At 42.8% G+C, this 72,089-nt stretch overlaps 1 long non-coding RNA gene across 1 annotated transcript; it reads left to right on the top strand.

Annotated features, from left to right (window-relative positions):
* The first annotated feature begins 21,561 nt into the window (after positions 1 to 21,561).
* On the top strand, positions 21,562 to 43,182 carry LOC115653687. The gene is made up of 3 exons (XR_004000980.1): positions 21,562 to 21,706; positions 28,126 to 28,129; positions 43,172 to 43,182. It is a non-coding gene; the product is annotated as an uncharacterized LOC115653687 (long non-coding RNA).
* Positions 43,183 to 72,089: the final 28,907 nt, after the last annotated feature.

Below are 72,089 nucleotides of genomic sequence, written 5' to 3'. Positions count from 1 at the left end.
GATCTTCCATGATCCCAGCCACATGATGGGGGGAGGGCTAAAGCGATCATCCCAGAGAATTGGATGGGGCGGGGTGGTCGTTTCTGCTGCTGTATGTTAACAGGAAAGAAGCAGCACTGAACAGGCTTTGCTTGGTATTTGGGAAAGCAGGGCACTGTATATATGAAAGCTGCAGAAGCCGAAAGACGATGGCTTACCATGACCACATGCAAGCTGAATTCTGCTGCCTGGACCTGCGTCTGTGAGATCTCTAACACCAGAGCCGCAGGCACTCAATATTAAGATGCAAAATGTGACCTTGTAGTGAAATCACATGTGCTATGTAAGGTGAATAGTGTTGTTCACTGTGAAAGAATATAACCTTGTTCTGTAAAATGTATCTTTTTAAGGCTTCTCTCTCCTTTTTTACCTCCCTCATGCAGCTGCAAATTTTGCAAGCCTCCCTACTCCATCCCGAAGGCTATCTCAGATAAGGCAGAGGAAACAAAAGACGCCAAATGAAATGTTCTCGGAAATCATGGAAGTAACCCACAATGAAAGAGCTCATCTGAATGAGTGGAAAGATGTGGTATCAAATTACAGGAAAGATGCCAGTGAACATGAGGACAGGAGGGACCAACGTGAGGATAGGAGGGACGAACGTGAGGAGAGGAGAGACGCTCGAGATGAGAGGTGGCAGCAGGAAGATCAGAGGTGTAGGCAGGAAGATCAGCGGTGGCGGGATGCAACACTGGGGCTGCTGCGTGATCAAACTGACATCCTCCGATGTCTGGTGGAGCTTCAGGAACAGCAGCAGGGTCACAGAGTGACGCTGCAGCCCCTGTGTAACCACACTCACCATGTTCCACATCATCCTCACCTAGACATGTAAGAATACATGGGGGAAGGCTTCGTGCACCTGCCCACTCCACCCCTGTGGACAGCCCAACCAAAAGGCTGTCATTACTTTGAAATTTTTTTAGTGGCCTTCTCCTTCCTCCTATCCTCCTCCCAAAACCCCACCCGGGATACCTTGTCAGTTCTCTCCCTCTTTTTATAATGACTTTTTAAAAAAGAATACATAATTTTTAAACGAAAGTGACTTTATTTCCTTAAGCAAGATGTAATCGAAGGGGGAGAGGGGGTTGCTTACAGGGAATGAGTCAATCAAGGGGGGAGTTCATCAAAGGGAAACAAACACAACAGTCACACTGTACCCTGGCCCATGATGAAACTCGTTTTCCAAAGCTTCTCTGATGAGCACCGCTTCGTGGTGTGCTCTTCTAATCGCCCTGGTGTCTGGCTGCGCGTAATCAGCAGCCAGGTGATTTGCCTCAGCCTCCCACCCCGCCATAAAGGTCTCCCCCTTACTCTCACAGAGATTGTGGAGCACACAGCAAGCAGGAAATAACAATGGGGACACTGGTTTGGCTGAGGTCTGAGCGAGTCAGTAATAGCACCAGCACGCCTTTAAACTGCCAAATGCCATTCTACCACCATTCTGCACTTGCTCAGCCTGTAGTTGAACAGCTCCTGACTACTGTCCAGGCTGCCTGTGTAGGCTTCATGAGCCATGGCACCAAGGGGTAGGCTGGGTCCCCCCAGGATAACTACAGGCATTTCACATCCCCAACTGTTGTTTTCTGGTCTGGGAAGTAATCCCCTTGCTGCAGTCATTTAAACAGAGTAGTGTTCCTGAAGACGCAAGCGTCATGAACCCTTCCTGGCCATCCCACGTGGATGTTGGTGAAACGTCCCTTGTGATCCACCAGTGCTTGCAGCACAATGGAAAAGTACCTCTTGCGGTTTACGTACTGGGTGCTCTGGTGCTCTGGTGCCAAGATAGGGATATGAGTTCCATCTATCATCCCCCCACCCACAGTTAGGGAATCTCATTGCAGCAAAGCCATCCACTATGATCTGCACGTTTCCCAGAGTCACACCTTTGTAGCAGCAGCTTAGTGATTGCTTTGGCTACTTGCATCACAGCAGCCCCACAGTAGATTTTCCCACTCCAAATTGATTCCTGACTGACTGGTAGCTGTCTGGCGTTGCAAGCTTCCAGACGGCAATTGCCACTCACTTCTCAACTGTGAGGGCTGCTCTCATCTTGGTATTCTGGCGTTTCAGGGCAGGGGAAAGCAAATCACAAAGTTCCATGAAAGTGCCCTTACGGCATGCGAAAGTTTTGCAGCCACTGCGAATCGTCCCAAACCTGCAAAACTATGCGGTCCCACCAGTCTGTGCTTGTTTCCCCGGGCCCAAAATCGGTGTTCAATGGCTAGAACCTGTCTCATTACTAGCAGGATCTCCAAAGCGCAGGGGACTGCAGTTTGAGAGAATTGTGTGTCCATGTCCTCATCACTCTCGTTGCTGCGCTGCCGTAGCTGCCTCCTCCTCGCCTGGCTTTGCAGGTCCTGGTTCAGCATAGACTGCACCAAGAATGCGTGAGGCATTTACAACGTCCATGATTGCGGTCTTGATCTGAGCAGGGTCCATGCTTGCTGTGCTATGGCGTTTGCACAGTTGAGCCAGGAAAAAGGCGCGAAACAGTTGTGTTATAACAATAGCTAAGGGTTAATGTCTCTTTCACCTATAAAGGGTTACAAACAGTGACCTGCGAACACCTGACCAGAGGACCAATCAAGATACAAGATACTTTCAAATCTCGTGGAGGGAAGCCTTTGTTGTGGGTTTGGATTGGCTTTGTTCTCTCTGAGTCCTGGACGGGGCTAGAAGTATAACCAGGTTTCTGCCAATCTCCCTGCTACAGTCTCTTATGTGTTCAGAATTGTAAGTAGAAAAGGCGGTCATAGTCTTTTAATTTGTTTTCTTTTTCATTTGCATATGTGTACTTGCTGGAAGTAGCTTAAATTGTGTTTCTGCTGGAGAAAGTTTCTTTCTATTGTTTATAAGTAGAAAGACCCTGTAACTTTTTACCATCTAAAGTGCAGAGATAAACCTGTTACTTTTTTCTTTCTTTTTTTATTAAAAGCTTTGCTTTAAGACCTGTTTGAATGTTTTCTCCTAGTTAAGGCTCAAAGAAGCTTGAGTCTATATTGCCTGAGGGAGGGAATGGTAAAGTTCCTCTTTGTGTTAGATTCACGGAGTTGAATCAGGTGATCTCCTAGTGTTCCCAGGGCAGGAAGGAGCTGGGGAGGAAGGAGGGAAGGGGAAGGAAATGGTTTATTCCCCTTTGTTGTGAGACTCAGGGAATCTGGGTCTTGGGACCCCCAGGGAAAGTTTTGGGGAGACAGAGTCGATCAGGTGCTCTACTCTAGTCCTGATTGGTGGCAGCCTATCAATCTAAACTGGTAATTAGCTTAGGGGAATTCCATGGCTAATACCCATATTTGGACGCTTAAGGTCCAAATTGGAATTATATTATGACAGGTTGTCTGCTGCTTTCACGGAGGGAGGGCTGAGGATGTACCCAGAACCACCTTCGACAATGTTTTTGTTGCCCCATCAGGCACTGGGGATCTCAACCCAGAATTCCAATGGGCGGGGAGACCTCGGGACTGTGGGATAGGTATGGGATAGCTACCCACAGTGCAACGCTCTGGAAATTCGACCCTAGCCTCGGTACGGACGCACACCACCGAATTAATCTGCTTAGTGTGGCTGCATGCACTCGACTTTATACAATCTGTTTAACAAAACCGTTTTAGGTAAAAACTCGAAATAATCCCATAGTGTAGGCATACCCTCAATGTATTGAGCCAGGCACTGTTAAAACAGCTGTTAAGTAAGTGCATTAACAAAGCTTTAGTCTTGATTTATGATTCAGTCATGACCTCTTCTAATCAGATGGCTGTTCATATTAAACTATGCCAAACTCTGGTTATTTGGTGATTATGACTGGGGCCAGTAGTAATGCTTTTTGTTCAGGTTACCCTAAACTTCTGGTATGAGACTCTTTCAGTTTCTTATAACTTTGTCAAGTATGAACCAATAGGGCTGAAATTTTCCATATTAGGTGTCTGCTTCAGGCTGAATTATTTTGGACTTTTCATTGATATTTTCTTAAAATAATAATAATAATAATAATAATAATAATAATTAATAATAAAGTTCAGCTATTTCTGAGAATGATGTTAAGTTTTTGTCCATTTCTTCGAACATCTCTAGCACCCCCATACTCTGGAGAAGGAACTTGAAATTTGAAAGGAGTGTGGCCTTTGTGTTGAGGATATGCCATTTGCTGACATTCCCTATAATTCTTGCTGCCAGATACTCTGCATCAGGGTGGGACTGTGCACCAGAACTGAAAGCAGAGCATCTTTCCGTCCTGTGCTCTCAGTGACCCTCTGGGTGGCACCCAGGCACTGTGGAGAAGGAAGCTGCCTGATTTGAATGCAGAGGGGAAAAACCTGGGGCAGGGGGAGGGAAAAGTCAGATGCAGATTGGGACGAGTTTGGTGACACTGTAACTGGAGGAGGCAGAGATTGAGCTAGAGCCAAGGGGGAATCTGGGATTAAGAGAAGTGGGAGAGGCGCCTTGAACCTTTTGGGCAAGGAGATTGTGACAAGAAATCAGGAGAAGACACTGGGACTTGGAGCCAATTGGTTGGTGAGGGAGCTCTGAGACCATATTCAGAGGTGATGGTGGGAGGAAGACTGGGACTGACTGGACACCAAGAGTTGGACTAGGAACCAGGAAGAGTGGGGACAAAACTGATAAATTTCTGAAGTGCAACTGAAATTGGTTGGGGAAAGAGACTGGGACAAGGAGTTAGGAAAAGGGCTAGAGGGAGGAATGACATTGGATGAGGAGCTGGGGAGAAGGGGAGAGACAAATCAGATGAGCTGGGAGAGGGAAACTGGGACTGATTGGGCAAGGAGACTGGGATTAGGATGAGAAACCCGAGAAGAGATTAGGAATGGGTAGGCAAAGTGTTCACTTAATTATTCAAAAGATAAATTCAAGGGAAAAGCCTTAATACTCATCTTTATAGAAGGATACACATCCCTTATGGAATATAAATGACAATGTCAAGGAAAGTGAGACTATTGTTGTCAACAAAGAATGGAGTGAAGTTAGGAATACAGAAGTAGACATGGTAACTGTACCAGAATGGAGGGATGGGTCATATCCATGCCAGACTGCCTGGGGTCCTCAGCCAGCAAAACTAGTATTCTAATAATAATTCCCAGGCACAGAGTACTCTGAAAGGTGTGTGAAGTATAGTGTTACAAGTCATAATCATCATAAAATCATGAAATGGTGATTGAATGATTATTCTGTAATGCAATACTGTTTTAAGTAATGTTACTCCTAGTTTCTGTTTCCCATGCCATGGTGTAGTGGCTATGAAAATAAACAGTGTAGCGCATAACTGATTATTTGACAGAACTTTGCAGATTAGTTTAAAAGAATCAGACAAAACCTTTAATTTTTATCTAATTTGATGCTTTCCTCATAGATACCAAATATTTGCCATTTGAAAATGATTTTCTGTGGAATTTGTGCCATGTGTTCTAATGCTATACATTCTATTAGGTACTGTGTAGCAGTAAAGAGTGTGAACAATAGGGGTGCAACACAGAACTTACAGTCCTCGGAAGAAGGCTAATGTGGCTTTAAGTCACCTTTTAAGCCTTCCCAATTCTGCTCTTGGGGCCACAACAGACTTCAGCATCCAGTTACAACAGGGTAGTGTAACAGGCAGCCTTGAGCAAGGGCAAGAAACTCACTTTGTGTTTGATTTTTGACTGGCTTGAGTATTCAAGGAGAAAGATGTTGATTTGAAAAAGTAAAAGTCTTAGCTGGAAGTGAATAGAACAGGTTCAATCAAATGTTTAATGTTAATGTAATTAGTTTGTACTGTGGCTCACACCAATTTAATTATATTAAAATCATTCAATAAATGTCTGTACTTCAAGGTTTGGCATTTATACCATGGATTGCAAAGTTAATTCTCTACATTTGCTTGTCATCTAACTCTACCCATGTCACTGACAGTTTCCGTAGGCCACTATGCTACCCATTCCTGCATGGAGAGGGGAGAGCACAACCTTTTGAGAAGAAAAGAGCATGGCAGTGGCTCATCGGGTATCGTCCCTTCCCTATTACTTCAATGATCCTTCTAGCTCATTAGTCTCTTTTGGGGAAAATTGAAAGTGTGAGTGGGAGGCAGGATCCAGACCAAGGGACAAGTTTGAACTGCAACCCAATGTAAAACATTCACAATAGAAATCATGGAAACCCGATGGTGCTTGCAGCAGCATACCTTACCATACCTGAGAGATGTCACAGAGTACATCAATAGGTCTGGCAGCTAGTGGGAGAAAACACCATGCCCAGGCCAGTCACCTACATCTAGGGGTTTCTAAAGAGAACTACTGAGGGGAGAGAGACCATCTGCACATTTGACCATGATTGGTGGCCTTGGGAGTCCAGATACCCATCAATCCCCAGCTTCCACTCAGCCTTCGGTCTCAAATCTGAGCCAGTTCTAAAAAAGGAGTAAAAACAAGGAGGCATAAACAAAACAAAAATGTTGGCATGAAGAGCTGTGAATATCTTATTATGGACTTCCAAACTGTAAGTGTTTTACACTTAACAACAATTTATAGGGACCAGAAACGTCAAAAGACCTCAGTAGTTAAAAATAAATATATTTATATTACCAAAGGAATGTGAAAAAAAAATTCCCTCTGCAGACATGGATTACCTCCTTTTTAGAATACCATATTTATTGTTGATCTCCTTAGTGAGCAGAGTTCAGTATATTAATTAGATACCAGCATACAGGGAGTCCGAATGGTCCAGAATATTGGACCGAGATGTGGGTTGCTTTTCTCATTGACTTGTTTTGTGACCTTGGGCACAACTATTTACTTAACCTTTCTTCTTCAGTTTTCCCATCTGTAAAAGTTGGGTGATATGACTTACTTCTATTAAGGATTTTGAGACCTACAGAAGTGTTATATTGTATTTCTTTTCTCCATACAGGATCTCTTAAAGATACACACAGACATACAATTCACGCCGGGGTAGAGGGCCTGCACAAAGCCCTGAGCACCACTTAATCCCCACATTAAGGGAAGGATTCTTGGGGTGAAATCTTGGCCTCATTCAAGTCAATGATAAAACTCCCATTGACTTCAATGAAGTCAGATTTTCAGCTGTGATCTTACATATATGTATATTGGAGTAATTCTATTAAATCCTTTTCCTTAAGCTGACCCTATGCACTGGGGCAAATTTCACTCTCAGATAAAATGTGTACAAGTATTTCTGTGCAGATGAATGTTTGGGTGGTTTGCTTCAAAAATAAGTGGCACTGCTTTCTTTTAAATAATCTGTAAATGGAAAATAAAATTACTTAACCATGGCATTTTTGCCAGGTCATTTCAATAATGAAGTGTAATGCAAAATGTATAATTATTTAAAATTAGTTTTTTTTTTGAAACTGAAATGGTTTTTCTGATACTGAAGTATCATGACTACTTCAATTTTCTGTTTAGAGTGTTTTTTAAAGAGGAAAAAAGCCCACTTTGTTCCAACTGTAGTTCACATGCTGATGTTGCTTCTTCCCAATTATTAATGGATTCCAAGGCCAGAAGAGACCCCTGTGATCATTCTAGTCTGATGTCCTTTATAAAACAGGCTATAGAATTTTCCCAAAATAATTCCTGGGGCATATCCAATCCTGATTTTTAAAAATTGCCAGTTATGGAGAATTTATTATAACCTTTGCTAAATTGTTTGTGATTAATTACCCTTACTCTTAATGTGGATAAGTTGTCAATATTTCTATCACCAATAGCATTCTGGTGAAAAGATCTGTTGAAAAAGATGAATGAATGAAATGGCTTTTTTCAAAAAGCCATGTATAGTCCCTTATAAGGTATAATCACCTATAGAAAGAGCTCTCCAAAACAGAAAAGGGATCATGAAGTCTGTCTTTGATGCATCAGTCTGACCCCTGATGAATTTCTCATTGCTAAAAATGGTATTGAATTTCTCAGCTACTATTGAAGGTGTCTTGTGGGAAGTTGCTACCATTTCTGCATTTGAATGATTTTTTGTATGAGTAAGATGAACAGTATATATACTCATTATACACAAGAAATGCTAATTTTTTTATTTTGCATATTGAGTTTTTTAGGAGGTGAGATAATGAGTAATTTATATATGAAACTACATAATAATCAGTCTCGAGCTTCTATTATATTTAAATTAATTGGATGTGTTCTTTCTGAGTGAACTGCGCTAAGCTTTGGAAATCATCACATTTGTATCACATTAAGTTTATTCCAGTTCCTTGTTCATATGACAAACCATACAGGATTACTGACTTCTACAATAAATCAAACTAGTACACCTAATTGGCTTGCACTATGAATAGGTTCTCTTGTCTTCTATATGGTTTGGCTTCCTTGCATATTACCTTCTGACAAGCATTATAACGTAATTATAAATACTTTATAATCTTTAAAACAAACCAATTCTTTTTTATACTCTACACATTTTAACTTTTTGCAAAAATGAATTTTATTTCACTTAGAAAACATCATCTGTTTAATCCCAGAGATTTTTGAACAAGATCTTTTCCTGTTAAAGCAAAGAATGTTGATACTGACTCACATTGGCTCAAGCTATTTAATCAAACATAATTCTAGGAAAACAATAGCATAAATTTGATTTCAGGGTTTCATTTCAGTAGGTTATGCTGTTACACATTTTCTTAGAAGAAAATCATGACTTCTGATCAAGAGCTCTACATTTTTTGTATTTTGAACATTTGTTGTAGTCATCATAAAGACAAATGCCAAAGACGTAGCTTCCTTGCAGATGAAGTGCCATCTGCTTCCTAGCTGGAGCTTTAAGGTGGTCTGGCTGGATATTCAGTTTGTGTCCATCACTGGGATCTGTGATGCTGGCAGACCAGATGCCAGCTCATGCCAAAACCTTGGGCCTCACTGAACATTGACAAGTGCGTAGCTGAAAATCAGACTGGTTAACCGGTTAGTGTTGCTAAAGATGATATTAGAGGTATAAGATTGTGTTTAGACTTTACAAAACGCTTGTAGGATACTGCATGTATTACTCTTATAATATTTGTATCCCATGTTATAATGTAATATTTAGGTGTTTGCTCTGCAGTGATAAAAATGCTTGCTAAGACTATAAATCCACACAGTCAGGAGAGAAGCATTACCAAGTGTGAAATACTGGGTTACCACAACAGCTGTTTTCTTCTCCAACAAAAGAATGCTTCTAGACACAAAGCAAGCCATTGCAGAACATCAGAATACAAAAGTGTTTGTTTGCTTTCCTCACAGCACTAAAGGGAGTACATGCACAAGCTCTTGTCCCATTACAGCTTGAATGCTGGGGGAAGGGAATAAAAATGACTGACTGGAAGAAACTATTCCTATGTTGCTTGAACACTGAGGGACAAAGATTTCTAAGCATAAGCAAGAGGTCCCTATTTGTTTAGCTTGGATTACCTCTAATGGACATGTGGAACTGGCATATTACATCAGTTTCTATTACCTTTGGAGTCCTAACTTGTGTGTATGTTTACTTGGTTTGACCTTGTAAACAGGGCCAGTTCCAGGCACCAGCACAGCAAGCAGGTGCTTGGGGCGGCCAAGGGAAAGAGGTGGCACGTCCGACTCTTCAGCGGCAATTCGGCGGCGGGTCCCTCAGTCCCTCTCGGAGGGAAGGACCTACTGTCGAACTGCCACCGAATGATGAAGTAGCGGTGGTAGAGCTCCTGCCGAAGTGCCACCAATCGTGGCTTTTTAAAAAAAATTTTTTTCCAACACTTGAAGTGGCAAAAACACTGGCGCCGGCCCTGCTTATAAATAATTATTTTTTCTAGTTAATAAACCTTCAGTCAGTTTATTACAGGATTGGCTACAAGTGTTGTTTTTGATTTGAGATCTGAAGTACAATTGACCTGGGGTAAGTGACTGGTCCTTTGGGACTCGTAGTAACCTGAATATTGATGTGATTTTTGGTATAAGGGACCATCTATCACAAAAGACAGGCTTATCTAGGTGACCAAATAGACTGGCATGCCCGAGAGGTCTGTTTGTGACATCATGTTAAAGCTGTTATAGTGCTTTAGGAGTTCATCCTTGTTAGTTGGTTGGTGCAACCTAATTATGGAACCTATAGTTTGTGCCCTGTTTCTTGACAGTCCTCCCTGAGGTTGGCACTCATGGTCTTGAGACACTGCAGCCAGCGTGACAGTCTTTTCATACCACTAAAGCTTTTGCTGACCATGTGATTGCTGGCCATGTAGCAGCATTTCTTGATAAACATACTTTGTAATTTTTTGATCTTCCATCCTAGCAATATGTACGGACCAACAAAAGCCACTGAAATTGACCCAATGCTGATGGAGCTGGGTTTAGCTATAAATAAATTTGCTGATCTCATAGAAAGCAGCTGACAAAAATAAGAATTGAAAACATCAGTACACCATTCTTCAGTCTCTCTGTGCTCAGGTTTAACTGCCATCCAGCAGAGCAATAAGGAATGGATCACTTAATGATTACCTGTTCTGTTCATTCCCTCTGGGACACCTGGCATTGCCACTGTCAGAAGACAGGATACTGGACTAGATGGACCTTTGGTCTGACCCAGTATGGCCGTTCTTTTGTTCTTAGAGCTGGTGTAACAGTAGTTCTATAGATCTGCAGCTTCATAGTAAGCTTTATGTCATGATAGCCCCTACAGAGGCCACTGAAGGACTGGAAACATGGTAGCAGCTGCTGCTGTAAGAGTGTCCACATATCTTGAGCACTGTTTATGATACTTCCAAAATATTTGCGATCTTCCTTTCTGGTTATAATCTGGAGTTGGAGGATGTTTGACGGTAATGGCCAGGAACTTAATTTTATACATATTAATAACCAAATCAAGGCAAGGTGCTTCTTGCACAACCAGATCAGCCATCAGCTGCTGCAATTTAACCCAACTGAACCCACAAAAATCTCAAAGCAAAATGGTGCCTCCTCAAGCTTATCTGTCAAACCAATTTATGCCAATATTGATCCACAATCTTAACAGTACACAACCTTACTGAAATCTCATGAAAATAAGAAACCATGCTATGTATGTGCCATTGACTTGAATGCAATTTTCTATTCCATTATGGAGGTCTTCTGTCAATGACAAAAATCTTCCCAGGGATGTAGAGTTGCCTCACCAGATCCCACAAACTTACTCAATGCGCTGAATTAGAGCCCTGATGGAAGGCTATAAAAGATGCTATGTGCAGCTTGTTAAAATCAGCTATCTTCTCTAAAAGTGGTTTGAAACTAAAGATGTGGTCAACAGTGGAATGACCATGTCTAAAGCTGAACCGAGGCATGAAATGCATCATTGTTTAGAGACCTTAATACAGAAACACTGACCCATTTTCCATGAGGGAAAGCAGTTTGATCAAAATTGAACCATTCTGTGAAATTGTGTTAATTTTCCCCCGTTTCTTTTTTTGGGGGAAAAAAATAAAAATCTGACAAAAACATTTTATTTCATATTTTCAGAATGAAACTGACACAGCAAGTGCTTTAGTTACCGCTTGGCAGCACCACCTACTGGCTCAGCGGGGGAATTAGCTCTGCCCCCTGGTCTGTCACCCATTCCTGCAGTTTAGCCAATCATTCTACTCAGTTACTCTATGGCTTCTCATACACTAGGAGCAGCAGCACTGCCCTCTTCATAGCTTAGCCCTCCAGCCAAGTCCCATTAAAGTTCTCCCCATTTCTGTGCCATCAGAAGCCCTTTGAGGCAAACCATCCCAGGCAGTCTGCTCCCCACCTCCTGGTTTCTGCCATTTCCCTCAGTGGCTAGTAGGGGAACCCAGGCCCAGCTTCTACTTGGGTTCCAGTCCAGGACTTGCAACCCAGCAGTTTAGGACTTTTACTCTCCTAGCCCCCACTACTCCTTCCCTGGACTTCTTCCTGGTCTCCCCTTGCAGCTTCCTGCACTCCCTGATACAAGGGGAAAGAGCAACTGCAGGTTTTCACCCTCAGTCTGCCAACTTTCTTCTTTTATATATTATGCCCGGCTCCTTCCCACAGCTGGACTTCATCTGCAATTAGGCCCTAGTACTCTCTACGTTTCCTCCAGGTGCAGCCTAAAGTTAATTGGCCTAATTTACCCATTCAGGTCTTGTGGGAGGTGGACACTCTATCATAAACATCTCTGGTTTTGAAATGACTTAATTTTGATGTTTAAATTTTGTTATATGAAATGTTACAACATACAATAAAAATCAAAATTGAAACAAAATATTTCAGTCAATCCAATTATTTTTTTCTTTTACAAACAAGGTTAAAATGTTCAGATTTTTTTCATCAAAATTCAAACTCCTTTGCAAAATGGGTTTTTCATCCTCCACTCAGCTCTAATTTTAATGTAGGTTCATGTTGGTTTAGTTAAGCTACCCCATTCTGCACCAGTTGGAGATTCAACACTGTTACATACTATATTTATTTTCAGCTACAGTGCTTTGAGGAATTAAGCATGGAGATCACAAATGCCTAGACCTCTGTGGTCAACTGTGTAAAGATGGGTATAGTTTCTTGCAGGGCCATATGTTGAAGAAAGGGTGTTTGGCAATAATCATCCAATGGCAATGAGATCAGAGGGACCATCATCCACCAGACCTGCCTATTAAGAAAGTCCTCTGATAAGGTGTATGGTACATGTTATGTGAGTGAGGCACTGGGAAAGGTGTGTGTGAGTATGTGTATGTATGTATGTATGGGAGGGGGAGAGAAGGAGAGGGATTGATTTTAAATTGTACCTGCTTTTTAAAAATATTTCTATATCATTTCATTTAATTGAACTTATGTGACAGAGTTGAGGTAAAAATATCCAGTAATAATGAATCACAATTTGGTCTAAATCTGAGATTTGTATATTATAAAGGCAATGTGGATGAGGTAATATCTTTTATTGGACAAACTTCTGTTGGTGAGAGACACAAGCTTTCAAGCCACATAGAGCTCTTCTTCAAAAGCTTGTGTCTCTCACCAACAGAAGTTAGTCCAATTAAAAGATATTACCACATCCATCGTGTTTCTCTAATAGCCTAGGACCAACATGAGTACAACTACCCTGCAGAAAGGTTTGTATATTGACTGTTTTATTTCTTACTGTGCTAATGATCTTCTTCAGGTTTTTATTCAGCAAATATTGTATGGTAATGTTTGCATAGCCCAGGGAAATTAGGCACAGTGCTTTACTAGTTCTGCCTCTTAAATTCTGAGAGTGGAGTGTCTAACAGCAGTTGACAAAGAAAGTGTAGCCAGTTATAATATTTCATCAAATATTAGGAAGGTGCAAGCACCAAAGAGGAAGACATGTCCAGGGTGGGGGGGGTAGTGTGGTATAACAGTGAATAATATTCAGAACTCAATATTCAAAGGAATGCATTCTAAAAAGGAAAAGAACAATGATTTTGATAAGGTTTTATATATAACGTTAGTTACTGGTACAATTTGCTGCATGTCCAGTTTGGTTCTGGTTCATGTTTGTGATATACATATGAATACATTAACATCATTTAAAAATACTCAGTATTTACCACCTCAGAAATCTTTTTAGAACACAGAATACCACATCACTGTGGAGAGGCAAATGTCCACTCACTAAGTGTTAGATTGGCACCTTGCATCCTACCTCAATAGGGGACACCACATGGCTTGGAGATTCACAGTTTGGTCCATTCTCCATTTGTTCCATGGGCACCTTGTGATTGATCTTGCAAGGAATAACATAATCAGATTGAGGAAAGAAAGGTGTAGGCTGAATATTAGGAAAAATTCCTAACAGTAAGATCTATTAGATTTCAGAATGGTCTCCAAGAGAAGTGGTGGAAGAACCCATCATCTGGCATAATTAAACTAGATTGCACAGAGAGATAGAAACTATTGCAGACAACAAACCCACAAGGACAGAAGATTGAACTAGATGGTTTATAGTTTCTATGAGTCACATGTTAAATAACTTATGCCAGGTTAAAAAAAATCCAACTTCCATAGCACTTTACAAGGGTGAAGCTGCCAAAAATTACTCTTATGAGCAGTGTTGCATAGACCATATGGCATCTTTATTGTTTTTGGCTCTTAGAAAGTATGAGAAGCAAAAGAAATGAAAACATTTTTGTTTTAATACATAAAGTATATAAGATAATATAGAATAACACACCACACCATGTTTTTCTCTGAATTTAGAGCAGATGCCTATACTTTTCTCATATAAATTGCAGCTGCCACCACTATAATAGTCTCGTAGCTTTGGCAAGAGGCAGACTCATTTAAATGTATAAGACCAGTATATTTCCCTTCAAACTGAATTTTTGTGGTTCTTTGTGGGCTGGGTACATCACTGGTAAGTTGCAATTAGTATTGTTCTTTAGCAACTGTCTGAGAGCGTAGATTCAAAATGGCATCTTGTTCTTTCTGGTTGTGGGGATAATGTAGAGTTTGAAAGCACCATGTGCAACTGTTTTATCCAAGGCGTGAGTGGGATTCAGGTCTAAAGGGTTATTTTAGAAGGAAGGGGTTAAGTAAAAGCATGAAGCCTTTCTTCTGGACCTGCATATAGATAAGGAAGGAAAGGAGAAGATTCCATCAAAAACTTATCTGCTAGCTGGGGGCAGGTTACTATTTGCTCATGTCTTGTAAAATGTCATTTGAATGAGGAAAGAAAATTAAGGATCAGATTGAATAGAAAGAACTCTTTAGGCAACTGCCACATTCTCTGTGCTGTGAGAGCTGAACTAGATGTTTGGATTTGGTCCTGCTTGTTGAGATTTTTAAAATCCCCTTTTAACCTTTATAAAAACACATCACCGCTGTCTGTAAGCACATGATAAACACTTGCTAGCTGGTAAGCTGAACAAGGCAGAATACAGTGGACTGAACTTCTAGTCAGAGCAAGCCCGCTCTAATGATTAATGCAATGTACAACAGGAGTTTCAGCCTAAGGCCTGGTCTACACTACGTGTTTAAACCAATTTCAGAAGCGTTAAACTGATTTAACACTGCACCCGTCCACACAACGATGCCCTTTATATCTATATAAAGGGCTCTTTTAACTGGTTTCTGTACTCCTCCCCGAAGAGGAGTAATGCTGAAATCGGTATTACCATATCGGATTAGGGTTAGTGTGGCCGCAAATCTACGGTATTGGCCTCCGGGCGGTATCCCACAGTGCACCATTGTGACCGCTCTGGACAGCAATCTGAACTCGGATGTGCTGGCCAGGTAGACAAGAAAAGCCCCGCGAACTTTTGAGTTTCATTTCCTGTTTGCCCAGCGTGGAGCTCTGTTCAACACGGGTGGCGATGCATTCCCAAATCCAAAAAGAGCTCCAGCATGGACCGTACGGGAGATACTGGATCTGATCGCTGTATGGGGAGACAAATCTGTTCTATCAGAGCTCCATTTCAGGAGACAAAATGACAAAGCATTTGAAAAAAATCTCCAGGCTATGATACAGAGTCCACAGCACAGTGCTGTGTGACAAGCGTAACGAAAAGCCAAAGAATCAAATGGACGGCTCAAGGAGGGAGGGAGGGGGTACCGAGGACTCTAGCTATCCCACAGTCCCCGCAGTCTCTGAAAATCATTGGCTTTCTTGGCTGAGCTCCCAATGCCTGTAGGGTCAAACACATTGTCCGGAATGGTTCAGGGTATATCTTGTCAATTTACCTCCCTCCCTCCCCATGAAAGATAAGGGAAAAAAATCGTTTCTTGACTTTTTTATATGTCCCCCTATGTCTACTGCATGCTGCTGGTAGACACGGTGCAGCAGCAGTAAACAGCAGAATCCTCTCTCCTCCCTTCCCCAGTGGCAGATGGTACCGTACAAAAGGACTGATAGCTGTCCTTGTCATCATCCCGTGAGTGCTCCTGGCTGGCCTCAGGTGAGGTCGGCCAGGGGCGCCTGGGTAAAAATAGGAATGACTCGGTCATTCCCGGTAGATGGTACGCTGGTAACTGTCTTCATCATAGCAAATGGGGGCTGAGCTCCATCAGCCCCCCACTTTTCATGTCTAATGAAAAGATTCTGTACTGCCTGGACTATCATAGCAGCGGGATGCTGCCTCCCCCTCATTTTATCTCACTAAAAAGTCAGTGTTTCTTATTCCTGCATTCTTTATTACTTCATCACACAAATGGGGGGAACACTGCAATGGTAGCCCAGGAGGGTTGGGGGAGCAGGGAAGCCACAGGTGGGGTTGTTGCACAGGCACCCCCTAGAATGGCATGTAGCTCATCATTTCTGTGGGATCTGACGCGGAGTGGCTGTGCTCTCTGGTACACTGGTTCTCTAGTACACTTGCCCCATATTCTAGGCAGGACTGACTCTATTTTTCGATACAACATAAAGGAGGGAATAACCCGGGGAATTATTCCCATTTTTGTCTTTGTGCCCCCAGCCGACCTCAGCCAAAGGCACCTATGACAGCAGCAGACGGTACAGAACGACTGATAACCGTCATCTCATCACCAATTTACAATGGCACAGCAGACACTACAAAAGGACTGGTAACCATCTTTGCTATCTTGCAAAGAGAAATGAATGCTGCTGTGTAGCGCTGCAGTATCGCTTCTGTCAAAGGCATCCAGTACACATACGGTGACAGTGAGAAAAGGCAAAACGGGCTCCATTGTTGCCTTTCTATGGTGTCTGCCAGGGCAATCCAGGGAAAAAGGGCACAAAATGATTGTCTGCTGATGCTTTCACTTAGGAAGGAATGAGTGAGGACATTTACCCAGAATCACCTGCAACACTGTTTTTGCACCATCATGCATTGGGATCTCAACCCAGAATTCCAATGGGCGGGGGAGACTGCGGGAACTATGGGATAGCTACGGGAGAGCTACCCACAGTTCAATGATCCAGAAATTGACGCTAGCCTCGGACCATGGACGCACACCATTGAATTAATGTGCTTAGTGTGGCCGCGTGCACTCAACTTTATACAATCTGTTTTACAAAACTGGTTTATGTAAAATTGGAATAATCCAATAGTGTAGACATACCCTAAGATGCCATCTCTCAACATTCCTGTATGATATTTTGCTACATTATGTATGGTGAGAGATAATTCTGTAATAGAAGGATATTTTTACTGCAATAACACAGTAAAAATTAGGAGCAACGGCTGTGAAAAGAGAACCTCTATTTCTGCTTCACCTAGGTAGCCAAATACAATCATTATGGAGATGCTCCATTGCGGACTGAGAATTTACTGACTTCAAGGACAAGCGGCCATGCGTACCAGGTGATCATTAGCATTGGTGGATGATTTTAGAGTTAGAGCTTGGCTACACTCCAAATTCCATAGCGCTGCCATGGGAGCGCTCCCGCGGCAGCGCTTTGAAGTGCGAGCGTGGTCACGGCACCAGCGCTGGGAGAGAGCTCTCCCAGCACTGCAGGTACTCCATCTGCCCTTGGGGATTAGCTTGCAGCACTGGGAACAGCGCTCCCAGCGCTGGGCAGTGTTTACACTGGCGCTTTGCAGCACTGTAACTTGCTGCGCTCAGGGGTGTGTTTTTTCACACCCCTGAGCGAGAAAGTTGCAGCACTGTAAAGTGCCAGTGTAGCCAAGGCCTTACTTAGAATCACATAAAATTCAGGAAAAGTTCTTCTGTTACTATAATTCAGTATTTGTTCTCTTTCAGCTCAAAGATGTATGATTTAAGATTTGATGCAGCTGGCAGCAGTTAGCATCTGAACTGGAACTGAAAGTTAGCAGTTAGCATCTGAACTGATGCAGCTGGCAGCAGTTAGCATTTGTACACACTTTGGTTTAAAATAAATACACATCATGTGAAATATCTGTCAGGCTAAACATTATTAGTTGGCTAATTTCTTGTAGTGATAATGAGAGGTGGGTCTTGAGAAGGTATTTGGAGGAGAGTACCGTGGCCACATGGAAGAACTCCTGAACACTAACATTGGAGAAGTGGACAGGTGAGCTTTGCTGCCAGAATGGCAGAAGAGATCCAAGATAAATTTCAAAAGTGGATGCAAATTGGGAAGGGCAGAGTCACATAGGACCTTGAAGGGTAGGGCATGAAGACTGAACTTAATGCAGTGAGGCAAATTTGAGAGGAAGGATGGTCTTGTGGGTGAGGCACTAGCCTGGGTCTTGGGATGGTAGGTGTGGTGCTGTGTATAAGAAAGATGACCATTTGTATCATTATACCACTGTTATACAATTGAAACAAATCTTGTACAAAGTATGTCATGTAAGGTGTCAATGGAAAAATTACAATCTATCCATATGATTATCCTGGTTAAATCCATGTATCATCTTTGCATCTAAAGTTATGACTATTGGCTATGTACTTGTATCTTACACATGTTATATTCCTGGATGACAACCCCTCCGCCCCCCCAAAATAGATTTATGTCAAAACTAGACAGCTATGTGTTGATGGCCCATTAAGGACACTTCACTGTAACAATGGGCCATTGAAGAAATTCATCCTGCCCAGTAGGTTTTCCTGCTGACACCTCAGACTCCAGGGACCAGTGGCCACCCTCCATGATTCAGTAAACTGGGGTTTTCAATCTTTCCAGACTACTGAACCTCTTTCAGGAGTCTGATTTGTCTTGTGTACCCTAAGTTTCACTTCACTTAAAAGCTATTTGCTTACAAAATCAGACATAAAAATACAAAAGTATCAGAGTGCACGATTACTGAAAAATTGCTGACTTTCTCTTTTTTTATTATATAATTATAAAATAAATCGATTGGAATATAAATATTATACTTACATTTCAATGTGACACTTTAGCCTGCTTTTCATTTGTGAGCCTTGTTGTTTTGGAAGGCAATTGAAGCCACAGCAACATTTTTTTATTCACATTCAGTCTATTCCTACTCTCGTTGCTGGCGTTAGGGGGTTGCAAGCAAAGTAATTGCCTGGGGCCCCATGCCACAGCGGCCCCATGCAGCAGGAAGTTGCTCGGGCTTTGGCTTCAGCCCGAACTCTGGGTGGCAGAGCTCAGGCTTTGTCTTTAGCCCCATGCAGCAGGACTAGGGCTTTGACTTTCTGCCCCGGGCCCCAGCGAGTCTAACGCAGGCCCTGGCAACCCTATTAAAATGAACTCGCAACCCACTTTGGGGTAATGCCCCACAATTTGAGAACCACTGATATAATATATAGAACGATATAAACTGACTTTGCTAGTGCTTTTTATGTAGACTGTTGTAAAACTATGCAAATATTTAGATGAGTTGATGTAGTCCTGGACTTTGTTTGGGAGAGTAAAATTCAATGCACATGGCAAAGGATATAAAAATACACCTGAAACATCTCCATTTTGTCTTCATTTCCTCTTCCTTTTCTGTAGACTGGGTTTCTAACAAGGAAGCTCTGAGAAAGGACTGTTTCGGTAATTCTAGAGGGACTTTTGCAAACTAGCAGCTGATTCCATCAAAATCACTTGTATGTATATGATCTATTAACCTCTCATAATCTCTTCTTCTTTTCTTTTTTGTTTTTAGTTGCCAAAGGATTGGCATCAGTGTGATATTTGGGTAAGAACTAAGATTCATATCGACCTGGAATTAAGTGTCTGATACTCTGGGATCAGTAAGAACCTCACATATGGTAAAATAAGATTTAAATAACCCTTCCCCATATTAGACCTGTTTACCTGGATGGGAACCAAGTGCTGGAATGCCTAAGGGGTCTGTGTTTTTCTTCTGGTTAACCAGTGTGGTACTGCAGAAGCTATTTTGTTACTGGTTTGGTTAATTTAATTATAGAATAAACCACCAACATTTTTGGGATTGTCTGCTCCATTTCTTGCAGTCTGCCTCAAGTGTGGCATTCTCAGTGTGGTCCTTCCAGGCACCCAGTCACAGCAGGTTTCAATTCTCAGCACTACTGAATGCTGCATGTGTGATCCTGGACAAGTCACTCAGTCTCTCTGTGCCTTGGTTCATTTTCTCCAATATTTTGTCTTTTGTATCTATTTAGAGTAAGTTTTTCAGGGCAGAGTTTGTCTCTTACTCTGTGTTTACAAAATACCTAGTACAACATGTCCTAATTTGGGCTGCAGCCTCTAGGTACTATACTAAATTATTCATAATAACAAGAGTGGAAAAGAGATGGGGAATGATAATGAGGTCAAACAACGGGCAAGGAAGATGATTTTCCAGGTGTGTTGTGAATGGAGAAAGTTTTCCAAAGCAATTAGTGATGCTTTTGTGTTTGAAAGTTGCATACAAAACAAAAACAATAGCTGGTGACACCCAAAGTAAAGTTTTTATGCAGATTCATTTGCTAAATCAACCTTAAACATCCATAGCCAGTGCTGTGGAATTCCTTTATTGTTAAAGTGCAAACCTTTGCTTGCATGAAATCCTATTCCATGCCAACTATTCTTGACTGCATGTACAATTTGCAGGAGGGGTAGAAAGAAAATCCCTGAATATTTAACATTTTTAATTAATAAATATTTAAAATGTGGGAACAAACAGCAAAATGTATTAAGTGACTATGTACAATTGGAATATAGTGTAGATCTAGAAATACTTATACTGTTCTGCATACAAATTCAAGGTACTGTTTAGTGTCTTGTATTTAACAAGTACTGATCTTTCATGATTTCTGTAAAGATTCATGATTTAATTACTTATTTCTCCCTTCTTCCTGTATATATTAAGTATTACCTAAGTAGAAATTTGCTAATTCAAACTGACTGGCAGAGCCATAGAAAATTAATAAATGAATAAACACAAGCAAAGGATGCACTTTCTCATGTATTAAACAAGTGCAACTTGGTTTTAATTATTTTAAAATTCATAATGTAGTGGATTAGGAAGATTAATTTTATAAAGTTAATTCTATATTATTATTATGAAACCTCACTACAGAGCTCTTCTATTAAAACTTTACTGGGAAGTAGAGAGAGCATTTATTTGCCCAAATTTTAATAAAATACAGAAGGCGGAACAGAGGGGACACAGAGAAATAGGAGAAGGAGGAGAGAAGCTGAAGGGAACCAAAAAGCAGAAATAGTGATGGTTCTAACCATGTATTCTTATTTGGAATTTCAAAGCGCTGCCGCGGCAGCGCTTTGAAGTGTGAATGTAGTCAGAGCGGCAGCGCTGGGAGAGAGCTCTCCCAGCACTGCATGTAAACCACATCCCTTACGGGTGTAGCGTGCAGCGCTGGGAGCCGCGCTCCCAGCGCTGCTGCCCTGATTACATTGATGCTTTACAGCGCTGTATCTTGCAGCGCTCAAGGGGGTGTTTTTTCATACCCCAGCTGCAGCGCTGTAAAGTGTGAGTGTAGCCAAGGCGATGTTAAATGAGATAGTGAAACAAGCCAGAATGAGGTGAGTAGAATTCATCTGCCTCTCATTATGCCTGATGCTCTTCATTTTGAACCCAACTTTAACTCTCCACACAAAACTTCTATTATTATTGCAAACTTTTACATCAAGAATGAGTACTTAGGGGATTTGTTAACTTCATAACTGTGACACTGAGCCAGAAAGGTTAAGCAACTTGCAGGCTAAATGACCCAAATTCTACCTTTAAAGACTTATTAGAAATGTATGTGAATGGTAATTAGGGCTGTTCCTTGTGAATAGCTAACAAAGCCATGTTAGATAGACCGGAGCTTTGACATGTAGACTTATATTGTTAGAGAATTGGAAGAAGATAGTGATTGTATTGGTCTGTGTTTACCTATAACTTGTTACAGGTTAACAAGTTAGCTAAACGGGCCATGGGAGGAAAGGATGAGACAGGGGCAGGGCTGCAGGTGGAAGGAGTGGGCTGGATCTACTTTTGTGGTTCTGGCTGGACTTCTTCCTCCACCTTCTTATTTATACACACCCCATACATGGCCCCATGAAGTCACAAGATTTCCTTGTCAACTTCCTCCTAGCGATGGCCAAAGTGGCCATCTATAACACCAGGGAGAGGATGTTGGCCAAGGGGGTTATCTGTGACTCTAGGCCCTATTTCCGTTCTTCTCTCTGTTCACATATCTGGGCAGAGTTCCTCTGAGCCATGTCTGCTGGCTACTTTGATAGCTTCAAGGGTCAGTGAGCACTGTCTGGGGTTCTCTGCTTGGTGTTCCCTTCAGGTTTCCTACTTTTGACCCTTTAACCCTCACACCTGTCCCTGTTCTTTTCTTTTGTTGCCCCTGTACTCATTTGGGTTCTGGGTTCAGTAGTTCCTCACCTTAGACTGGAGGAGAGGCCTTTTGCTGTGGATGGGCTTGCACCAACCCACTTCCTGGAATGCAACACTCTTACAGTCTGGTCTGATTTTGTTACAATACGTATAAAATAGTTAAAAACTCTTTATCAATAAATTCTGTGCTTTGTTGGTTTTCAAAATACAATACACTCAATGCTAAATCTGGCTGAAACGCTTGCTCCTGTAATGGATGCAGTACTACGATTGCTAGCTTCTGTTGAAATGCTTGGTCATTTTCCCACAGTATCTCTGTTCAGCTTGGTTTCAGAGCAACTTTCCAATCCCAATGAGCTCAGCTCCAATGTCAAGCTCCCTTCAGTTTTGTTGCTGCTCCACCTTGGCAGGCTCATGCATTTTAAAAGTTTACTTTTTTGTACATAAAGTCATTTCAATAGTTTTTAAACCATTTTAACCAAACCCCAGTGACTGAAGATTGATGAAATTCAATAACACTTGGAACATTAATAAACTCAACATTATTAAATAATATTTCCTTAATAGATTTAACGCTAATCAATAAGTTGGATTTGTTTCCAATCTAGGTCATTTCAATCTTTTATATACTTGATCATAAGCCAGTTCCCCCCAAGATGGATAAGTAAAAATGGAAAAATTTTATAACCCGTTCATAAGCCAACCCTGTAATTCAGGGGTCAGCAAACTTTGGCTCCTGGGCCATCAGGATAAGCCACTGGGGGGGCCGAGATGGTTTGCTCACCTCGAGTGCCTGCAGGCATGGATGTAAACTTAAGTAAACGAAGTGTCCTGGCGCACCAGCTGCTTACCCTAACGGGCAGGGACAGAAACTAGTGGGAAATTTTTGGGAGGAGAGAAGCTGGGAGTCACGGGAGTAACCCTTGTGACCACCCCTGACATGACTCCACTCCTAGCCTGGCACCTCCACACTCTCTCCATCCCATCAATTCCCACCTTATCTGGGGAGGGCCAAGGGAGGATGTCTCTGACTTGGATGGAGCGCTCTGGCAGGCTGGGTGGCATGGCCACAGCTTGCTCTGGCAGGCCAGACAGGGTGGTGCGGTCACAGAATGTTCCAGCGGGCTGGGTGGCACGGCCTCAGCCTGCTCTGGGGGGTGGGGCTGAGTGGCACAGTTGCAGCCTGCCAGCCCCAGAGCTGCGGCTGCTTTGAAGGCTGGGGGGAGAGCAACGTGGCCAGAAGCAGAGAGATTCTGGCCCTGCCTCTTCCCTTCTGTCTCTGCTGGCTGTGCTGACTCTCCTTGCTCCCTCTGTTGTGGGGAGGGGCTGAGTCCCACTTCTCCCTCTCTATACCTGTTCATCAGTCGACTCCCTTCTCTAGTGCTTTCCTTTTTTACTAAAAAAATGTAGCATATGAATGAGTATATACGGTAATTGCTTAGTTTTAATACAATTATTCTTTTTCCATTTACAAGGTACTACCATATAAGTTTTTATTTCCTAATAACAGTTACTTTACACTACTGTTAAACAGAACTTTGTGGAGTGCACAGGGTACTGTGAAGGACTGGGAACACTTGAGGAATGTGGAGGGGGAGTTTGGGGAGGGCATGGACCAGAGTTCTGTAGTGGTTGCAGGGGAAGTCATGCATGGATGTGCTCATATTGCAGGGTAATGAGGGACTTCATCATCTCTCTCTTGTCCTCCAGAAGCTTTGTCTTCTGCTCCTACCCCTGTGTCTTTTCTAGTCTCAGTCTTTCATTAATTGTCTCCCTCCACAGTCTTGCTTTGCTATGTGCTGCACCTGTTGACTGCAGCATTTCCTGAAACATATCTTCCTTACTGCTGGTTCACTGCCTTACCTGATGTAGGTGCTCTGCTGGTGTAGAGGAGTGAGTCCTCAAGGGCACATCTGCAGAAACCAAAGACACAGTGAACAAAGACACTATTGTGAGTGCACTCACAGCCACGAATCACAAAAGTTACACACACCTCTTTCTCACTGTTCCTTGGCTAACACACAGATTGGTGCGAGTCCCAAATATGGTAAATTCATGAAGGGGAGGTAGCAAAGGGAAATGGGAAAGAAGGGACAAAAGGTGGTTTGTGAAGGGGGTACTACAAGTGGCTAGGGAGACTATTCTGAACATTGGTGCCTTTTTCCACAGGCTAGGGTAATCGAACCCGATATCTCACTCCTAAGGGTAATTCAGGATGCAAGCATGCATTTCCTGCATGCATGTGGCTTCAGACCAGCTCCAAATGCTTCTCACCTGTGTGCCACTATGGTCCCTGCAGAAGTAATTGCCAGGTGGTGTGGCAAAGTTTTGTAGGGTGGGAGGAAAACCCAGGCAGCTCTGCCAAGGAACCTTTGGCAAAGGATTGCAGAATACCTACAGGAAAGTTTCCTAGAGATCACTATGGGGGATTCCGGAGATATAACCATGTACATTAACAAACTTCTCCATCATAGTCCCACTGCATAGATGCACAGGTTCTGTTGTTAATTTCTATCCCATATTCCTCCTCTATCATATAGCAAAGTACATGAGAGCTCAATCTCTTTTCATCATTCAGTATCAAAGCAAAATGAGCACTTGCTGGAGCTCCCCTCTCCTGCATCCTGTGCACCAGAGCCAGTGTGTTGAGGCTGGCTAAATCTATCGGGAGTGGAAAAGAGATCCTGATTTGTCAGGCCACTGGACAACCATGCTGTGTGTTCCACATCATCCTTCAGCTCTACTTCCTTGTCTACGACTTCATCATTGGATTTAACTCTTCTGGTCGCTGCTTACAGTCCCCCTGAAGTATCCATGGGGCTCTGGCAGTGGAGGTGCGGTAACCACCAAGGATGGCTTCCAGCTCCTTATAGAAATGGCATGTCTTCCGTGCCTCACCAGAGCAATGGTTTGCCTTCCTTGCCTTCTGGCATGCCTGCCTCATCTCCTTGATCTTAGCATGGCACTTCTGTGTGTCCCTTTCATGCTCCTTCCTCTGCATGCCACTGGCAATCAGTCAGTAGTTATCAAAGTTTCCACAGCTCGAGTTCAGCTGCTACTCCACAGCCTCCTTTCCCCATAGACTCAGCAGATCCAACAGCTCCAGTGCACTCCATGCGGGAAAGCATCTGCTGCGGAAAGCTGGATTTGTCAGCTGGGAAGATGCAGTGTGAACTGTGCATGCCAAGCAAACAGGAAGAGGAATTAAAAAAATTATCAGACCTTTAAATGGAGAAGGAGCACGGAGTTCAAACTGCTGACCAGACAGTCAGAATGGGCATTGTGGGACACCTCTTGGAAGCCAATTAAGGTGACATAACCAAGCACAGTGTCAATACTGATGCTGTACCATTCTGACTGTGTTGCAAAAAGCTCTCTGTTACTCGTTGAGGTGGTTTTATTATGTTGGTGTGGCAGGGGATTTACCTTGGCAGGAGGTGCCTTTCAATGTGTACACCTCCACCATTTTATCAATGAAACCTGACTTTTGTAAACAAAAGTGTGTAGTGTAGACAAGGTCTTACTGAATGTTATGGCCAATATCTTTATTACGCCAGCCTGCTTAATTCTTTTAGCACCCCAAAATTTGAGCATCTGCATAAATGCTCCCTTTAATTCCTCACTCTCTTTTATTAAATCATTTATCTCCCAAAGTGAGACATTTCTCAACTGATTTCTCTAGGTGAGACTGAGCTTATCTTTGTGCTATTTTGCTCTCATTTTTTGGCTACAATTACTTTTCTGTCTGTGGTCACCTATGGATCTTATTTTTTAGAGTTTCAGTGGCCTTCAACAGACATGCTCTGCCAACCATTGTTTTACACAGGTATTCAAAGTACTCCCCTCTATTCCCCTTATGTTACTGAATAGGAGACACTTCTGTACTATAATTTAATAACATATTTTTTTTCTTATTTTTGCATTTCGTGTCTAATACTATTTGTTGGGGTTCCTTTTCCATGCAGTTCCACTCCCCCCCTGCCACTTCCCTGAGGAATCCATAGAGACTTTCTTTAGATTGAACCCATCCCTCCAGTGCCCTGGAAACCACCTCAAATTTAAACCCTTACAACACCATTGCTAAACTGATAGGTTGTGATCCTTGACATTAAAGCTGTGGTTAAATGCTTCAGCTGAATGGAATCCAAGTCGTGGCACCACTAATGTTGGGATTATCTCCAAGACCTTTTCCACTTGGTTTATTCAGAATACTTTGTCCAGTTCTTGGAGAATCCTTCATCCAGTTCTTTGAAATCCGAAACACTCAGTTTCCAGATTTCATTAGTCAGGTTCTCTTATGTGGCACACAGTAAAGCTATGCTGAGTGGATCAGACTCAAGCATAAGGGTGAGTATATAGCATACCACACATCCAAAATTACACAGAAAGCCTTTTTCTGAATACACATTTGAACATTACATTTTTAACCCTATTTTGCACCATATGCTTCATGACTGACTTGATTACTTTTCAGGAACCAACCCGTGTACAGTATGCTCTGTCCCATGTACTTTTCATGCAGATCCTGATCTTTACATTCCAGGTTTATCTTGTCCATGGTCCTGAGCATCAGGGTATTCCTGCTTATTTTAGCTAGCACAGTCATCCTAACTCCACCGTACTGTTTGCAAAGCCTCTATTTACAACTCAACCTTCCATTCACCTTCCCAGTCATGCCCACTAAGAAATGAGGTAAGTTACTTCTGTCAAGCCAGGCCTAGATGGTCCAAGTGACAGAGCCAATGGTCAAACCAACCACTGCCAGAAGAAGTGTTTTGAGAGCAAATGGCCCTTTCAAAACCCATCAAGGTTCAGAAATGGCAATTATTGACAGTGTCCAACATCCTCTCATCTATCCTAGATGTACATATTTCTTTCATTAATTGGCTGTATCAGTTTAAGATGGTTTGATGAATAACTACATTGACTTCACTTGCAGCATACTTGATTTGTACTGATATAAATGGAAAGGGTATTATGCTGTACATATCACCTGTGGTGCTTAGCTACTGTACATCACGAAAAGCCTTGAAAGAAAATTCCAACTGTTGGAGATTCAGTGCATGAACAAAAAAATAACTCCAGACTGCTTACATGAATCAATTTGACTGAAAACTGATGCTTGACTCATTATTTTTCAGACAGAACATATAATAATAAACACAACGGAACTGAAGATCATCTTCACAAGTGCACAAAGAATTTTTTGCATTTTGTGATATGTTGAAATGTTCTATGGCTCAATTAAATAAAAGGCAGCATTGCAGTTCCATGTGGCTATTAACAAAAGTACATTACCAATGATTTAAAGATTTTTCAAAGTTTTGTTTTCATCAGCACTAATACATTGTTTATTGATGCGAAACACCCTGAAAACAGAACGTTATTTGTATTTGAGGTGTGGATCCAAGTCCTTATTGGCCAACCTAATCTTAGGGAAATTTTCAAAGAGGGTGAAAATCGCAAAATTTTCAGAGGTCTAATGCGAGGTGTCTCACATTATATCTGGTGATAAAATGGGAGAGTTGCAGGAGGAGCGATTGTTCAGGGAAGCATGACTACCTTCTGGACACTGCAGCAGGAGTAGGCACATATGCTGGTGAAAAGAGTTGTAATGTGTTTGGGACGTGAGAGAGATGGACACAGAACACATGGCCCCAGCAGAAGAAGTTCAGAGAGACTGCCATGCAGCAGCCCCATATCCTGGCCCTGGGTTGAGGGAGTTGGCTTTCATCTCTCAGGGTCAGTGACACTTAGTATGAAACCCAGTTACTCAGACTTTATGTGGGACAAGTGGATTTCACTCCAGATTAATTAGGAAATGCTTCAGGAGAATGTGCTTTCCGTATTAAGACAAGTGCATCCAAGATCACGTGTTATGGAAATTCTAATACTGCGAAACAGGTTGCCCACTGCCATAGTGCCTTGTTTGGTCTCATCTCATCATTTATTTCTCACACTACAGGTTAATTCTGGTTAGTGACTGACAGTGTAGTGTTGTAGTGAATGAAATGTACTTTGGGAAATTTGTATGCACATTTTATAGCTTGCAAAATAAATAAAACAGAGGGGCTTGAGGCTCTGAGGATATGGAAGTAACTAGATGTCACTTTCAATGTCTCATCCCTAAACAAAGAGTTTTAAATATGTACAATGAAACTTCATAGCCCAAATGTTCTAAAAAGAATTACAATGAGCAGTGATATGGCAACTGCAGGAAAGTTTTACTGATTCAGTGCACAAAAGGAGGACTGGTTTTGTGATATTAGTATGTGTCCATTAGGATGAGTCTGGCTAACACTTGTAGAGCATAGAAAATAATTCCAGTCAAACTCCCCATAGTATTTTAGACTCAATTAAGAAAATGGAAGCATTTAAACGACAATTCTAGGCTCTTCTTTCTGATGGCTTTGCTCACGATTTTCACAGGCAGGCAGTGAGCAATACACTGTTAAAATGGTTTTTCACGTAAAGCAGTTTTATATATTAGTAATAATTAGCTCTCGTGACAATTTGCAGCAAAACATCTCAAAAAACTTTCCAAAGGAAGGTAAGTAGCATTACCCACATATCATAAATGAAACCAATGAAGCACAGAGATATTAAGGCAAACATTTCTATCAGTGTTTATTAATTTTGCTTGCCTCAATTTTTGTGTGCCTAAAACCTGCCATAGTCCCTCTTTTTCATAAGTACTGAGAAACTACAGTGTCGATAGACTTCATGTAGAGTTGTGGGTGATCAACTCTGAAAATAATGCTCTGGGTGTCTAAAATTGGGACCTCAAATTTAGAGGTCATGTTGGAAATGTGGAGTTGGCAAAAATCAGTGCTATATAGTGGAGTATAATTTATGGCTAAAAGCGGCATCACCCATCTTCAATGGAGCAATTGAAAACCAAATCTAAAGTGACTAAAGTCATTCTCAGCTCCCAGAAATTCACATCTGGTGTTATATAGAACATAATCTGACATGGATTTTTGTTGTTGTTGTTATTTTGTAAGTCACACATCAATTATTTAAAGTTAAATTTAACAGCATATTGAAGTTAATATAAGGATATTGTTCACAGGTGAACTTTTTTCATAGGGTTATTTTTTTTTCCAGCATTTAGATTATAGTAGAATATAATGTGCTGAGCAGTTTCCAAACACAGAGAGAGCCCCTAAACTAAAACAGAGGAAGGGAAGGGAAGGGACAGAACATAACAACCAAAGTCATTGTGATAAAGGGAGAGGCAAGCTTTATTAATGATGTTTTGGTTGTAGGTATATTTTAAATTAAAATAATTAAAATATATCCTCTTAGTATATCAAAAATTCACTTCTGCATTATTGACTATCTTTTGCTTTTTATACTGTAGTTATAGAGCACAATGTGACTGAGATAGCCTACAGCAATTTATCATCAAAAGTAGATTTCTTCTTGTGAATGACAATGTGGTCTTGTACACATTGGGAATAATGTCTGTTTACCAAGTGCAGCATTTTTAGTTATTTTTTCTTATAAAGTTATTTGAGTTGTGTTTGTGCTTGAACTCTCAAGGCCCGAAAGATGCTCCTTCCTAGTAACTTTGTCTCATTTAAAATGTATGAGCTACCAGAGACAGTTCAGAGAGTCACCTTCCATAACCTAGCAAAGAAAAGATGGAAGTTTTAAACAGATTGCCTGGATGTTTGTTTTGCTGCATTTTTTTTAAATGGAGAAAATATAGGAAATATCAAATATGTAGGAAACATGCCTTTAAACATGGCCTTAGTTACTATTTTCTTCAACTGAGTTGAAGAAAAGTAAGAAATAGTGGAAAAACCAGTTTCTTAACTTTTCAATTTTTCCAGTTAGCACTACTTAAAGACCTCCAAGTTTCCCTTGAATAATCTATTTGCAGTTAAAGAGTAAAAGCCCTCTTCTCCTTATTCCATCATCTTTTGTTGCATGATTTCTGTTTTTATATTGTTTCGCCCAGAATTACCATTGCTACTGGCAGTTTCAACTAGCTAAACTGAGTCACAGAAAGGCCAGTCATGGCAGTCGATTATCCATGGCTAACGGAATAATGTATTTTGCCATCCCTGGACCCCACTACCCCACCCATTGCCCCGAGCTCTCTTCTGCAGCCTTACACCCCATGCCTGCCGTGCTCCGTGCTTCTTGATCATGGCAGCCACAGAGCAGTGTCTGCTGGGCAGGTGCACAGTTAAGAAGGCAGTGATGCCACCACCTTTACTTCTGCACTGCTGCTGTTGGCAGCACCAGCGTCAGAGCTGGTGGCTGGAGAGCAGCGGCTGCTGGTTGGAAGCCCAGGGGAGCTCAGGCTGTGAACTGCCAAACCTAGAGCTGCCAGGGCTCAGCCCAGGCAAGCCCTAGGACAAATTAGGTATTGACACTGCCTCCTCTCCCCATCCACTGCACACTGAGTGGGTGCCCACCTTTGGCTCTCGAAGGAACCTCTTCATTATTCCAGACTTGCTCACCTGCCAGGTAAGCCACACAGCTTCACCACTTCCTTAGATTGGCCCTCTGGGTCTTCAGCACTCCTGCCTCACACTCTGACTCCATTCAGTGAGTCCAACTAAGACAGAGTCCTAATGGAGACTTGTATGCATTTCAGGGGTTAGCGTGCCTCACCAAGCATTTGCATTCACACACACACACTGTTGTCCAAACACTCAGCTTTATTAACCAACTGGAACATCGCGTAGGAAGCCCCGAGGGCAGTACAGAGAGTTGAAGATTAAAACATGGTTCATTCTGGTTAACTCAGAGCTTGGCCATGCTGTAGTTAAGCCCTTGGTTCAAGTTCTTTCTGTCTCCCTCCATTTTACTGCCTTTGATTTCAGACTCCAGGTGAGAGTTGAATCTCCTTCCAGCAGCCAGCTCTTATCACCCACCGCCCCAGTCCTTTCTTCTCGAGCTGGGAAATGCTGTTCAGGCTCCTTAAGCATAGGTAGGGAAGTCCATGTCTCTCTGGGTTGTTGGTTGCTAGGTGTCAATGTCTGGACAATTGGCTTTGCCATTGTCATCTCAGATGCACCATTGATATGGTGCCCCTTCTTTTCCAATGACCCATTTAATCCCAGACAGCTAGGTGTCATTCGCACCTGTATCTTAACCTGCTCTAAGAGCAACCATCCTTTTCTCACCCACTAGGTAACCATGAAGAACAGGGGAAACTGAGGTGCACATGGATTTCATAAACATATTACATAATAATCCCACTTAGTCACAAAAGATTGGCTGTTTTGTGGTGTGTTCTCTGAAGTGCCCCACATGCTGACCTATGGGATACAGATGGGGGTTCCTCTTTGCAGCTTCTTGAGCCTGTGCCACTTTCATTAAATAATAATTGGCAGGGCTGTCCTTAAGCATAAGCAGCATACCTGGCTGCTTAGGGCACCCAAAAATTTGGGGCACCCCTGAGTCTTATTGTCCACCTCCGGCCTCTTCCTATCCCTGTTCTGACTCTTCCTGCAGGCTCCCATGGCTAGCTTCTGCAGCATGGTGAGTCTTCCTCCAGAGGGGATCTATAATGTAAAAGTGAAAAAGCCTTCCAGACCTATTAGCACAACATTGCAACTTTTAAAGAGCCATTCAAGTAGTAATGAAGCCATTTGACAGGCATTTGCCAACCCTTAAGTATATACTTTCAGTTTCTGAATTTACTGATAAAAACAGTTGTGCATTACTGTAATATTTACTCAGAACATGTTAGTCTACAGGCCCTTAGTTGAAAATTTGCTTTAAAAATATTTCATTAGTGTGTTCCTGATCAATTGGAGGAGTGGTGTTAATATAAACAGAGAATGATTATCTCATCTCAGATTCATGGACGACAGTGTACTAATTGCCGAAAGCACCAACCAACTACAGAGCATGCTAGGAAGACTTGACAGGAAAAGCAGTCAGGTCTGTGAGGGAACATAACCCCCCTCCCCCCCCCGCCCTGTCTCGTTGGATAGAGCTTTGCAACTGTTTATATGGGATCTTGTCTTGCTACCACAGCCTTTTGGAGGTTGCTGTCACTGGTTGGATACTGTACCAGGGCCATGATTAAAATAGTAATCTATCTGTCCCTGCTGCAGAGCTCTACCATTGTCTATAAGCATCTGTAATCTTAACATATAATATTGTAACAATTAAATGCTTTTAGCTTTATTAGTTTATAGGCCCATATATCCAGACCTAACTTGTTTATCAGCAATGTCTCGCACTGGGTGGGGAGGAAACCAAGTATTAAGAAATAGGGTATAGACACTGACAAAAGAGGAACTGGGCCGGGAGGGACCAGGGGTCTTTTCCTGCCAGTCTGGCTTTAAAGCAAAATACAGCATAGTATTATTGCTTACTTACAGTAATTGCCAGGTGGAATTGTCAGATGACCAGCTTAATCACTGCCAAAATGTGTGACCTATGCAATATGCTAATAGCTTGTGCAATATGTATTCGCAACCAAAAGTCATAAGACAATGTAATTGCAAAAGACCCTAACTGGAAATACCCCAAGCTGAATTTACAGTAAATAACCTGCTGATGTGCAATATTAACTACCAAAAATAAGCAAATAACTTGTGTAATCAATATGACGTTTTGCGGTTTTAGCCTTTATAAGCTTGGTAAAATTTGTAAAGGAGAGAGCAGTTTTTTCCTTGCATGGAATTTTCTGTCTCTCCCTTTATGCATACTTGTACTCTTGTTTTATCAATAAAGGTGCCTCGACCTGTCTGACCAAAATCGAATAGGTGGTGGTCTTTTCCACAACAGGTCAGCCTGAAAATGAACCACTGCAAAACAAAATACCTACGATCAGATGTCTTACAAAAAGCCAAATACTGGTAACAGAAGAAGAAATCGAAGAAGTGGAACAGTACATATATTTAGGCCAAGAAGTTAATATGCTCCAAGATCTGAATGGAGAACTCTCACAAAGGATTTGGGGAGGATGGTGTGCATTTAATTCCATCAAGGGCATCCTCAAAGGAAAAATCGACAAGATGACATGTACAAATATCTTCAATTCAACAGTGCTGGCAGTGAAACGTGGGCACTGATGAAGAGAGAAGAGCAGCGGCTGTTGGTAGCTGAAAGGGCAATGGAATGCGCTATATCGGGAATTTCCCTTTTGGATCGCATCCCAAATGACATGATCAGAGAACGCAGCGGTGTGAAAGATAGTGTCATGGGAAGCAGATATAACAAGATGCAATGGGTGGGCCACACAGCACGGCTCACGGACAATATGTGGACTGCAATCATTGCTGAGTGGATCCACAAGAGCAGAAGAGACCACCTGATCAGCCTTCAAGAAGATGGGAAGATGACATTGTTAAACATCTTGGACGAATGTGCAGAAGAAAGGCAAGAGTGCAAGAAGAATGGTGGATGTGTTGTGATCAACGCAGTCATAATGACAGCTGAAGACCGATGGATCCAGGTATTGCTGAAACTTATAAAATCACATCTCTAAAAAATCTTGCATAGATTTTAAGATGCACAATTTGAGTATTCATCTTTCGGCTTAAATGCTTGGATCTTCAGCCATATAGCTTTTTAAATAAATCCTTCAAAGGACCACCCTTATCTAAAATACACATTTTAATTTTAATTACTATAGTACAAAAAAATTTGCTTCCAAACTCTTCCCGTCCATCCCTTTCTCCCTTCACTACCCTGTTGAAGAGAGTCCTTAAAGGGACAGCACCCCTTTCCTGCTAGATAGCTGGACAGACAAATTTCCCTTTCTTTAGTTGATCAAATAGTCAGAAGAAGTTTTAAGAGAATCATAGAATATTAGAGCTGGAAGGGACTTCAAGAGGTTATCTAGTCCAACCCCCTGCTCAAAGCAGGACCAATCCCCAGACAGATTTTTGCCCCAAATCATCCCCCTCAAGGATTGAGCTCACAACCCTGGGTTTAAGGAGGCCAATGCTCAAACCACTGAGCTGTCCTTTCCCTCAGTCTTGTTTGTCGAATCTAGCAGAATCTGTACCTTACTAAAACTATAAAATCCTTTCTTATGCCTAAAATCTTTGGAAACATATTTTTTAAAGTTGGTGGAATATCATAAACATGTCTATTGTTATGGAGATTACACAAAGTAAATTAGTGTTCCCTTTTTCTAAAATCAGCGAACATTGTTATGAACACCCTAAACCTCCTTGACAAATTATTTTAAAAATGTTTTTGTTTCAGTGAGTTAAATATGAAGCTATCTGGAATGATTACTTTATGAAGGCTTAAGAGTATGTTTAAAATATAAAATCAGCTTAGAAATATTGATTAAGAAAATGTAAAACAGAGAAGAACAGCATCATGTATTCCATTAATCTTGTATTCAGCAGGACAGCTGACTTGCCCTTTCTACAAAGTGTTTGCAAATAAATCTCTCAAAAACTTCAGGGTACATCAAAAAACCTATGCCTGACATCCCAAATTTAGTGCTTTTAATTAGGTACCTTCTGCATGCTCAGTCTTCACTTTCTGGCATGCAATGGAAAAACATGCTCCATTTTCTTTAGAAAGAAATTGCAGAAGTGTGTTTTTTTCAAATGTCCTTTGTTTCATTTGGGTTCAAGGATTTGTTTGGAAGCGGGTGATCAGGGAGTGGGAGGGAAGAGAGGAGGGAGATAGTAGGGAGAGGGCGGGGTCTGGGGCAGAGCAGGGGTGGAGTATGGGCGGGGCCACAGGTGGGCTGAGGAGCTAGCCTCCCCAAGCAGCTATATTCACAAAGCTGAATGCGTAATTGGTGATTGGGCCACTAGCTACCCAAGAATCCCACTGTAGTCCAGTGGTTTGGGTACTTACTAAGCATGTGGCTGAGACTAATTCAACTCGCCCTTTTGTTTGCTTAGGAGGAACTTAAAGAGCTGTCTTCCTCTTCTCAAGTGAATGGCCTAATTGCTGGATTAGGAGGTATTCTGATGTGGGGAAAACTCCCTTGGTCTTTTCTGTTGGAGCTGTTCTACTTTCATTCCATAGTCATTGGGCCAAAGAGTCAGAAAGCAAAGCAAGCATCCCTGGTTGTTGAGTGCTTTGTGTACTCCCTAGGTCAGGGATGGTTCTGGTTCAAATTCCTTTTGTTCTTGCTAAGTCTAAGTGATGGGCTGGGAACTATCCTAATGTGTGGGCCCCCTGATGTGCCTGTTGAAACTAATCTACCTTCATTAAGAGAAATTGTGCCACTGTTAGTCATTCCCAACCTTGGACCCAAACTAGTGGTTTGTATACTTGCCTAAAACAGGAAGAGTTGCTGGTTCAAATCCCCTTTGTTTGCTGACACCAGATTTGAACTGTACTCTCTCACCTCTCAAGAGAATGACTTAAACGCTGGATTGGGAACTATTCTGATGTGGGAGTTCCCTCAGTCTTTCCTCTTGAAGCTGGTTCATTTTACTCTGTATAAAGCTTATACAGGGTAAATTCATAAATTGTCTGCCCTCTATAACACTGATAGAGAGAGATGCACAGTTGTTTGCTCCCTTAGGTATTACTTACTTAATCTGGGTTAATTAATAAGCAAAAGTGATTTTATTAAGTATAAAAAGTAGGATTAAGTGGTTCCGAGTAATAACAATCAGAAGAAAGTAAGTTACCAAGCAAAATAAAACAAAACACGCAAGTCTAAGCCTAAAACATTCAGAAACTGATTACAGATAAAATTTGACCCTCCAAGATGTTCCGATAAGCTTCTTTCACAGACTGGACTCCTGCCTAGTCTGGGCCCAATCCTTTCCCTGGTACAGTTCTTGTTAGATCCAGCTCAGGTGGTAAATAAGGGATTTCTCATGACTGTCATCTCCTTTGTTCTATTCCACCCCCCGCCCCCCCCCCCCATATAGCTTTGGCACAAGGCGGGACTCTTTTGGCTCGCTGGGTCCCAACCTCTCCTTCTAAATGGAAAAGCACCAGGTTTAAGATGGATTCCAGTACCAGGTAACATGGTCACATGTCCTGTGAGATCCCCCAAAAGTTCACGCTTCCTGGCCTGACTCACAGGAAGGCTTGCAAGTAAATAGAGCCATTTACTCCCAATTGGCATAGTTGATGGGAACCATCAAGATTCCATAACCACCATTAATTGCTCATATGTTGCATAATTACAATGGGACCTCAGCGTTATATTTCATATTTCTAATTTCAGATACAAGAATGATAGATTTATACAAATAAGATGACCACACTCAGTAGATGCTAAGCTTTGTAATGATACCTTACAAGAGACCTTTTGCATGATGCATATTCCAGTTACATTATATTCACACTCATAAGCATATTTTCATAAAATCATATGGAGTGCAACATCACAGAGACACTCTGACATTGGAGCTCCCTCAGTCTTTTCTGTTGAAGTTGTTCCACTTTAACTACATGTTAGCTGGGATAAAGCTTACCTCCAAGTTCCTCTGTGGTATCAGGATTATAGGACTCCTCTGGGGTGTGAGTGATCCTGATTCAAATCCTCCATCTGCCAGTGTAGAAAGGAACTAGTGCTTGAGTTACAAGGGCTTGTCACTGAAGTGTAGACTATTTGGAGTGAGTTTTGCTGTCTTAATTCACTAGTAATTGGGCTCACACAAAAGACCTCAGTCATCCTTTTGTCCCCCCAGTGCCTAGGCTATGCCCCCAGGCTGTAGGATACCTCAGGTCACCCCCAGCCCCCTTCTCTGACCTGGGTGTGAACTAAGCGCACTCATGGAGAGCCAGAGGTGAGCAATTCCTGTCCAAATCCTCTCTCTGGCCCAAGAAGACAATGGCTGCTTGAGAAAGAGAGATGGTTTGGCCAAAGATGTCCCAGCCCAAAGGGTAGTCATCAGAAATCCCTGTATAAACCACCATTGAACAATGCAGACTGGTTATGTGAACAAGGATCTCCAAGAACTCAACTGTGTACCCTAACCACCAGAATACAGCATGACTCTGACTCAACTTAGCCAAAAGAATAATTGTCTGGTGGAACAGCTTCAAGTGGGAGCCCCTCCATGCTATGCACTAAACATAAAAGCCTACATTTGGTCTGCAGAATAGCACTCTTTACACTGCTTGCCAGAAGGCCAAAGGGTGGTGGGAGCGGGGGAATGCAAACCAGCCTCTCCCACATACCAGGCTTTAAGCTCAACCACAAGGTTCCCCACAAGTAGGGGAACCCAGGCCTGCATATGGTATAAAACACAGTTAACTTAAGTAGAACAGTGTCAAGGAACCTCTGCCGCAGAATAGCCCAAAGACCAGGATACACTCTAGTGCCTCAGGACGGCCCTTTCCAAAGCACAGACCAAGAGGAGTTGAACCAGCAACTCATACACATCCAGCCAGAGGCAGATTAGGGGTTTGTGGGGCCCTGGTCCCCTCCCCACTCTGTCCATCTGCGTGTGCTCCTGCTGGGGAAATAGAGTTGGGATGCAGGATCTTGCCCCCACCAGCATCTCCCACCCAGCACTCCTGCTGGGCAGCTGGCTTACAGTGCAGGGATTTGCCTAGCTCAGCCACCTCGCCTGACACTTCTAGGAAGCAGGTTTGGGGAACGGGGGCGTCTTGGCAGGAGTGCTAGGTGGGTGGGTGGAGTACGGCAAGCCCCTGTGCCCTGACCCCAGTAGAAGCATGGGGTGGGTGGAGCAGGTCTGAACATCAGGCTGCCCACTTTTCTGCCTCCTCCCACCCTCAATTGGCCAGAGCCTCTGGGAATGGGCCCAGTGGCCAGGGCCAGCTTTAGGTCAATTCAACCAATTCCCCTGAATCAGGCCCCACCCCTAAGAGGGCCCCGCGCCCAATCCCCAGTACGGCGTATTGGCAAGAGCCAGTGCGCCGTACCGGGGTGGCCCAGCTTCCCGAAGTGGCAATTTAAAGGGTCTGGGACTCCCAGCAGGGACTGGAGCCCAAGGCCCTTTAAATTGCCACCAGAGCCCCTCCGCTTCCCCAGGGCTCCCTCTGCTATTTACAGGGCCGGGCGGTGGAAGCAGGGGAGCCCTGAGCCCTTTAAATAGCCCCCCAAGCCCCAGGCTGCTGCTGCTATCCCGATGGGGGAGGGAAGAGGAGGGGGCACTCACCATACAGGATGTGCTGTACCCACTGTACTCGCACCCTCTGCCTGCACCAGCCCCGCACCCCCTGTCCTTCCCGCAGCCAGCCCCGCACCCACTGCCCACAGCCAGCCCCGCACCCCCTGCCCAATCTCCAGCCAGCCCCTGCACCCCCTGCCCTGCCTCCAGCCCTGTACTCCCCTGCCCTGCCCACACCAGCCCTTATATCCAGCCAGCCCTGCACCCTCTGCCCTTCCTGCACCAGACCTGCCCACATCAGCCCTGCACCAGCCCCGCACCCCTGACCTGTCTCCAGCCAACCCCTGTCGCACCCCACCTGCCGGAAGCCAACCTGTCCAGCACTCTTCTGTCTCCTGCCCTGCCAACCCATGCCACATCCCCCTTTGACCCTGCTCGAAGCCAGCCAGCCTACCCTATCTCCAGCCAGCCCCGCACCCTTTGCCCTGCATGCCGCCAGACCCTACCTCCATTCAGCCCCTGCCCTGCCTTCAGCCAGCCCCATATCCACTGGTGCCTTGCAGTTCCGAGGGCAGTAACACTGCACACCTGCTTCAATGGGGGGGGGGAGGGCAGAGAGCAGCTGGGACCGCACACCCTAAGGTGATCAGACAGCAAGTGTGAAAAATTGGAACAAGGGATGGGGGGTAATAGGATGCTATATAAGAAAAAGACCAAAAAATCAGGACTGTCCCTATAAAATCGGGACATCTGGTCACCCTAGCATAACCCAGGGAGTGGTAGAGACCCACACATGTGAAATGGAGCTCATTTCTAGTTCAGGCCTATCTTTTTTAAAAAAAAGTTTAGGTAGGGTTAACATACATCTGTATTTCCCGGATATATCAGGCTTTTTGGTTCTTAAATCTCCATCCGGACGTATGGTAACCCTATTGGTACAAACAATACATACTGTGGCAAATCCATTAAATCAGAACTTTTTATAGGGAACCGGTTGTTAAGAAATAAAGACTTTTTTTAACATGTTTTTTTTTTTCCTGTCATCCCTACTGGGGCCTCACCCAAAATGTTTGAATTGGGCCCGGCACTCCCTAAAGCCAGCTCTGCCAGTGGCTAAGCCACCATTTCACCAGCATTGGAGCTTAACCAACAGCAAGCAGAGGAAAGCTTACCATGAGGCTGACCCAAAGAATAGTTAGGTCAAGTGGAACAGTTTCACTTTACACAGCCTCATTACACCAGCCCAAAGTTTGGATGCACAGCCAGGGTGCAGGAAATACTGCTTTCTTAAGGGGTACAGGGCAGCATTGCCCACATCCTATGGGCATAGCTGAACCACTGGCCTAGAAAAGGAGCCTCACTTGCTTGCTAACCTAAAGAATAGTTATGTCAAATGCAGCAGTTTCAAGAGGCAAGTGTAAGGGAGAACCTCCCCCCATTGCAGCAGGTACAAGAGGCCAGGGGAGATGTGCCAGGCTGCTGCCTTTGATGTGTGCTGCCCAAAACAGTGCCTGAGCTGTGCCTGCCCCGATGCTCCCAAACCCACTCCCTGAAGCACTGCCCCCTGGCCAAGCTGGAAGAGGGAGCTGTGGGAGGGAGTGTACATCGCCCCCCCCCCCCACTCTCTCCTGTTTGGCGTTAGGCAAGAAGATCGCCTGAGCCTGATATGGAGCTGGCTTGAGGGCTTCCCCCCCACCTCATCCACCCCCCCACCCACACACCCTGCCCGACCCTCTCTCCCTCCCCACATGGAGCTGGCCCTTGCCCCCCTCTCCCCCTCCCCCCCTGACCCGCACAGTGCTGGCCTGAGCCCCTCTCTCTTCCTCCCTGCACACAGGTGACCCGAGCCCCTCTCCCTTCTCCTTCTCTCCCCCACAGCCTGCCCCTTTTCATGGATCTGGTCCTCCCTCCCGTGTGGCACTGGCTCAAGTCTCTATCTCACCCTGCGCAGAGCTGGCCCAAGCCACTCACCCAAGTTCTCCTCCTCACCTGTGCTGGGCTAGCCCGAGTCTCACTACTCATCCTCATCCCCAAGCCCCTTTTCCTCAAACCTGGGCATTTGTCCCAATTACGCTTGGCCCCCACCCACCCCGGGAGTTGGGGCTGGAGATGGGAGTGGGAGCTGTGGTCAGCAGTAGAGCCGGGTGGTTGGCTGCAGCTGGGCCAAAGCAGGGGGCACATCAGACCTGGCTGGTGTTCCGACCCCACATGGGAGACTGAACCGGGACCCTCTGCATCCCCCAAGCATTTCTCTGTGCCCCTCTATGGCAGTGCACCCCCACAGTTTGAGGACCACTGCCCTTTGCTGTAGTAAGAGCAGCCTAGGGAGCCTGGGCAGCTGTAGGGAGTCCCAAGCCCAGCACCTGCCCTGGGGGCAGTGTGCCTGACAGCAGCCCATGTTAAGGTGACCAGAAAGCGTGTGTGAAAAATTGGGATGGGGTGGAGGGGATGTGGTAATAGGAGCCCATTTAAGAAAAAGGGGCCCAAATATCAGGACTGTCTCTATAAAGTTGAGATATATGGTCACCCTAGCCTCTGACCTTACCTCCCGGCTGCAACTTACCCCCTGGGTGGTGGGTCCAGGGCTCCCCACAGCAGCCCAGACTCCCTGTGCAGCTCTTAACATGGCCCAGCTTCTGGCCAGGTCAGGTGGCTCAGCTTTGGGGGAAGGGGAGGCGCCGGGAGCGGGGCCCTGTGGCAGGAAGGATGTCGGGGGGCCCAAATGTTCTTTGTGCTCTAGGGCCCCAATAAATCTTAATCTCTGCTGTCCTGACTTGCTCACCTGCCAGGGTAAGCCACATGGCTTATACTGCACCTCTGGGCCCGCATCATGTCTGCCTCCCACCTTGAGCTCTGTTCAGTGAGTCTGCTCGAGACAGAGCGCTGATAGAGTTGTGAATGCTCTTCAGGGAATAATGTGCCTCACCAAGTATTTGCATTGACACTCCCACAGCATTGTGCAGTCAACTTTATTTATCAACTGGCCCACCTCCTAGGAAGTCCTGATGGCAGTATAGAGAACTGAATGTTAAAGCACAACCCAGCCTGGTTAACCCAGAGCCCAGCCAAGCTGTAATCAACCCCTTGGTTCAAGCTCTGTCTGTCTTCTCCATTTTACTTCCTTTGTTGAGCTCCAGCTGCCAGCTCTTATCATCCACCTCCTTATCACCCCCGCCCCTCTTTCTTCTCAAGCTGAGGAAATGATATTCAGGCTCCTTAAGGCCCAATGGGGCAGTACCTGCCCCTCTGAGTCGTTGGTTGCTAGGTGTCAATGTGCAGCCATTGGCGTAGCCATGGTCTTCTGAGGCACCATTTATGGTGTGTGTAGGGGGGTTGTGCTAAGGCATCAGCCCCTCTTTGTCCAATGATCCACTTAGTCCCGGACAGCTAAGTGTTATTCACACTTATGTATTAGCCTTCCCCAAGAGCAACAGGCCTTTTCCACTCACCAAGTAACAATGGAGCCTAAAAGGGAAACTGAGGCATACATAGTCTTGATAAACATAGTACAAAATAGTCTGTCTTTGCCACGAAAGTGTACACAGGAGCCCTCTTCCCCATCCCTTGGCAGTTTTGTGGGAACATTAGGCAGGTTTTTAACAATCTCACATGAAATAGAGGAGTCACCTGAGGACTCCCTAGCTGTGGAAACCACTAAGTGGTAGAAAGTGGATTAATTAATTTCCTCCTCTCCTCTGAGCCTGATCAGAAGGGATTTGAACAGGAGGAATCTGCATTTTCTCAAGTGAGTACCCCCAGTCACTGATTTATGGGATAGACTGATGTGGGTTGCTGTTTGCAGTGTCTTAAGCCCATGTCATTTTCATTAAATAGTAATTGGGCCCATGGTTAGCCAAGAATCCCTCTGTAGTCCAACTGGTTGGGTGCCCACACAGCATGTGCGTGAGGCTGGTTCACCTTTCCCTCAGATTGCTGAGGAAGGACTTAAAGAGCATCTCCCTCTTCTTGAGCGAATGTCCTACCTGATGGACTAGGTGTTCTGATGTGGGGCACCCTCAGTCTTTCCTATTAAAGCTGGTCCACTATCACTAAATAATAATTGGGCCACTGCCAACCTGCAAATCTTTTGGTAGTGCAGTGGTTTGGGAGCTTGGTTTAAAAATTAGGGCTTTGTGATTCAAATTCCCTTTCTGTTTGCTGACATGGGAGTTGAACCTTACTCTCTTACCTCACAAATGAATGACCTAAATACTGGATTGGGAGCTATTCTGCTGTGGGCGTTCCCTCAGGCTTTTCTGTTGAAGTTGTTCTACTTTAACTACATGTTAACTGGGCCAAAGTTTCCCTCTAAGGGGGCATCTACAGTACAAAATTTATTTGACATGGACCCAGACATTCCTAGAAGCATGGCATGTGGTGATTGGGAGATCATGGTGGCATTGGGCCTGGTTTATGCCATGGAATGCTGATTCTGGGCCTGGGAAAAAAGCGCAGACTGGTGAGACCGCATAGAGGTGCAGGTCTGGGATGATTCCCAGTGGCTGCGAAACTTTTGTATGTGTAGGGCCACTTTCATGGAACTTATGACTTGCTGTCCTCTGCCCTGAAGCGCAAAGACACCAAGATGAGAGCAGACCTCACAGTTGAGAAGTGAATGGCCATAACACTATGGAAGCTTGCAATGCCTGACAGCTACCAGTCAGTCGGGAATTAGTTTGGAGTGGGCAAATCTACTGTGGGGGCTACAGGGCAGCAAGTAGCCAACACAATCATTGACCAGCTGCTATCAAGGGTAGTGACTCTGGGAAATGTGCAAACCATTGTGGATGGCTTTAATGCACTGGGGTTCCCTAACTGCGGCAGGCAATAGACAGAACGCATATCTCTATCTTGGCCCCGGCACACGGGGGCGGCCAGTACATAAACCACAAGGGGTACTTTTCCATGGTGCTGCAAGCACTGGTGGATAACAAGGGACATTTCAACGACTTCAGAGTGGGATGGCCGGGAAAGGTGCATGATGCTTGCATCTTCAGGAACTCTGGTCTGGTTGAACAGCTGCAGGAAGAGACTTACTTCTCAGACCAGAAAATTACTGTTGGGGATGTTGAAATGCCTATAGTTATCCTCGGGGACCCAGCCTACCCCTTAACGCCATGGCTCATGAAGCCGTACACAGGCATCCTGGACAGTAGTAAGGCGCAGTTCAACTATAGGCTGAGCAAGTGCAGAATGGAGGTAGAATGTGCTTTTGGACATTTGAAAGTGTGCTGGCGCAGCTTACTGACTCGGTTAGATTTCAGCACAACCAATATTTCAATTGTATTTGCTGCTTATTTGTGCTCCACAATCTCTGTGAGAGTAAGGGGGAGACATTTATGGTGAGGTGGGAGGTTGAGGCAACTCGCCTGGCGGCCAGTTTCGCACAGCCAGACAACAGGGCAATTAGAAGAGCGCAGCAGGTCACGCTGTGCATCAGAGAAGCTTTGAAAGCCAGTTCCATGACTGGCCATGGTACGGTGTGGCAATTGTGTTTGTTTCTCTTGAAGTTACCCACCCCCCCTATATATATATGAAAGGAAATAAAGTCTAAATTGTTTTAAAACTGTTTTGTATTATTTGTTGTACAACACATTGAGAGAAATCAGAAGGCAAACTGGGGTGGGGGGGAGTTAGGTGTGTGGAGGAGGAGGGAAGGACAAGTCGAGAAACCAAATCAAAAGTTTGCATATGCCAGCTTTCTGTTGCTTGAGTGATCCTCTGGGGTTGTGTGTGTGGGTCCCCATAGCCTCCCGCCCCTCGTGTTCTTGGGCGTCTGTGTGAGGAGGCTATGGAACTTGGCAAGAAGGGAGGTTGGTTATACAGGGGCTGCAGCGGCAGTCTGTGGTCTTGCTGCCTTTCCCGCATTAGATCCACCATACAGCATAGCATGTCAGTCTGTTCCCCCATGAGCTTGACCATAGCATCCTGCCTGCTGTCATCACACGCGTCCCTCCTCTCTTCATGTTCCTGTAATGTTTTACGGGATTCCACAATTGTTTGCCTCCACGCGTTCAGCTGGGCCCTATCAGTGCGGGAGGACTGCATGAGCTCAGAAAACATATCTTCCCGAGTTTGTTTTTTCCACCTTCTAATCTGGACCAGCCTCTGAGATGGAGTAGATAGGGGCCATGTTGAAACATTTGCACCTGCGGGAGGAAAAAAAGGGAGGGTAATATTTTAAAATATACATTTCAGAGAACAAAGGGGACACTTTGGTATGAGTAAGCCATCACACACAGCTGGGCAACAGAATTCAGCTTGCAGGCAGCCTAGGGGCACATGGGGGCTTCTTCTACCTTCATTTCAATGTTTTCAGACTACTGGGACTCCTTTGCCATAGCAAGCAATGCCTGGTGGGTTAGCCCTAAAGGAGGGCCTGTGGGATCTCTGGGATGATCATTTCACACAACCCCCAACACCCGCCCCCCCGTCACCTGCACCCACTGCATGGCTCTGATGAGGCTCTGAGAAGGGATGAGCCCTTTAAACTATACACAAAGAGCCCAGCGTGGCTGGGTTTCCCCCTTGCCTCCTCACCGTGTGGCTCCAATCAGGCTGTTAGGGGGAGGCTATTGGCTGCATGTTGAGCATAGTTCCTCGCTAGGGGGGAAACTGGATTCCGCACTTGCCGCCTGTGTGCTCTCCTCTTCCTCCTCCTCCTCTTCATCCTCCAATGACTCTTCCTCCTCGCTCCGTGCAACTCCCCCCTTGCAGGTATCCATGGACAGTGGGGGGGTAGTGGTGGCATCACCCTCCTATAATTGCATGGAGCTCACGGTAGAAGCGGACTGTATTGGGCTGTGACCCAGTGTCCATTTTCCTCTCTGGCTTTTTGGTATGCTTGCCTGAGCTCCTTGATTTTTGTACAACACTGCTCTGTGTCCCTAGAGTAGCCTCTTTCCCTCATGGCCCTGGAGACTTTAGCGCACATATTTGCGTTCCTTTTTTTTGGAACGTAGTTCTGCCATAACAGACTCATCTCCTCAACATGCGATGAGATCCAGTACCGCCCATTTGGACCATGCTGGAGCTCGTCTGTGAATCCAGGACTGCGTGATCTCTTGTGATGGTGGACTCTGCATGGTCGCCTGTGATGATGGATTGTGCTGACAGTCACCTGTGCTGATGGCGACCAAACAGGAAGTGAAATTCAAAAGTTCCTGGGGATTTTCCTGCCTACCTGGTTAGTGCATCGAAGTTGAGAGTGTCTTCCAGAGTAGTCACAAGGGAGCTCCCGGAGGCCCATAATAGCTCCCGGAGGCCAATAATGTTGAATTGCATCCACAATACCTTTAAGCCAGGATTGCAATCTCGATTTAAGTGCGACTCCACTTGTCGAGGTCGATTACAGAAATCGATTTAAAGATCCCTTTAAATTGAAAAAGTCGGTTTGGTAATGTAGACGGAATCATTTTTTTTCTGAATTAACTCGGCTAATTCTGAAATAACAGACTAGTGTAGACCAGGCCTAAGTCCCTCTATGGTATGAGGGTTATGGGATGCCCCTGGGGTGTGAGTGACCCTGGTTCAAATCTCATTTCTCTGCCACAGTAGAGGGGATATGAGGTATAGGAGTTTATTACTGAACTGTGGGCTATCTGGAGTGAGTCTTGCTTTTTTAATTAACTAGTAATTTGCGGTGGTGGTGGGGCACAGAAAAGACCCCAATCACTCTTTTGTTCCCATCCCCCCTAGTGTGTAGGATACATATTGAGGCTGTGGGAGACCCCAGGTCACCCCCCCTTCTCTGGAAGGAGTGTGAACTGGGAGTGCCCATGGAGAGTGGGCAATCCCTGTCCACATCCTCTCCCAGTCCAAAAAAGACAATGGCCTCCAGTGAGAGGAGGTTTGGACAAGGATGTCCCACTCCAAAGAGTAATCATCCAGGAGATGGGAAATCCTGTGCTAACTGCTGCTGAATGAGCAGCCTGGGGTTTTGTACCAGACTCTCCAACAACCCAAGCAAGTACTCTAGTATCCAAGTACCTATCCTACCCATCAGAATACAGAATGATTTTGACTCTTGACCTGGCAGAAAGAATATTTAAATGAGGCAGAACAACTTCAAGAGGCAAGACAGTGGGAGCCCTTCAGCTCTATGCACCAAATGCAAGCACCCGCAGCCGTGGTGCAGAAGAGCCCTCTTGAAACTGCTTCTCAGCCATTCAAGGGGGGATTTGAACCAGCCTCTCCGCTGGCCGCTCACCCATCCCCCCCGGCATCTGCTTCCATCCTGGGCTCCCCACCTATCACTCCTGCCTGTGCTGCCTTCCTGAGCTCCCCACCCTCAGCTCCTGCTGCCTCCTCCCCACACCATTGCCCCGAGCCCCCTTTCACACCCTTGCCGATTGATCCTGGTGTCTGGAGAGCGGTGGCTGCTGGCCAGGAACCCACAGGTGCCGGAGCTATGAACTACCAAGCCTAGAGTTTCCATGGCTCAGTTCTAGTGAGCCTCAGCACAAATTAAGCTCTGACCATCACGCCCTGGGAGGTTGTCCACATTGCCCACCCATAAGGCCCGCTCTGTCTACTGCTCTCCCCAAAATGAGGAAGTAATAAAAATGCACTTAATGCTTACATGCTGATGCATATATTATAAAGTAATAGGCAATATTCACAGGATTGATATTGATAGGCTTCTTCCTGAGGAATGATATTATTGACTTTTTGGAGGTGAAGGCTATATGGCTTGTTGCTCCTGCTTTTTCTGCTACTTCAGCTTCTGATTATCCCACAGAAGTATCTTACAAGTGGAATTTAATTTTTTGACTCTCATGTCTTCACTCTCATATGTGAGAGAAGGGTTCCTTAAAACATCGGTAAAGGTGAAGAGTTGTTTTATTAAAAATGAAATGCGAAACCCACTGACTTTGTTTTCCATGGAAAATATTTTGCACAGATGTCTTACTTCTGAGTACATAGCCCATGTCAAAAAATCCCTGGAGCAAAATAACTATAGCCTTAAATAACCATGTGTCTCCTGGAATGCAATCAGCTGCAAATCTCTAGTAATCTTTCTCAATCAAGACTGTGTAGTTAATGATATTTAGTGAGAGCTAGGCTTCCACAATGATTGCACTGATCTTCAGTTTCTCCTTCTTTGCCCCATAGTTGATATAATTCTATCCTGTACAGGAAAATGGAATGAACAACTATCCAACTTTCCATATTTGTCATCCTTATTTAAAAACAAACAAACAAACAATCTTTTGTATAGCTTATCTTGTATGTGTGTGTGGGGGGAATAATTTTTAAATTATTACAAGAACCATGTTAATTTGTTCATTGAGCATAATAAATACTAGTATGTATTTAATGAAAATTTCCCCAATTATGTTTAAGGAAATGATTTTCTAATTTTACAAGATAAAAATATCTATTTTATCATGTTTCTAACAATTTGTTTTTATGGACAGGGTTGCATTTTTGTCATTTGACAATAGTAAGGGATCACAAATTCATCTTTTCTAATACTTTACTGAAGACTTTATTAGGATAACAAGACAGTAGGGTTTTTTTTTAATAAACAAGGTTTAACTGAAAATATTTTTTCTCAAAAGTTTGATATTTTTGTTAGAAAAAATCAAAATAACATTTCACTATCACAATTTTCAGGGTTTTTTAAAATTCTTTAGTTTGTACTAATGGGATAATTTCTATTTTCTGTTTTTATGCTTGTTCCCCTCCTCTTTTATACCTACCTCAGAGGAGACTGGTAAAACAAAAACAAAAAATTAAAACAAGTTTTTGTTTTGAACGTTTTCATTTTGAATTTGTCAAAAAGTAAAAAAAAATCAACTAGTTTTGTTCAGTATTCTGAGAAAAAAATAAATTAAACCAGTATTATCCCAACAGCTGCTCTTTTTCTCTTTACTAATTGCATAGGTTCTGCCTAAACCCTTTCCCCATACTATTCTGCCTAGCTTCCTGCTATAATTTTAAAGAAACTGTACACTTATCCTGACATTTCCCCCACCTCATCTCTACACCTAGCACCACCCCTCACACATCTTTGACAAGAATGAATGCTTAATAACAGATTATGGCCCCAGATGGTTTCATCGCTAGCTCAGGACATCATCTGACCCAAAGGATGATGTTGTCCAGTTAAATAATTTGGATTCACAAACACCAAGATTATAAATTCTTGAGCAATGACTCCAGTCCAGTCACAACAGTATATCTCCCTTTTTCTAGTGTGGTTTTTAAATCTTTCAAGCAAAGTGGTTCTAACTCTTTCCTTTGGAGACTATTCTACTATCAAAAAGAACTCATTGGTTGAAAGATTTGCCTCATATTGAGCTTGTCTCCTGTTTTGTTTTGATTTTTTCCCATCTAATTATACTCCATTGTTACCATTGCTGCTGAGATTTCGAATTCAGTTGAACTACCTTGTAAATAGAGAAAGATAATCTGTTTATTCTGGATGGAATAACTACATCAGTTTCAATCATGATCCCAGGGCCTAGCTTTGTCCAGTTTAAATCATATACATATTTTAACCTAGCAACTAGATCACTGAAGTTTATAAAAATGTAGTTTATTTCTCAACATTTAGGCTGTTTATTTTTTCTTTATGCATTTCATTCAGCTGAGGTACTGAAAACAAACTATAAATATAGAGCCAGATCTTTGGAAGATGCAAATTAGTGTAGCCCCATTGAAGCAACTGATTTATAATCCGTTTCAGTTTTGACTCTCCTGTGCTACAACAATGTGACTATTTTCTATTTGCAACATTACAGGGAAAGACAAAGTCAGTTACAGAAAAAATCATGACAACTTTTCTATTCATGTTAAGTTTTGGAAAGTTTTTAAAAACAAATCCTAAATTTAGGATATGTATTATTGTCCTTCGGCAGTGTTCCTTCAACCAGAAAGTAGTATTTGCTTTCTTGTGCCCCTCTCTCATTTCTTTCAATTTTTTTCCCCTTTTCTTCCTAATTTTTTTTTGATAGGTTTTTGTTTGTTTGTTTGTTTGTTTGTTTGTTTGTTTGTTTTTTTACTCTTCCTTGTCCTCACAATGAAGATCAAGCATGATCACATAGGATCTACATGCAATCTCAGGAAAACAAATGGGAATAGCTTCATTTCATGTCTCTGTGAATTCATCAACTGAATTTACCATTCCTTTTTAAATCAATACACAGAGAGCAATATTTTTTTTTGTTATCAAGTGAGGCTGTGCTCAGATGGCAAGCTCACAAAAAGAGTTAATTTCCTGATCACCGAGCAAGAGGCAAAAAATGACAGGTTCCAAATACGTCTTTAAGAGAATTTGACCTTTTCATTCCTCCTCTCAAACAGCCTTAATTTTCCTGAGCAATGATCATTAAAACAAAAAGCTACAGCAGTAGAACTAAATACAGACATGGTTGTATGTCCATTCTTAATATATACACATTCCTTTATGTCATAGAATCAGAAAAGATCTAAATAGAAAAGATCTATTAGGTCATCTAGTCCATCCTCCTGCCAATATGTGCTTGTATCACATTATTCCCCAACACCAAACATTCTCAATTTGCACACTTTTGCAAAATAAATTATTCCATTAATTACATTTCTCATTTGCCATCACAAACAAAAGTTTACTAAATTGAATTTATCATGCACCTATCCCTCACCTCATCACTGCTCTACTCAGGGTTGGCTCCAGCGTTTTTGCCTCCCCAAGCGGGGGAGAGAGGAAAGTGCGATTGGCAGCACTTCGGCGGCAGCTCTACCACCGCCGCTTCATTCTTTGGTGGCAATTTGGCAGCAGGTCCTTTCCACCTGCTTGCTCCGCTGGTGCCTGGAGCCACCCCTGACTCTACCCACACTCATTTCCCCCTGGGACTTACTATAACATTCCACACCTGGGAGCAGCTTAAAATGGAGGCTATTAAAATAAAATATGCCAAAGAAATGTTCCCTCACTTTTCCCCAAAGTGGAACTGGCCTGGAATATGGGCAAGATGCAGTGCTGCCCCAGTACCAGCCAATACTTCATGGAACCTCAGGAGTTGAAAAGGGAGGTCTGGGCCCCACTCTCCTTTATACTAAAGCCTCTTTATGCCACACAGTGCTTGAAGTGCTTGCTTTAAAGCCCCTGTACACTGCTTGAATGTTGTAAAAGGGCTTCAATTAGGGTTGCCCGGTCTTCGGTTTTTGACTGGAAAGTCCAGTCGAAAAGGGACCTTGGCAGCTCCAGTCAGCACAGCCAATTGCGCCATTAAAAGTCCAGTTGACATTGTTGCAGGGATAAGGCAGGCTAGTTCCTACTTGTCCTGGCATTATGTTGCACCCCAGAAGTGGCCAGCAGGTCCAGTTGCTAGGCAGGGGGACCATGGGGCTCCGTATGCTGCCCCCCGCACTCTGAGCACTGGCTCCGCACTCCGATTGGCCAAGGAACCATGGCCAATGGGAGCTGGGGGGCAGTGCCTGCTGGCAAGAGCGGTGCGCAGAGCCTCCTGGTCCCCAACTGACAAGGAACCAGGTCTGCTAGCCACTTCTGGGGTGCAGCACAGAGTCAGAACAGGCAGGGAGCCTGCCTTAGCCCTGCTGTGCCACTGACCAGGAGCTGACCGAGGTAAGCCCACACCCACACCCCCAACCCCCTGCTCAATCTGGAGCCCCCTCCAAACCCAGAGCCCCATCCTGCACCCCAATCCCCTCATCCTCAACTCCATCCCCCAGTCTGCACTCCGAGCTGGAGCCCTCACCCCCCCTACACACCTCAACCTCTGGCACCAACCTATAGCCCCCTCCTACACTCTGACCCCTTCATCCCTGGCCCCACCTCAGAGCCTGCACCCCAGCCCAGAGCCAATACTCCCCTCCTGTACCCCAATCTCCGCCTCAACCTGCAGCTCCCTTCCACACTCCGAATCCCTTGGCCCCCAGCCTGGAGCCCCCCTCCTGCACTCCAAATACCTCATCCCCAAACCCACCCCAGAAGCTGAATCCCCAGCCGGAGCCCTCACCCCCTCCCACACTCCAACTTTCTGCCCTAGCCCAGTGAAAGTGAGTGAGGGTGGGGGAGAGTGAGCCACTGAGGGAGGGAGAATGTAGTGAGCAGGGGGTGGGGCCTCAGGGAAGGGGTGTGGCAGGGGATGGTGCCTCTGGGAAGAGGTGGGGCTAGCATGTTCAGTTTTGTGTGGTTAGAAAGTTGGCAACCCTAGCTTCAGGATAACTACTATTCAGATGGAGATGCTTTCTCAAAAGTGTTCTTGTGATGGGTGAGGCCATCTGTTGCCAGCTCTAGAACAAGCAGGGAGCTGCTGTGTTAGGATTGGCTATATTAAATTTTGTTGGGTTTTTTTGGCAAGTGTGGTCAGGCCTCATTCTTTTGGATATGTTTCATGGATTGAAACCTCTACAGGACAAAGACTATATTTTTGTATACTGCCTACCTCATTTTCAGGGCTGAACAAGTAACTTTGCCTTTGTGATGGCTTTCACTTTGATGTATTCCCTTTCAGAAATAACTCTTGTACTCTTTGTAGTTCTGCCCCTTTAAATTCTGTTTCAGTGTTCTTTGTCTTTCACTTTTGACCAAGGATTCGGTTGTTCTAATATGTGGTACTTCTTCACATGCATAGAATGTACATAAGCTTTGGGATGAGTCTTTGCAACACAATGGAGAGGTTAAAAAGGCTTTTCAGTTCTCTATTTTTTCTTTTTCAACACTCTCCTTGCTAAAGGGTCAAATATTTGTCAGGCAACATGCTGATCCTATGTATTATTCATTTTGAACATTAACATGCTCAACTTTCATTACACATCCCCCATGCTGTGCTAATTGCTTTAATAAACATTTGTACCCAGCAGTTTTTGTTACTTGTACCTACACAGGTTGAACTTGTATTAATGTGTTAAAGTCTATCATTCATCCAGAGTATGTATGGCCCAATTTTAAAAGGTAAGTAATGATTTCCAATCCCCTGTGGGTTTGGGGACAGAATAGGTGCACTGCTCCTCCTGCATGTTGTAAGAGGTAACTAAAAGGGGGCTGCCTGGAGAGGGATGAGCTCCACCAGGTTAGAAAGCTGCCAAAGACACAGCATATGATGAGCAAATCAACCATGTCCATACCAGATTGGTCGCAGCCTGGGTTAATAATGACCATGCCAACCATTTCCCACCAGGGCCAAAGTGACAAGTATACTACTGGTTGTCAAAGTCAGACTCAGGACTCACAGTTTGTCAGACCACTCTGTTTATTAGCACAGCGCTCTGCTAATGATACCCAGATAATGTGAGCACCATGCAATACCCACCCTACCTCAATTTATACAGATAAAAAGGGAGCAAACTTGACAAGATAACAAAGGGAGCAGAACTGACAAGTTCACCGGAGGCTAGATATACATAGTTAATTTCCTTGCTGACTTTTACCAGTCTCCAGCTAATGTTTCACCATTAGCTTAAGTGGACTCATTGTTTATGTCTTAATGTTCCTTTTCTTGACACCTGTATTTTAACATTTCAGCTCTTTTGTTTAAAGGTATATATAGAATTTCTTTAATCATTTCTATTTTTACAATATAATTCATTCTACTTTCACATAGTGCAACCCCAACAAAAAGGATCTGTGGAAGAGATAACATCACCATAGCCACATGGAATGTATGGACATTGAGACAAATAGGGAGGTTGAAAGAATTCATGTACAAAATGGAACAATACATCTGGCACCTCCTAGGAATCTCTATCGTCAGGTGGAAGAACTTTGGAGAGGCACTAACAGAAAAAGGCCATGTACTCTATTACAGTGGAGAGGACAAACATGTCAATGGTGTAGGATTTCTTGTGCTTAAAAATCTCAAGAATTCAGTATTAGGATGCCACCCAATATCCAGCAGGTTTATTTCCATCCGTCTAAAGGCTGTACTGTTCACTGTCATGGTGGTACAAGTCTATGCCCCTACAACAGACTATGATGATGAGCAAATTGAAGATTTTTACAGTCAGCTTCAAGACATCAATAAGGTACATAAGAAAGATATTCTGATTGTACAGAGAGATTGGAATACTAAAGTGGGTATTGACACAGGCAGATTGGCGAGATTATTGTGGTCCTTTCTGTAATGCAGTAACCAATGAGAGAGGACTGAGACTTTTGGAGTTTGCCAGCTATAACCATCTGGTTCTTGCAAACACATTAGGAGCATATAAAGCATCCAGCTGAGCAATGTGGCACGCACCTGATGGTTTACATCACAGTCAGATCGCCTACATCATGGTGCAAAACCGATTTCATTCTGGGATCAACAAAGCTAAAAACAAGGAGCTTCCCTGGTGCTGATATTGGAAGTGATCATGACCTTGTGATGCTAAATTTTTAGCTGCAGCTAAAGAAAATTGTCAGGTCCACCAGAAACAAGTTTGGCTTAGAAAGACTTAGAGACCAAAGCATTGCAGAGTCATTCCAAGCAATGATTGGTGAAAAATTTGCTCTACTGCTTGCTCTAGAGGAAGATGTAGAAACAATGACCAACAATTTCAACACTGTAATGAATGAAGTGGCAATGAACATTCTTGGGAAACACCATAAGAAGAGACAGTCCTGTTGCCCCTCATAGACTAACAGATGTATTGGAGCATAAACTTTCGTGGGCGAATACCTACTTCATCAGACGTCACCCACGAAAATCTATGCTCCAATACGTCTGTTAGTCTATAAGGTGTCACATGACTCTGTCGCTTTTTACAGATCCAGAGTAACACGGACACCCCTCTGATACCTGACTCCATAAGAAGACAAAACCATGGGTCACAAATGAAATACTACAAATGTGTGACATTAGAAGAGAACTCAAGAGAGATAAGAACAGCACTAAGGGTGCTGATAAATACAGAGTGATTGGCAGAAAGATCAAGAAAGGAATCAAGGTGGCCAAGGAGATATGGATTGAAAAACAATGCTCTAAAATTGAAGCGAGTCAATAATAAAAGTACCAAATGAGCCTTCCAGATTATAAAAGATCTGATGAAGGAAAGATGGACCAAAGCTAACGCAATTCAAGACAAAGAAGGGAACAGTCTTACAGAAGAAAAGGACATCATGAATAGGTGGACAAATGACTGCTCTGATCTATACAGCCACCAGAGAAATGGAGAGCCTACTTTGCTAGACAGCCCAGATTCTACAGAGGAGGATGACTTTCCAATACTGCATGAAGAAGTGAAGACAGCTGTGAAATCACTGAAGAACAGAAAGGCTACAGGTATTTACAACATCCCAGCCAAACTGTGTAAATTTGGAGGAGAAATAGTAATAGATGTACTCACCAAGTTCTGCAACAAGTTCTGGCAGACCAGTGAGTGGTGCTCCATATGGACACAGTCACTAATCATCACTCTGCCAAAGAAAGGCAACCTGCAATTGTGTCAAAATTACTGGACCATAAGCTTAATGAGACATCCAAGCAAAGTGATGTTGAAAGTCATATTGAACAGATTGAAGCCACAAGCGGAGAATATCATTACTGAAGAACAGGCTGGCTTTCATGCTGGAAGCAGTATCACAGAACAGATTTTCAATCTTCGTGTCCTATGTGAGAAGTACTTACAACACTAGCAGGACATCTACCAAGTCTTTGTTGACTTCAAGAAGGCTTTCACAGAGTATGGCATGAAGCAATCTGGGCAACCATGAAGATGTACAATGTTGGTCATAAGCTTATTCTTACCATTATACAACGGTATGAGAAGGCTAGCAGTGCAGTTCTCGTCAGTGGCACAATAGGAGAGTAGTTTTGCACCATTGTTGGAGTCTAGCAAGGCTGCCTTCTTTTGCCCTCACTGTTCAACATCTACTTGGAGTGCATAATGACTGATGCCTTAGAAGATCTCATATGCACAGTCAGCATGGGGAGTGGCGGGGGAGAAACTCTCTCAAATCTTCAGTTTGCTGATGACATTGACAGCCTGTCAGGCAGCAAAGATGAACTTGCCAACCTTGTGAAATGATTGGATGAAACGACCATAAAATATGGAATGGAAATCAATGCAGAGAAAACCAAGCTGATGACAAACAAACATGACGGGATCAGCTCACATATCACTGTAAATGGACAAGCGCTGGAGACAGTGAAACAGTTCAAGTATTTGGGGGCAATCATCACTGATGAAGGATCAAAGGCAGAAATTCTGGCAAGAACTGCGCAAACAACAGCAACAGTGGCAAAGCTAAAGCCAATTTGTAGGAATAAGAACATCTCCCTGGAATCCAAACTGAAACTGCTGCACGCAATGACGGTGCTCCAATGACCAATGATGTTATAGGAGTGATGATAATGATGAATGATTTCCAAGTTAAAAATAGTTATTATCCTGAGGAGTATAGAGCTTTGACACTATTCTTATCATTGTAAAAAAATAAATACATAGATTGTCCTTTTACCAGCTATTCAAGTCTTCTAATCAGCTGATAGGTCTGACAGTGGTAGGAACTGCACTGTAATCCAATGTGTGCTTGATGCAATTGCTATTGTTGTTGCCATATAGCACCATTATAATGTCATGGAGGTAGCTTAGCAGCTACACAATCTTGACTTTCAGTTTTACACTTAACATGGAAATTCCATTCACAAACAGGAACCATTTAAATGAAAGAACAAACCTGAATTTACCATACAGTACCTCTATTACATTCAGCAATAGTTTTCTCTCTCTAAGGAACTCAAAATAAATGCATTTTAAAATTACACTTGGATGCTAACATTTTTCAGATACTTATAACTTAAATACATAAACCCTCCATACAAATACATAAACCCTATATTCAAATACCCCAGATGTCAGTCCTTAGTAAAGATCTGACATACAGTGCTTTTCAGAAAAAAATAATTAATAGAAATTAACAGTTGTTTTCACAGTTCATTATAATTCTCTCTAGATTCACCATGGAGGATGATAGAGAATGAGTGACTGCTTTAAGTTTCCATACCCAGAAGGAAGGGTCTGAAGAAGAAGAGAGTTGGAGCTCATTAGGGAGGCTCAGTAGGGCCACATGGCACAGAGACAACCAGATAGAGTGTTGCAGCTCATTGCTGTAAGAGGAGAAATGAGGGAAAACTAACCACTTAAATGTTTTTTCTCAGCTGATGGACCTTGGCAGAGGACATTCCTGGTGCCAGAAACCAGATGAGGTGTGCTTCAGTAGGATACTCCTCCAACAGATTCTCTAGGAGAACCTCAGGTGCCAGTCCTCCCAGAGACCTGTCAGAACAGATAGACAACTGCTCATGAATGGGTAGGCCAGTGTCTGGCTACAAGAGAAGAGCTTTGCTGCAGCATGCCTACTATGATTAATCGATAGGAGTCTTCTCATCCTGCTGAGTCACAGGATTTGCACAAGTCGGGTCCACTCTTTCTAAATTGTTAGAGTATGCTAGAAATGAGTTAAAAAAATAGAGCCATAAATCTGATTCCTTTGGGAAAGAGGCCTATTTTCCAGTTTTCATTCCAGTCTCTGAGAGGTTGAAAAAACCCTAGAACCACTCCTGAGATTTCAGGGTAGTCACATCTGAATCAGAACTCTAGAGCTCTGAGGGCACAGTGTAAGGCAAGTGGGGATGTAAATGTACAGTGTTCCAGCATGCTGTGCACTAGACATTCGTGAGGAAGCTCTCTAGTGTGCATTGATGTACTGTGGTTTGAAACAACACATCAATGCACCCTAGGGAACTTTTAGTGTGCAGCAGCAGGGTCCACCTGGACAGTTAAGAGTACATGTCAGCTTGCCATGCAATAAGTATTTGTATAGATGTGCCCGGATTTGACCTAAAATGTCAACCCTTTTCTTAATGTACTCCAAATCCAAACACCAATTCCTAGGCCTATCTCTAGTTAATATGGAATTAAAAATACTTTACACTTCCACACCAAGTTCTAGCAGAGGAACTTAAAGCGTTTTATAGACATCAGTGAATTGGCTGTTTCTACCCCAATTGTCAGAGCTGTCCCAGATTCTAATGGGAGGAATGTATATTTCACAAGTTCTCCTGAGTAGACCCCCACGCTTACTCCTACTTCCCCATCCTAACTACTGTAGGTTATTGAAGGGCAGTCTCCCACCTTGGCTGGGTGGGTTGGTAGGTGGTTTTGTTTCTCACCTAAGCGTCAACAGATCCTTTTTGGGGCAAGATGGGGGGGGGGAGAAATGGGAAGCACACTTGTGGGCCCCCTTGTCTTAGGACCGCTGCAGTCTTTTCTGGCTGCCATTATTTCTTCATCAGCCCCCACCCTCTGTGATAATGTAGGAATCCACCTGAGCAGGGCTTTAAACTGCAATCAAGGAGAAGAGGGAAAGGCCACTCAAGGGCACTTTCATGTAAAAAACAAAAAAAATAAAGAAAAATCCATTTTATTTTTTAAAAAGGCCATTTACTCATCTTCATTTTTATTAAAAGCGGTCAGTTAAAAAAAACAAGTGTAGTCACACTTTAAGAGATTCTTAAATCTACCATAGTTTGCTGTCTTTCCTTTATCTATTTGATCTGTCAGTCAGTCAGTACTGCTCTGATTGCCTATCAGATCACACTCAGCTAAGCTGTAGCCAAATGTTGTATCAGACTTGTTCACCCAGTTAGTTAACTAGTCTATCTGTTAGCTACTCTATATGCTTCATTATTTTCTGAAATACATGTCTATTGCTTTTCTTAGTCTCGTCTCACAGTTTGTAATCCAAATGTAATAAACACTTCCACAATATTTAGTTAAGGATACCCATAGTCACATAATGATTTTTTTTCAATTGTATTAAATAGTCATTAACAGAGCCTTATGTTAGAACCCTTTGTGCTAATGTATTTACTAATTAGTGTAGATTTAGTGAAAATGTTGTACAGGTATGTCTGTGTCAATCTCCTCTGATTGGTGCTTTTCTCTGATGTGCTTCTCATATCACTGGTGTAGGCAGGCATATAAGTTAGAAGTCTCTTGAGTCTACTCTAACTTACATGCTTAATTTTTCTGGTAGATGTTCACTTTTTTATAATTAGATGAAAATATGATTCAGTTGCTCCCTGACATATTCAGCCATTTAGATTTTGTTCCCACCACTTTTCCAGCCTGTGAACCCATTTTAACAGATAAACTATCTGAAATGCAGGTGTCTTTGTGTCAGTCAGGTAGAGTATATGAAAATCAGTACGTGCTGTATAGTAACAGCAAGGTAGGTTCATTATGGACTAATACAAGGAGGCAGTATATAGACCAAAATATTAATTATTCTTAATAAGGAGAAACCTCCATGTTTTTCCTTCCTCTGGGCTTTTTCTGTAGCGTTTTTTTAGGTATGTTTTTAACTCTGATCATGCAAAGAGCTCTGGGTAGGGTTCTGTGAGCAGATCCTTAGACCCACCTGGCTCTCCACTGAAATCAGAGGTATTCCCATGCAAAGCAATTTGCAGGATTGGGGCCTTAGATTATAAAGTCTTTGGAGCAGGGAATGTTTTCATTTTGTGTCAGATGCAGTGCTGAATATACTGATAGAATTTACCAAATAATGGCATACATACCTAGTTCTCATAAAATATTATAAAAGCATTTCTTTTTGCATAGTGATATTAAAACATAAGCTTTACATGCTAAAATTTGTATTGACAATTTCAATTATCACTAGAGTTGAGGAAATAATTCCTGACCCCCTAAAATCATTTGAAAAATTACACCTTTTTCTCCAGAAATAGTTTTTGAACAAAATGCAAAATTATTGAATATTATTATTTGAAATCTATGAATTTCTTCAGTGAATAATTCTTGGCCTGCAGATTGTTTGAGAGCAATTTGTTGTGAATATTTGTAATTCACAATATTGCCTTTCTTGCTCAGTTACAAAGGTCACATAATGAAACAAACGATATGTACCTAATAGTCAACACAAAGATAATTAAGTATCGCAAATTTTACAACTGTTACTATGTAGGAAACATACTATTGTGGAAACTTCCAGTATATTCTCGAGCAGCAGAAACCCTGATTCCAGTGGACTAACATCATGTTATACTGAAAAACTACCATCAGCCTAGATTTCCTTATTTACTAATACATATAAATTAGAAACTGATCTTGAAAACATCCCCTTACTAATGTATGATTGTCACCACAGTATATAAGTAAGTGTCTTATCAAAATGTCTCCTGTTCTGTGCATCACTAATAATGAACTGAGAAAACAAACTTGAAAACCACGTCAGGTTAACAAGAAACCTAAATTATTTAGGTTTTCCTTGTTCCCTTCCTTTCCTTGTTACTCAGAAAAATTGTGTCAAAATAATACTATAGTACCTGCATCCTTTGAAACTAGTTAGATGGTAGAAGTGGGTGGCACAGGCTTCAGAGCAGATTGAATGCTGGAGATTCAAAATTGCTAAGTGATTCCTGTTTTACTTTCAGTAATACCTATGATCATAAATAGTTCTGCTTATGATCACATTCCCTCTGACTTTCTACATGTGCATTTTGCATTCATACATTCTTTTCTTTATTGTCACAAAGGTGATTTCTGATACTTATCCTGGGTAAGGCAGGTGAAACTTGTCCTATCCTGTACAGTAGACAATAGATCATACCCTTGACTGTTTAGGCTTGAGGACAGGCAGGCAGGAACAGGAGAGGTGAAGATAACACCTACACACAGACCAACTTTTTGTTCTGTGTTTGCACAGTACGTAGCACAATGGAGTCCTGGTGCAGAAATAGGGCTCCCAGGTGCTCTAATAACACAAATAATAAATAATAACAATAACCTGGTCAGACTATTTGTCTCTAAAGCTGTATTTCCTAGGTTTGGCTGTTTTCTTCCATTCACAAATTGACCACTGACAAACTGGTTTTCATTTGTCTATTTTAAACAATATATTGTATTAATGTGCTCATGCATAAATGTTCAAGTTGCCTTAAATATATATGGTCCTGTGGATTTTTCACACTGTTCAAAATGCATTTTACTCATAGTATTTGGTATTCAGAATTTGCTATTTGAGCCATGTGGGTCAGTTAAGTCACATGAATTCCTTCCATTCTCTAATTAAATAACCTAAAGTTAGCACTTACGGCATGCATTTGCTCATTTTTGTATGAATACTCTTGATATGAATAAAATTTTTTAAACCATCCTTCGTGGTTCCTTCAAATGGAAGGAATTAACCCCTTGTAGGTGTTTCCTAGCTATTCCTGCAAGGCTCTGCATGTTCTGTTACAACAACCTGATTTGTGCAGCACACTAGATTTGGCATTATCCTTGAAAATTAAGTGGAAGATTCAGCTAGGGTAGAATGCAGTTGCTCAGCTCTTAAATAGAGTCAAGTTTTTTGTAGGTAAAATACACAGTGCTGTAAGCTCTGCTCTGGCTACTTGTTCCTTTCTGAGTGAAATTCATTTTTTGTTTACATTGTGTAAGTCCCTAACTAGTGTGGGACTGGTTTTCAGAGGCCTCTGAGCCATCACACAAATTATGATCCACTGACTCATTCTTACTCTTGGTTTCTGGGATTTAAGTCTTCATGATGGGAGAAGTTCTGTCAGTGTGAATTTAATGAGTAGAGCTTGTCAACATTTTCAGATTTTTGTCAGGAAATTTTAAGGTTTTTGACCTGTTCAGTTAATGAATTCTAAGGTACGGCATAAGATTTCTCTTTGTGCAAGCCTTTAAAGGCTTTTAAGTTTAGTAGCAGGGATTGGGGAGGGAGATGTGTACTGTTTCTTTAAAACAGGAGCAGGAAGCCAAGGGACTTGAGAAGATTCTAGGCTAAAGCTCTAATGTGAAAAAGTAGCTTTTGTGATGATCTTCTAATGTTCTTTGCTTTACTGTTAGAAGAAAATTGCTTTCTTTTCACATGACAGGATAGTGATGAGTTTTAAATTAAATGGATGGTGTTGTCTGTAGAACTGCTTTTATAAACCACCCATGTGTGGGTGGTCCTACTGTAAGTAGAGATGATCTGATATTTTTAGTCAGCTAGCCAGCATACTATGTGAAAATAGTTTGCTTCCTGTGCTCATTAAGACTTCTAGGCCACCTTCTCATGCCTGGATAGAGCCTGGAAGTGGAATTTTGCCTCTTGCAACCTCCCTGAGGGCACTTCATTGGCCAGCCCATATCTTCTCTCTACTCATTCGCTGGGTTTTCTGTGGTTCAGCCCTCCTCCCAAGTCACATAACAGCTTACTCTCTTTCTGGGGTAACAAGAGGTCCGACCTACAATCCAAATCAAATGACCAAACCAATTGTCGAAGGCTCCACCAAAGTCTTCTGCTTCTTGGTCCTTTCAGAGCTCCTTCTCTTGCTTCTTCCCAGCAGAATTCCCCAACTACTTTCCTTTGCCAAGGCTCCAGCAGTTTTCCTTGGAGGATCTCTTTTTTCTCTTTAGGCCCTAATTCAGGACTCTCTGCACAAGAGCCATATTATAGATCATTAAGCCTGACTGTCTCAGACTCTTTCCAGAAGGGAAGGCCTCTTGCTGCTCCCTGCAGGGTCTTTCCCCTCTACTGACGTCCCAGCTTTATTTAAGTGGGTTAGTCTTTCTACCATCACAGGTAGGGTTAGTCTTTCTAACTAAATCCCACTACACCCAGCTAGGATCACTAATTAGCTCTTATATTGCCAACTCATCAGTGAGACTGAAAGATTCATGAGCAAGGTTGAGTCCAGCTCGCCTCAAATGGCTAGCCAGACAGCCTGTGGCAGACTGATTTTGGCATTTCCCTACAAAAATGAAGTTTTGTTTAATGAAAGTGAAGTTCTCTTTAGAAAAGGATTTTACCTTGCATAAAAAAAATCCTTCTTCTAATGCTCAGCTTGGTGCTAGTCAGTAATGGAGTAAAGCTCACCAGGAAATACAAAAGAAGGGTTTTCTTGTACAACTTTGGTTCAGATCCTTTGTATCTCTTATATATCTGCTGGTTTCATGTTTTTCAGAAACAATCCAGCCACTGAAGAATTCAGGTTGCTCCTTTTATGCGGTATACAAATTAATCAGAATTCAGGCTTAAAGGATAACTCCCAATGACTATCCAGAGAGATATTGCACCAATTTTTCAAATTAGGTACTTAAGTTTCATCTGCAAGATATATGCATCTGAATTTAGGGTTAATTGCACCTACAAAAATATGCAATTGCACATAGAAATTGGTAATTGCTTATGCAAATTATTTGCATGTGAAATTATCTCACTGAGCCTATCTGCACATATTTTGTATGCACAACTTAAGACATCAGTTTTTGATAAACACTTGAGATAAACTTGGCTCATTATATACTAACCACTGGAAAATGTTCTGCTGCTCTCTGGAAATATATGGGATTCTTCAAGAAAATTGAGTTAAACACTACTATTTTATACAAATACAAATCTTGAATGACACAAAAAAACAAAATAAATACCCCAGCATTCTTCAGCAGTCACAGTATGCCAAACCATCTACTGTGGCATTTATGTCATGAATGCACACTGATTTCACCTGACCCTCCAGCCTTAAATGTCACAGTGGAGTAGTCTGCAAGTCCATTAAGAAATTCTTCTTTACTCAATGAAAACTCAGAACTGAAAAGTGTCTATTTAAATAGCAAATTTCAAAATAGAAAAAAGGTTTGAAAGGAAGTAGGTCTCTAGACCCAGATTTGTAAAGGTGGTTAGACATTGCTCTGCTCAGCGTTGCAGTGAGTGACTTAAACTAAGTCACATTTTCAAAATGGATTTAGGAGCCTAAGACTCATTGAAAGTCAGTTAGATGTAGGCTCCTAGGTGCCAGTTTTTAAAATGTATTTAGAAACCTGAAGATGAAGATAGTGACTACTGGGATTTTCAAAGGCACCTAGGAACCTAATGCCATTGATTTCAGTTCTACTTTTTATTTGTTCTGCTTTTCTGCTTGATACCGTGCACTAAATCTCACTAAAGCATCCTAGCGATATACATTTCTAGTGCTTCTTAACTACTCTTTTGTCCTCCTGTCATTGCACAGAAAGTATTAGATTTCAGAAATATTGAGAACACTTCCATATTTAAGGAACTATATCCCAGGAATCTTTTGGTCTTTTGACCCCAAATTTCCCTACAATTTCTATCTGTGTAATTAATCTGGTTTGCCAACATTCAGACTGATCTGATTGTTCCTGTGACTTTGAGACAGAATGCAAAATTGAACTTTAAACAAGCAAGTATGAGTGGCATCTCATTTTGCTGTCATGATTAGATGAAGGCTGGCTGGCTGGTAGGATAATGGTGTAAGTATCACCACCTTTCTGACTCCTAGTTACAATTGGTTCTTGAGCAAAAGATCAGTTCTTTGGTGGCTGTTAATGGTGTTAGATGAGTTGCAAGTTATGAGTCAGCTGTTGATCTGATATTTCTATACTGGTTTGAAATACGCTGTGAGTCAGACTCTTTGACTAAAAACAGATGGAGCCTCAAATGGATTTTAGTGTGGCACAAGACTGCTGCCTCTTTTCTGCGCTCAGTGGCCCCTTCTTAATACCAGCTCAGCTATTTGCTTTGTCATAGCTCCCTTTTCCCTCATGGTTTGCTGGTGGCCCTTTTTTAACCTTTCTTTATCCTACCATAGTGCCACTAGTTCTCTTCCTGACTCCTTTGTCTGCCGTCTATGCTTATCCTTCTGTCTAACAGGTTGCTTTATTTCTTCTACCCATTCTGCCTCTTTCTCTGTATTAGACTATGTTCACGAGTGAGAAAATCAATCACCTGTGTTCTCATTCCCCACAAATACTAACCTCTGCTCTTTCCCTGCAGTAGGAAAGATAACTGAATGAATAACCCCTAATCCTGGTCATATTTATCACAGAGAAAAAAGGATTGGGAAGAGATTAACTATCTTAAAGGCCCTTAATGATATAATGGATACTCCAATAAGTAGCTAATGAATTAATTAAATATTGTACATGGTACATTAGCAAATGATGAGCTAGTGAAATTTTGGGACTCTGGAGTCCTGTAGGTACATTAATTAAGATTAGTTTTGTCTTCCAAGGGCCAAGCACCTCAAACTGCCATTAGTACCAGTCTTCATATACGGAGATTGATTTTAAGCTTTGTTTTATTTTTCTTGCAATAAAAAAAGTGACTGTAATATGATGAAGGTAAAGCCTCCTCTGAGGTTGGGAAAGCCACACATTAGAAAAGCACATCGGTGCTCATTATAGCAGTGAAAGCTGCAAATATTTTATCTGAAGTGATCAGCTTAAGTCCTTCTCAATCTCTTCAGCAAAGCTGCCATGGTGGTACTCTGTGACTTGGGGTTGTGCAGAGCTGAGAATGGGAAGGAAGACACCACAACAGGAGACAGTTTAAGGTCTTAGCTACAGTGGAGTTTTATTGCACTTCAGGGGCCAGACATTGCTCCAGATGTTCCCATGAAACTCCTAATAAGACAGTGTAAACCACTAAGGTGTGATTTGCACTTTGTTGCAAGTAGAGGTGAGTTTCATTGATGCAAATAGCTGTTTTACCTGTCTATTATAGGGGTTTGCACTGTTGTGGCTACACAGGCAGCAGAGTGCTGAGGATTGAAATCAGGGCAAATTTCCAGTGTAGACAGGGCATAAGCTGCAACACTCTTTCACCTGTTGGCAGGGAGAGCTGCAGCTCAGTTTTCAACTCACCCCACAGGCCATCCGAGGGAACTCAGGCTTTGGTATTTCTTATGTAAAAACAGGTAAAATGAATGAAGGCCCTATATAATAAAGGAATAACAAAGAACACAAACTAAGTTTGTTTTGCATTGCAGATTATCTTTCGGGAATTCATCACTGCCTGATGCCCTGGTGACTGGCACTTTATAAATACCTAAGAATCTAAGACAGATAAATAGTTTTCCAAAAGTTATATGGCTAAGACTTATTAAAGTGATTAGTCATTTTTTTCAGATGGCCAGCTTGAGCCACCTTAATGTGGTTTGATTCTTGGAGGGCGGACACTTTAGCACTATCTGAAAAATCAGGTTCCTTTAAGGTTCTTCTAAGTTTGCTATCCAAATTTAAGACACTCAGAACCACTACTTCTGAACATTTTGGCCTGTGTATCTATATTTTTGCTTTTTACCTACGCCACCTTCAATTTAAAATATTTCTCTCAAGTCGCTATGATACTTTAATTATTTCATACAATACTTCAAATTACTAATGTCCATGTTCCCCATCAAATTTTAATATCTCCTCAACACCAAACCATATCAAATTCAAAGGCTCACGGTTGCTTGAATGCAGCAAAACCTTTCCAACTGCTAAAGGGAGATGACCACTATTGTACAACCAAATCAACTAGCTGTCAGAACAGGTCTCTTTTTCATGTGCTTCATACAAGCTACTCAAAGCACATTTACCAAAACTGATCTGAAAATCAACAAAGAACTAAATAAAAAATTAACAGAAAAGTGGACACTGCAACCAGCTCTTTACACATGCAATGAAACAGTGAATTATGGAGAAACTCAAAGGGAGTATATTTTTTTGTTATCCTGAATGACATTCTTTTATAAATCACATAGCTCTTGGGAGGCTTAAAGAATGATTGATCTAATAGAATTAAACTTTTGACATGACATGAATTAGATCAGCATGTATAGACAAATCTCCACTTCTGGTAAAATATGTTTTCTCCTGTACACTCTACCAGAAGAACTAAAATGAATCAGTGAAAAATATAGACATTGACTTAATCTGTTCTCTTTGTCTGAATATGCCACGCTAGGTCTTCCACTTCGTTCTGTGAATTTGTGATAATTTTACAGAATTCATGCGGCCTGAAGCCTTAGAAATTAAAGAGCTCTTTATTGCCACCCGTTGGTGAAATGGAAGAAGACTGGCCCAGAGCTTAAACACTTCAGCTGGGGAGGGGATCCATTGGGAACAAAGCTCTCTGCTGGCACCGGTTGGAGAGCAAGGAGATTGATGGAATGGGCCAGGCCTTATTTGTATTTTAGTTATGTGACAGTTTGGGGCATTTTAGTTAGAATACAATTAAAATTCTGCTATTGAAGTTTTTGGGAAATAAAAGGACAAGACATCGACAGTGCATGTGCTTTGGGTTACTCTGAATGAGACTGCTGTCAGGCACAGCTGGGGAAGTGAGTCTAGACAGAGCTAGGAGAAAAGGGCTTCTACGGGGAATGCCTGTCTGGTGGGGCAGACTCTGTAAAAGATCCTAGATACTAATGATCCCTTCCTAAAGAGCTGAGCTAAGCCTGCTGGAGAACAGGGTTGGGGCATCTGTTACCACCATTAGGCGGGAGAGAGTTCTAAGCCCTGGAGTGGCATTCAGTAGATTAAGCTGCTTTTCCTATGGGACTTATATGCCTGCCCTGGGAGTCACCAGACCGATTCCTGGCTTGTGGATTTGTTGGAGCCCAGCACAGGAGTGACTCATCACCTTACAGACCAGCTTTGATAAATAGGGGGTCATCCTGGGCTTCTTGTTAGCTCCACCCCACTGTTCCCGGAGATCTGGTGCAGTAAAATCTGGCCCTGTGAATCAGAAAGAAACAATCGAAATTTCATAGATCTAATCAGATTTATGGGATCATAACATATAAGCATGAAATGGAAGAAATATATACATACCTACCTACAGCTGCTTCTGCTAGTTTATTATGCTTTCACTACAGCTGGCTTCACTGTTATGTCACTCTGTGTACCCGATTCAGAAAACTTGTTATTTAAGGAAACACAGTGACACACTGGCAAAAAGAAATGGTCTAATTTGTTTCCATGATAGTGCTCTAAGAGGCAAATAGCACTTATAACTGACCTCTTTTCCTCAATGTATTTTTATTTAGATTTGCTTCTATTCCCATATGGCAACAACAGAAGCAACCAGAAATAGGGTCACTTCCAGCATAGCAATTTAATATTTCCCCTCATCTATCAAACAATGGGTCAGAACTTCCCTAGGAAAATGCAGCACAATCAATTCAATTGCAGCAGTGATACTTGTAATAGCCAATGCCCAATTACCAAGCTGACACAGAGATAACTAGCACCAGGGATGGCTCCATCACATGTGCAAGTAATAATATGTGTATATTAAATTGTTTGTATGTGTGTGTGTATAAGTGGATGATGGTGTACTGTACCATAAAGGCTTTATCAGTATGCATTTTGGATAGGTCCATTACACACAGGAGACAAACCACAAGTAAGTTATGCATATCAAGCCAGACAATCACTGGTAAAACTATAAATCATGAGTTCTGTATATGTTACATAAGTTATAGCACAACTACTTCAGGGATGTTTTAGAGAGCGTTTTTTTATAACTATATTGGATTATTTCTCATTCCTCCAACTGCAAAACATGATGCCTCAACCACCATGAGCTCAAGCATACAGGGCTCTCATGAAAACCATTAACACCATTAAAAATGACTGTCTCGTAGCTTTGCCATACCTAACAATATCAGAACTTTAAAATCTATTATGGTTGACTCTTCCGGTGTGAATGCTGGATCCCTCTGAGAAGTTGTAAATCTCCCCTTCCTAAAGGTATAAAGTTAGAACCCACACATCTTGAAGAAACTCCAGTTACAGGCAAGTAACATCCATTTCTTCTTCAAATGATGACCCCTAAGTATATTCCGCAGTATAGTGGGAGACTAGTAAGCAGTAGTCAAACAGGACGTGGGTGTGAGGATGCAAATGCTGTATCTGTGTGCAGTACTGTTGTTCCCACAGCTTTATCTGCAGTAGAATACTAGACCAAAATATAATATATTGTAAAGGGTGTAAGACGCACCCAGTTACCACCTTACATATTTCAAGTAAAGGTGCATCTCACAAAGGCTGCTTGTGCTAAGGTGGAATGGGTTCTCACTCCCAATAGGGTGCAGTGGAGGGGGAATACGAGCTAGTTAGTAGCAAAGGATGATGCAGCCTGAGATCTTTTTAGAGAGTCTCTGAGCAGATAGAGCTTGACTTCTCAACCTCTCTGCTTTGGCAATAAAAGCCTAGGTGTTTTTTGAATTGCTATTATTCTGGGTAGATAAAAGGATGGTGCCCATTGAGCATCTAGGGAATGAAAACTTCTCTCCTCATCAGAGGCATAGGGTTTTGGAAAAAATACTATTAGATTGATGGTTTGATTCATGTGAGATGCCGACATTACCTTAGGGGTGAATTTTGGATGGAGGCAAAGAGAGCTTTTCTTTATGAAAGGTGGTTTATGGCAGATCTGCCATGAACACTCCCAGCTCATTCACCTTTCTGGCTCATGTGATGGTGACTAGGAAGACAACTTATTTTGGGAGAGACAGGACAAAGCAGGTGGCTAATGGTTCAAAAGGAGGTTTGGTGAGAACCAACAGAATGAAGTCAAGGTCCCACTGAGGTGCTGGCTACACTTTGATGGAAAGAATTTAATAATTGCTTTTAGAAATGTAGTCCTCGTAGGATGAGTGAGGATAGTGTGGTTCTCTATACAGGGATTAAAGTGTTGATTGTTGCCAGAGGGACCCATGGGGAAGTGATAGAGAGACCCAATGTCTTAAGGGTATATAGGTAATCTAGGATAGCAGTCCCAGTGGATTCTGGAGATAACTGGTGTTTTCAAGACCAAGAGGAGAAATGCTACCATTTGTATGAATAACATTTCCTGGTAGAATTCTTCCTGCTTTAGTTGAGGATGGATTGAACCACTATTGAATATGAATGCTGTACATGTGATGTCCATCCAAATACCATGTTATGTCAGCAGATCCGGAAATGTTCAGATCTGAACAATAGAACAATGGAACCAAAACTGCCTTGGCCAGCTGGGTGCAATGAAGACATTTAGCAGGACTGGTGGTATCAGTGGGATGAGAGAGAGGGCATACCTGAGGTGGTCCATCCTGTGCAACAAAAGGGCATCACCCTTTGAGCCTTGGCCCAGACCTGCTTTAAAGCAGTACAGGGGGAGTTTTCTGTTCCTCTCTGAGGCAAAGAGATCCCAGGATAGTGCTCCCCATTCATTACAAGTCTCTTTGAGAACAGATTTGTGACTCTCCCATTCATGGGCAGTTGAAAAATGTCTGCTGATACTGCCTTCTAGGGAGTTCTACACACCTGGTAGGTATACTCCTGAGAGTGGAATAGCTGATATATCACTTTCAGAAGTCAACTGTCTCTATGCATGCGGGCGGGGGGATCTTGTTCCTCCCTGCTTGATTATGTAGAAGACAGGCATCATATTGACCATTGGATGAGTTTAGAATGTTTTGTAGGCCAGACAGATCATCTTTAATTCAACTATGTTCATGTTATTTAATTTTAAAATGAATACATTCAGATGGCATAGGTCAAGAATCTCCAGTCTCCATTGGATTTCTTGGTGATCAAGAAATGTGGGGAGTAGAATCCCATCCCATAATAATGAGGGGACCCCTGGTTCTTGTGTTTGTGAAGGGGTGAAATAACATTTTCTTATTCACTGTCTCCACACCATTCATAATTTTAGACACCTCTAGCATATTGCCCCTTAGTCGTCTCTTTTCTAAGCTCAGTCCAATTCTTTTTAATTTATCCTCATATGGAAGTTTTTCCATACCCCTAATCATTTTTCCTGCACTTTTCTGCACCTTTTCCAGTTTTAATATATTTTTGAAATGGGGCAACCAGAACTGCAGTATCCAAGGTGTGGTTGTACCATGGATTTATATAGTGGCTTTATAATATTTTCAGTTTTATAATCTTTCTCTTTCCTAGTGAACATTGTTAGGGTTTTTGATTGCCATTGAGCAGATGTTTTCAGAGAACTATCAACAATGACTCTAAGATCTTTCTTAAATGGTAACTGGAAGGCCCACCCTCAAAGTGCCAGAAGACAGGACAATATCCAGTAGGCCCTGTTGTATGTTCTGGACCTCTTCGAGAGGTATCTGGAGTTTGGATGCCACCCTCTGCAACAAGTTCTGTTATTTCTTGTGGTCATTGAGTGGAGAGGAAGATGATGGAGCAACCACCTCATCCAGTGAGGAGGATGACATATTTGTTGGAACAGGGAAACCCTGCTCAACCTCCTACTCCACTTATTCTGGTGGAGCCAGTTGGTGTTGCTGAGAGATTCTTGCATAGAAACAAGGCACCTGCTATATGGATCTCAAGGGCCCCAGTAAGACTGGTAAGGATTGACCAGAGAGGGAGAGTCTCATGGCCTTGGGTACGAGTGGTCCCATAGGTAGCAATATTTGGAAGGAGGGGGATATTTTCAATATTTTGTTGGTTGTTTCCCTTGTGGGGTAAGCCTCATATGCAGCATCAGATTCACTTGATGAAATGATAGGCTCTTGTTCTACCAATGGTACTGATGGGAGGATGTTCCAGGTTGTAGATGTAGTAGGGAAGGATATTCTTTTCTTCAATGTGGTTTCTTCAGGTGTAGGGTTTTCTCTAATAAGAATCAGGCCAGACAGCAGTGGTGATTTTGGGTAGGACAGAGTGAAGTTTGTTGAGGTAAAGGCTTCAGTCTTCCCTGATGTCTGGGGTGGGAGGGCTCTTTCTTAGAGGAGAATCTGGAAGAAGATTTGTCCTTACAACTATGTTCATGTCCTTGACTCTCATGAGAGGATTTCTTAAGTTTCAGAGTTTTTGCCTTGCCTCTGGTAGAGTGCTGCTCACCATCTGGGGCCATTGTATGGGGTGTTTCCCCAGACTGAATCTGAATGGGGCTTGGGGTTTCACAGCCTGCTCCATGAGGTGTTTCTGCAGATGAAGTTCTCATCTCTTGTGAGTTCAGGGAGGAAAGGAGAGGCAGATATTTCACTTGTTGGCAATATGAGCCTCCCCAATGCAACAAAGCAGTGCTGGTGGTTGTAACCAACAGAGATGGAACAGGGGCAGGAGACACAGTTTTTGAACCTGGAAACTCTTGGCTTAGTCCCTCTTTAGAGGAATAAGCTCCCCGGGGTGCGGAGAAATAAATTAACTATGTGAACTATAAATACACTAGAACACTAAAATATTAAACCATTAAAAACTATTTAAAAATATATTCATAGGATCAAAGTAAGGAAGATTGAAGTAGACACAGAGGACAATAAGAAGGAATGGGGGTGGCTTCAGTTCTCATGCCCTTTATACTCTCAGTCTGGAGCACCAGGAGAACAACTGCACATGTGTGGACAAGGCCAGTGTAACCACTAGGCGAACTAGGCAGGCGCCTAGGGCACCAAGATTTGGGGATGCCAAAAAGCAGTGCCTCTCAAATTTTTTTTACACTACAGTGGAGTCACATCTTACGTGGGGGTTAGGTTCTAAGGTCAGTGCATAAGAGGAAAATCATGTATAGTGAAAATTACCATAAGTATAGTACACATAGAACACACTGTATACACTAGAACAGGGGTCCTCAACCTACGGCATGCATGCCAAAGGTGGCACGTGAGCCAATTTTTTTTTAAATGGCAGGCTGTGGGTCCTGGCTGCCGCTGAGCCCACTGCCGGCCTGGGGTTCCGTTCACTCAGCCGGCAGCGGCTGAGCAGGGCTGGCGGTCGGTACTCCAGCTGGCAGGAGCCGGCAGCCGGAACTCAGACATCTTAAAGTTCATAATAAGCGATGCTCCGGGGGTTGGGGGGGGGGCGCAAGGTGAAAGTTTAGTCTAGGGTGCAAAATATCCTTGCAACGGTCCTGTGTGCGGACCAACAGACACTACATATTTGAAATTGCTCGACTCAGGTGCATGGTGCACATGCATACACATATGTAGAATACACATAGGGACCATTTTTCGAAGAAAAAGAAAATATCTTGGGCAGGTTACAGTGCATGGTCCTAACTTTAGTGAGGCTCTGAACAGGGATCCATCTGTCGGGTTCACCTTGCAGATTTAGAACCTGTAGTATTTTGTTAATACTATAGTATTCTGTAGTTGGGTGTTTTTGGCATCAGCCACAACTTAATAAATTGGCAATAGACATAAACTCTAATGGAGTATCTGCCTTAAAGCTCAACATCTGAAGACTCGGTTTTTTAGAAGCTGATT

This window comes from Gopherus evgoodei, chromosome 6 (genome assembly GCF_007399415.2).
Source record: "Gopherus evgoodei ecotype Sinaloan lineage chromosome 6, rGopEvg1_v1.p, whole genome shotgun sequence".
Lineage (NCBI taxonomy): Eukaryota > Metazoa > Chordata > Testudines > Testudinidae > Gopherus > Gopherus evgoodei.
The sequence above is the reverse complement of the archived record's forward strand: the minus strand, read 5'-3'. Positions and strand labels throughout refer to the sequence as shown.